Source organism: Euphorbia lathyris, chromosome 3, assembly GCF_963576675.1.
Source record: "Euphorbia lathyris chromosome 3, ddEupLath1.1, whole genome shotgun sequence".
Taxonomy (NCBI): domain Eukaryota; kingdom Viridiplantae; phylum Streptophyta; class Magnoliopsida; order Malpighiales; family Euphorbiaceae; genus Euphorbia; species Euphorbia lathyris.
This window is the reverse complement of record NC_088912.1, coordinates 83,876,326-83,948,414: the sequence shown is the minus strand read 5'-3', so window position 1 is coordinate 83,948,414 and position 72,089 is coordinate 83,876,326. Positions and strand designations below refer to the sequence as shown.

Sequence of the window (72,089 nt, the reverse complement as noted above, 5' to 3'; positions counted from 1 at the left end):
GTTATCTCAAATCGGATCCCCAATCCTAATGAACAACGTTTCATCGGATCTATGTAACTGTCCAGATATCTGTATATATGAAGCTTGTGAGATCAGCTTTCTGTCGGACAGAAGATATTGTTATATACAAGTCTCAACAGTGATATATCAATCCTAAACATATCACTCGACTTGGGGTGGTTTTAAGTTTATTAGTTTATTATAAAGTTTTGTCTCACTTCATGCTTGTATGAACACTTTATAATCACTTTAAACAAACTTACAGATTTCCTTTTATTAGACTTTATTTAGTGCTTAAAAGGGATTGCCTTTATATAGTTATAAAACATATATCTCATTAAAACAAATGATATAAAGAACAAGTCATTTACAATAAGTTTGTATCCTGCAACAATTGACTATAGGACACAAAACCCCAACAGGTTATTCTATATCCATAGTATCTTTGGAATATGGGAGATCAGACCTTAGTGACTTAAGAAGAAAAAGACCCAAACCATGAACTCTTAACATTCTTGTATAATTAGAACAAATGTGTTATGCAATTATCTGTTCTTGTCTTTGTTAGGCTCATGCCATCATTAATCTGATCTTAACACCTATTTATCTTATTATTTCATATGCTTAGTTCAACACACACAATTTCTCACTTGATATTTTCTAGCTGTTAAGGTAATAATTCACACAGTTTGATTCTCAACCTTTATGAAACGATACTTGGTTTTACCAACACTACACTAACCTAGTACAATTGCTAGAGTCCATATTCACCACACTAAGTTTTTAGCGCTATTATCGGGGATTGAAAAAGAAAGTCTGTGAATTATATGCTTAGCTAGCTACCTTCTAACCACCTATTTTGTCTAGTGTTTGTTCGATTTCGGTGTAGTTGTTTATGTGAAGGACATGCGTGCCTGTTCTTCCTGTGGGTCTTGAAATAAAAAGAATATATAGAAGGCGAAAAAGACTATTCAGACTCACTAGACAAGCCAGAATGGATAATGAAAATCGTGGACCAGAAGGACCTAGACGACCAGAGAATCATAAGGAAAGTCATGATGATAATATGCACAATGAGGGCACAACAACAATGACAATGGGCAACTTCGGGTAAGAATGAAGGATTACTCCCGACCATTCACAAAAGGCCATTCATCATGCATTATTCTACCAAACAAGGGTAACCACCTGTTCGAAATCAAGGCATCAATGATCCAAATGCTACAAACAGATGTGCAGTTCGGTGGCTACCCTAATGAGGATCCAAACGCTCACATCCAAGATTTCATTACAATGTGCAATACCTTCAAGACAACTAAGAAGGAAAGTGATGATGTCATTCGACTCAAATTATTTCCATTTTTGCCAAAGGATAAAGCAAAGAACTGGGTGAATAACCTTCAACCAAGCTCCATAACAACATGGGAAGAAATGGCCACAATATTCCTAATGAAGTACTTCCCACCAAGGCAAGCAATAAAATTAAGAAATGAAGTATCACACACTTTTATCAAGAGGAAGACGAGTCCTTATCAGAAGCTCGGGAGATGTATAAGGAACTATTGAGATGAGTCCCTAACCATGGAATACCCATGTGGATCAAAGTGCATAATTTTTACAATGGGGTCGCCAATGTTTGTAAGATTCAGAGCAAATCCGTAGCTAACGAAAATCTCAGTCATAATTGATAGCCAACAATAAAATTCAAGAATTAATTAAACTAAATCAATTCAATTATATTTATCATAAAATTAACTAATTTATATAATTTATTTAAATTTAATATATCTAATTAAATCTTTTTTCTATCAAGGATGGTTTCGTCGAAATTCTACGCACTTTGTTTTTTCTCTTCTTATAATCTTCATTGATGTTTTCAGGTTCCTTCTAACTAGGAGCGACTCCAGCCATAGGCTAATAATTTTATACTCTGTTTTTTGTTATGGATTTAAATTTATTTAATTTTTTATTGAACCAAGAAAAACTAAATAAATATCAAATATTTGTAACAATTTGTAGAGAAAGCTAAAGTTTGTAGCTAGCTATATTATTATTAGGGTAAAGTACAAAAAAGACCATGTGATTTGACCTTTTTACAAACACACTATTTTGGTTTAAAAACTTGCAAACATTAGTTTATGTTGTGTAGTTTACAAACTCATACATTCCATAAAAACTGATATCGTGACTATTTACCTCAAAATGAGGCGATTTTGAGAAATTAAAAGTTCGACTTTGCAAATTACTCCATATAGAAGCTCCAGCTTTATAAATTAACCAAGCCACAATATTTTTTGATTGAAAAATTAAGTCAAAACCTTTAATTGGATTATAAGTTTTTAAACCGCGACACTATGAACCACAGTAGGATTTTTTTATACTCATTATTAATTGAGAAGTTATGAAATAAATTTTGGAGGCTTTATATTGTGCTATTGTTGTTGAAAGACAATGATTAAAAAGAAATGAATATTGGGATGCTCTGGGGACGTGGTTGTGGGGTTTCTCTATGAATATTGGGGTGTGCTCATCAGTTTTAGCAGAAGTGTGGGGTTTATATCATGGTTTAATGCTTGCTTGGTCTAAAGGCTTTAGGCGAGTGGAAGTGAAGCTCGATGCTCAAACTTTGGTGCATGCTATGAATAGGTTGAGAAGTTTGGGAAACATGCTTAGCTGGCTAGTGGACAAGTGTAAAGATTTGATGGATCGGAATTGGGAGATGCGGATTACTCATGTTTATAGAGAAGGCAATAAGGTGGCAGGTTGGATGACAAACTATACGGGACGACTGTCTTTAGGATATCACGAGTGTGATGTGCCTCCTGCAAGCATTCATCTGTTACTTCTACCTGACGCTTGTGGCTCTTGTTGGCCCAGGTGCATTAGTTTGTAGTTATTTCATTTTTTATTCTGGGGTTTTCCCTCCATGTAACAAAAAAATAAATAAAAATAAATGATAGTATATGCTATTATTGTTAATTTTCAATTCAATTTTAATTTACTACATTACTATCATTTTAATTTTCTATATAGGATTATTATTAATTTAGATTGGAGATAATAATTATTTTTTATAAAAATAATTTTTAATTATTAAAATCTTACTATTGTAGTTAAAATATATTCTAGATTAAAGGTTCAGGCTCTAGGCGGCCGCCTAGGCCAGCTCAACCTGGAGCCGATTCTAACACAAAAATTAATATTTTTTTTTTATTTCGAGCATATTTATTCAGACTAAAGGCAGAGTCCAACCAAACAACTCATCTCTAGAGTTTTTCGATGGGGTGAAGGATTGTTCGCCCTCTCTCACCTTCCTTAACTCCACCTCTATATGCTCATAAACTTTTGTTAAACAACATCAACTTTTAGATACATATAAACTAAAGAGTTACATATTAAATAATACATAATACTTTATAATTGATTTAGGTGAGCATTGATTCGATTCGGTTACTAACCAAATCAAAATCTCTTTTAAAATAAAAACTGAATCGAACCAAACATACCTTTAATAACTGAATATAACCAGACCAATTTTGATCGGTTCAATTTGATTATCACCAATCAAAATTTATAATAATAAATAAAAAAACTAAAAACATAAAAAAATATCATTTTAAACATAAAAAATTTATAGTAATAAATATTAAAATAAACATAAAAAAATACACTAGTTGTAAATATATTAATAAGTAAATACACCATTTTTTTAAATAATCGATTAACCAATTTACTTCATTTTAAAATCAATCCGAATCAAACTCAATAAATAACCGGATCACATTACCATTTCCATTTGGTTATCCATTATTGGTATATTTTTCTCTCCTAATAATTGCAATTATAAAAAAACAGAAATGAAAGTTGAACATGACCAATCCTCAAATACACATTCATCTAAGAACATGAACTGAAACATGAGATTCAAACCATAATTTTATTACAAAAGAATGCACCAATTTGGAGCTTGCTAAGGGCATCTCCAACCCTCACCAATTTGAGGGTTGGAGATGCAAATTGGCGATGGTTGGCACTCCAACCATCGCCAAAACTCCACACCTAATTGGCGCGGACAACCAACTTCAACTATTTTTAGTTGAAGTTGGCTATACACCAAATAAGTGAATATATTATTTAATTATTTTTTTCCTTTTTTTTATAAATCTATTTTTTACATTGTTATTACACCGATTTTTTTATATTATGTAATTTGTTATGGTTTTAATTCGTTAGTTTCGTTATATTTTAAGCTTTTGCAATATTAATTTTGATTAGGGATGTAAATGGGGCGGGGATTCCCCATTCCCGTTGGTGACCCACCTTCATGAGACAAGAAATCCCTATAAGAATCCCCATGGGACGGGGATGGGGATAGTTTTGTCCCCCGTGGTGGGGTTGGGGCGGGATGGGGAAAGGTATCCCCGTCCCGTGGTATTTTTTAATTAGCTCTATAATTAATTTTTATTATAGATTATTGATAATGCTAATAATAGTAATATGTAAAAAACAATAGAATATTAATAAAAGTGTTATATGTAGAATGAAATAAAGTAGAGAATATTATTTTTGATGTTACAAATAGTGTAGTGAGCTGGAGAAAAAATAGGATTTGATGTACAGAAAATGTAAAATAGAAATAGAGATAACGTAATGGATTGGAGATGGCCTAAACATATAAAATCCGAAGCGCATAATGTTTTCATTGTGGTTGAAAATGTATCCCATCATAATGTTTTAACCTGTATTTTTTGGGATACACGTAACCACAATGAAAACATTATGATAAGCGTACGTGTATTTTTTTGTATGCGTAACATTACGAGGATACTAAAATGTTTCAATTTCCTTCCTCAACAATCAAACAAAACATCTAAATCACATCATCAACAATGCTTAGTTAGTACAACGGAGACGTCGAATTTCTTTACAACACTCAAAAGTCATCTTCGAATAACTTACACGGATACTGAATTCTCAATGTCCTTGCATTTTCCATACATGTCAACCAATGTAGATAGTTCATGGACACAACAATGATCGAAACCCAGTTTCAAGACTCAACAATGTATGAGAGTATTCACTGGAACAACAGATTTCCAATCAGAGAGCAATCTAATTGAAGAAGAACTGAACTGAAAGAGAGCGAGAGAGACGTGTTACGTGTATATTGAAATCAGTTAGAATAATAAGAGTTAAACAATGGTTAAAGGATTTAATGAGTTTAAATTTTGATTAGGATAAAGTTTACACTTGTAATTAATCAAGTAGAAGACAGGGGAGGGGACAACAGATTTTTTTCCATATACGAGTAAGTAAACAAAATAAAACAGTAAGCAAAACAATACTTCTTAAATGTTGTTGATTTTCCCCTAAATGTTGATTAGGATAAAGTTTACACTTGTAATTAATTAAGTAGAAGACAGGGGAGGAGACAACATTTAAGGGGCAACAAATTTATTTCCATATACGAGTAAGTAAACAAAATAAAACAGTAAGTAAAATAATACTTCTTAAATGTTGTTGATTTTCCACCCTACTTTGTTTATGGTAATTATACTAGGTGAGTTAGAGGATCAAATAAACAATTTAATTTCGAACTCTAATTTAATTACAATTTGGAAATTATTTTTTATTTTTTTGAGAATTATTTTTTTAATTTTTTTTATGGAAATTTTTGTTGATAGAAAACTTCATTGAACTAATTAATGTCCAAAGGACGCTCAATACAAACAATATCCCAAATATGAGCTCGTCAATCCTCCATAAAAACAATCATGGAAGGTAAATCTTGTCCTCGAGATGCTAACAAATGTGCTACATTATTTCTTGTTCTACGAAGAAATGAAAACTGACATGACAAAAAAACCTGCTTTAAATTGAAAGCATCTTTATAGAAAAAACGATAGTTAAGAATGTGGACATGACCTACTAATGAGTCGATTAACGATAACCTCAGCATCCGACTCCAGTATTATTTGGTTGAAACAGTAGTCCCGTGTAAATTTGAGGCTTTCGATAACAACTAAAAGTTCAGATTCTTCAACTATTTCACAAGGGGTAAGAGGAATACCGGTTGTCAAATTTTGAGAATTAATTAAAATCATTTAATTAATCAAATATTCTAAAATGGAACTATAATTTTTATCTTTTCAAGGCTTCAAAATTGTGAACCGACCAAACAAAGCATAAGGTAATATAAAAGAAAGGGGAAGGGCAAAAGTGGAAGAGCGGACAAAAAAGTGAACAAAAGGGTTTTGTAGAACGCAGAGTAAAACCTAACCGCATTATAAACAATCGTAAGTCACAAATTCTCAGTCTCTTCCCCTTCAAACTCCAAGGCGCAGATCCGAGGAGTTTGGGATAAAAAAACCCTAGTTTTCTCTTTCTACTCTCTAAAGGCTTCCCAAATCTCTCTTCTCTTTCTCTCTACCAGTCACTCGCTCACTACAGGTATCTCTTCTTCTTCACCCTTTGTTTGTTCTTCTTTTTCGATCTCTATATTCGTCTGATTATTAACTTTTTGATTCCTGCTGTTTTTGTTTTAGAGAGATCCATGTGTGTTGATTTCTGATGTTTTAACTTTTTGCTTATATGTGTATCTATAATCGTTTATTTCTTAAGTTGTTGATGTTTTTTTTTGTTTTGCCTTTTTTGAAGTGATTAGCTCTGGATTTTGTTCGGCGGTTACTGGATTTTTTTAGTGTGTGGTTATTTTGGGATCTGGGATTGATCTGTATGCTTGTTTTGTGATTAAAGTTTCCATTTTTTTTTTTGATTTTATATGCTACGCGTGAGTCTGAGGTCTAGATAATAGGTGTTAATGTTTTGAGATTTTAGTATTGATGGTTAACTGGTCCTGATTCCTAATTTTTTTAAAACCTCAACCGTTTTTGTCAGTTTCTTTTTTACACAAGCTTAAGTTTGACGGTGAGTTTCCATTGATACAAGGCAAGATTAAGAGTACAGTTCGAATTTAGCTTCTTGATTAAGAATGTTGTTTTGTAGTTTCCATTGGTCTTTGAGTGATTTTTTGGTATGTCATATTGTGCTTTTGGCATGTATTTAAAGACACCATGTTAATATGCGATGCTCTAACTATGCTGGCTCACTCGTCCAGCCATGTAGTTGTCTTTGATAATGCGTGATTCCAAATTGGTATGTGGGAGCTGTCAGTTTTGCTTCAATTTGACGTGGACAAGAATGAAAATATATTGGATGTTTTGCTGTAATTTGCCACTAAATTAATGATATAGGTATGTGTATGTGTGTGTGTCTGTGCCTGTTGAAATTTTCTGTTTACTGAACATGGAGCAAATTTGATCTGACTATTTGGAGGAGCGGGCAAATCAGTTTCTGGTTTTGAAGGATTCATGTCCGAAGTATCAGTTACCTACATGCCCCTTGTGTCTTCTCCAGACAATGAGATAGAAGTTTAATGCTTGTACACCGGTTTATGTATGGTTTGCAAGTTTGGCTCTTCTGTGACAGTTTTTCTTTCAGTTTTTGACACTCTTAAATGAGTGGCCTATATGAAAATCATATATTTATTGGATTTCCCCTCTTCAATGCGTATGTGTCTTTGTCTGTTGGAACTTTCTGCTAACTGGATGACAAACAATTAATTTTGATTTGACTATTTGGAGGAGTGGGCAAAGCAGTGTCTGGTTTTGAAGGATTCATGTCCAGATTATCAGTTACCTACATGCCCCTTGTGTCTTCTCCAGACAATGAGACGGAAGTTTAATGCTTGTACACCGGTTTATGTATGGTTTGCAAGTTTGGCTCTTCTGTGACAGTTTTTCTTTCAGCTTTTGCCACTCTTAAATGAGTGGCCTACATGAAAGTCATATATATATATTGGTTCCCCCCCTTCAATTTCCCTCTACATGGTTGGTATATGCATGCCTATATGTGTGTCTTGTCTGTTGAAACTTTCTGCTAACTGGATGACGAACAATTAATTTTGATTTGACTATTTGGAGGAGTGGGCAAAGCAGTGTCTGGTTTTGAAGGATTCATGTCCAGATTATCAGTTACTTACATGCCCCTTGTGTCTTCTCCAGACACTAAGACGGAAGTTTAATGCTTGTACACCGGTTTATGTATGGTTTGCAAGTTTGGCTCTTCTGTAACAGATTTTCTTTCAGATTTTGTGACTCCTAAATGATTGGCCTATTTTGAAAATCATATGTATATGTAATTAGGTTAGAGATCGAATTCTTGCAGGAGATTAGCTAATTTGTCTTGGTTGGTATATGCATGCGTACATGAGTGGATAATGAACAAGTAATTTTGATTTGACTATTTGGAGGAGTGGGCAAAGCAGTGTCTGGTTTTGAAGGATTCTTGTCCAGAGTATCAGTTACCTACACGCCCCCTTCTGTCTTCTCCATACACTAAGACGGAAGTTCAATGCTTGTACACCGGTTTATGTTTGGTTTGCAAGTTTGGCTCTTCTGTGACGGTCTTTCAGCTTTTGACGCTCCTAAATGATTGGCCTGTTTGAAAATCATATATTTTGGTTCTTTTTATTCAATGTCTCTAAATTATGATGCACGGTTCCTCTGTTTCAAAAAGATTTTGTGCTTTGGTACTTGTAAATCCTTGAATATGTTCTATGGTATTCCCTATTATGGTTGGATTGATGTGAAAACAAGACTTCGTCACTATTCACCTTTGTAAATTTTATTTTGCAAGTCCCTTAACACCCAATATAGCTAAAAATCTATGTTCTTGTTCAGTTATGGCAGGTTTGGCACCGGAAGGATCACAGTTTGATGCAAGGCAATATGATGCGAAAATGAGTGAATTGTAAGTTCCTTGATTGCAACCACTGTGTATATAAATGATGTCTGATGGTAAATTCGTCAAGGTATTGTGACTTAATGTCATTATTCTGTTTAACACCTTGTAGGCTCTCGAGTGATGGACAAGATTTCTTCACTTCGTATGATGAGGTTTATGAGTCTTTTGATGCTATGGGCTTGCAAGAGAACCTTTTGAGAGGCATCTATGCATATGGTATTTCTTGACCAACCATTCATTATCTGACTGTATTCTGAAGCCTGTAAACTTTCTTATACTTGCTGACAAAAAATATTTTTTGTTTTTGAATTTGTTTTAAAGGTTTTGAGAAGCCATCTGCTATTCAGCAAAGAGGAATAGTTCCATTTTGCAAAGGTCTAGATGTCATTCAGCAAGCCCAGTCTGGAACTGGAAAAACAGCAACTTTCTGCTCTGGCATCCTTCAGCAGCTTGATTATGGACTTGTTCAATGTCAGGCATTGGTGTTGGCCCCAACCAGAGAACTTGCACAACAAATTGAGAAGGTTATGCGAGCCCTTGGCGATTATCTGGGTGTGAAGGTTCATGCTTGTGTTGGAGGAACAAGTGTTCGTGAAGATCAACGAATCCTTCAAGCTGGTGTTCATGTTGTGGTTGGAACTCCTGGTCGTGTTTTTGACATGTTGAGAAGGCAATCATTGCGCCCAGATTACATTAAGATGTTTGTACTGGATGAGGCTGATGAAATGCTTTCACGTGGTTTCAAAGATCAGGTTTGCTGTCTGGCCTACTTGTCGACTCAAGTTTTAGATCTCTTTTTTTTCTGGTCTCTAATTTGATTTTCTGGATTTCAGATCTATGATATTTTCCAGTTGTTGCCGACCAAAGTTCAGGTTGGTGTGTTTTCTGCTACCATGCCACCAGAGGCTCTTGAGATCACTAGGAAGTTCATGAACAAGCCTGTTAGGATCTTGGTTAAGCGTGATGAACTCACCCTTGAGGGTATCAAGCAGTTTTATGTTAATGTTGAAAAGGAAGAATGGAAGCTTGAAACACTCTGCGATCTCTATGAGACTCTAGCTATCACACAGAGTGTTATTTTCGTCAACACAAGGCGTAAAGTCGACTGGCTAACAGACAAAATGCGAAGCCGTGATCACACAGTCTCAGCAACCCATGGAGACATGGACCAGAACACCCGTGATATCATTATGCGGGAATTCCGATCTGGATCATCCAGAGTTCTGATCACCACTGATCTGTTGGCTCGTGGTATTGATGTGCAGCAGGTGTCTCTTGTCATCAACTACGATCTGCCGACACAACCCGAAAACTACCTCCATCGTATCGGTAGAGGTGGACGATTCGGTAGAAAGGGTGTCGCAATCAACTTTGTGACAAGGGACGATGAGAGAATGTTGTTTGACATTCAGAAGTTCTACAATGTGGTGATCGAGGAGCTCCCATCGAACGTTGCTGATCTCCTGTGATGAAGAAATTTTTGGTGCTTTGTTGAGGAGGGGCTTTGGTTATTTTGCAAGTACTATTTAAATGTGTTGTTTTAAATTTCTTTGTTTAGTGGGTTTTTAATTTTTATATTTTCTGGGACATAATCTGACAGTTTCTTCAATCTCATATTGAGTCTCTTTATCCATTGCATCCTGAAAGAGATTGTTTAGTAATTTTACTTAAAATATTTTTTGTCCTCATGGAAAGTTTTGCATGTTATGATTTTGTACTGTACACAGCTTTTGCTCTTCTTTTATAAAGTATGGTAGAATTGCTCTCTTTCATCTTATTTCTTTCTTTAAATTTAAGTCTCTAATTTGGCCAGTTGCTTGAATTTTCCTATTGTAATGTTTAAAGGAATTTTAAACACCAAGTTTATATAACATCTCATTATCAGCTTCTTTAAGGAAAAATTGTGTTGATTGGCTTTCCTTTTTTGTTTAATTGAAAAGAAAAATCATATTTTTGAGGCTTAGTGTATATTTATACTGTAGGTCAACTTTAGGTGTGATAGGTTTTTAATGTTAACTATAGATATAGATTTTTATAGGTTTTTAAAGTCAATTATAAGTGTGTGTTGAGTTATTTAAAAAGTTCGGGTTATAGTAGACAAAGCTTGACAAGTTTAAAGGTGTAAAGATGTATTAAGTCTATTTTTGATGAATAAGTTTTGTCAAGTTAAGAAAATCATAATTATATGGGATAAGGTACCAAAATAGGTCTAAGGTTTTTGGGGAAGTACCAATTTAGGCTCAACGTTCAAAATAGCACCAATATAGGCTTAACGTTTACAACATAATGATTAACGTTTACAATATAGCATCAATTTAGGTCTCACGTACAAAATAGCACCAATATAGACTTACGTTTACAAAATAATACGAATTTAAGCTTAACGTTTACAAAATTTATACAATTTAAGTTAAACGTTATAATTAAATTAATCATATTATATTTTTTCCCTATTAACTTTATATGTTATCTCTATATTCTTATTTATTATAATACAATTAATTAGTATTCTTGCCCATTAAGATCTTATAAATTTCATTGCTCATGTAATATATGCAAACTAAAAGTAATTGAATATCCACAATATTTCGAACACTATATTGATACATGTCAGTGTTCGAAATATTGTAGATATTCAATTACTTTTAGTTTTCATATATTACATGAGTCATAGAATTTAGGAGTCATGGAATGGTTGATGAAAAACAAATATAAGGTTTTAATGGGTAAGAATAATAATTAATTGTATTATAATAATTCGTATTATTTTGTAAACGTTAAGCCTATATTGGTACTATTTTGTACGTGAGGCCTAAATTGATGTTATATTGTAAACGTTAAGTCTAAATTGATATTATGTTGTAAACGTTAAGTCTATATTGATGCTATTTTGAACATTGGACCTAAATTGGTACTTCTTCAAAAATCCCAGACCTATTTTAATACCTTATCCTCATAATTGAGAATATATTTTGCGTGCACGTATCTGTTATCTATTTGTGAAAAAGGTTTAATAGAGACAAAACCCAACCCATTCACCTCTTGAACTTTGAGGGTGTTTCCTGAGCTTTATGAATTGTTGTCTGTACTTAGATTAAAATTTTAAATGCCTCTTATACTTTTAAAAATTTCAAATGGGCTCTATTTTTGTCCAAATGCAATTAATAATCCTCATATTCTTGTCCAAATCGTAATTAATAATCTTTTATTTTGATCCAATTGTATTTAATTATCTCTTATTTTTATCCAATTGTATTTAATAATCCAAAAATTTTACGTGTCTCGTAAAATGATTTGTCGCTTATTCTTGTTGACATGTGACAGAGCATGCTTTCCATTTTCCGCATCCAAAAAAAATATATTAAGTATGAGGTTATTGAATGCAATTGGATACGAATAAAATGTTAATTGGAATTTTTGAAAGTTTAAGAAGCCTTCCTCTAAATCCGTTTTTTTTTATTAGACACAATTTTTTTTACATATTAAGAATCTTAAATACAATATAGTTTAATTTTGAGAAGTTTTATATTGGTTTTTTACTATGCATAGTATCACATATATATATACGATTTTTTTTTTAACAAATTGGATTTAGCAATTTTTTTTAACACATACACATACACATGTAAAATCAGTCTTCCAACTAATCAATCTTATACTGGCCAATGCAACTTATATATTAAGCTTATTTTATTAGTTTATTAAGGTGTTAAGTTTACATGGCAGAGTAAGAAAAATTCGATAAGTTATCATATATCAATTTTAAGGGAGTTAGTATATTATTTTTAAATAAATTCAGGAAATAAATAGATTAGAATAATCAGTTTTTCTAATAAATTTTCTGATAAATTAACGAGCAGCCGCTACATTCTGCTTGCCTATGAGAAACGTCGAAAGAATATATAAATTAATGGAAAAAAGAATCATCCTTCAAGTTCTTTATTTTTAGGGGGCGTTCATAGGGTGTAAGGGAAAATGAATCAAGAAAGGGAACTAAAGGAAAGGAAAGGAATAAGCATTCATACCCCTATGTGTTTGGATATGTTTAGGAAAGAGAATGCAATTCCACCCCGTTCCCTTTGTGGATGTTTGGTTCAAATAGGGAATCAAAACTATTTTTTTAACTTCATATATAATAAAAAAAAAAAAAATCAACTCTTTTACTATAGTTTCCATAAAACGTGAAATAACTTCATATATAATTCCAAACAATCCAAAACGTCACTCACTTGCTACCCTTATTGATAATAATATAAAGTTCATAAAAGTTAAAATTTAAACTTAACAAAGTTCATACAAATTAAAAAAAAAAAAAAAAAAAAACAAAAGCTAATAGTCTTCTAAGCATAATACTTCATCACCAGAAAGAGTTTAAGTATCTTCATTGTCCTTTTCACTAAGAAAATCTTTGACAACAATTTTTATACATACATGTGCCTCTATTAATAAAATATAAGAATTAAAATCAAAAGATAATGCAATACAGGAAACTGAAATAAAATTAATCAAAGAAAATGCATAAACATTATATTTAAAAAGAAAATAATTATTTTAAAATAATTAAAAATAAATATTAAAACTGAATAATATGATAAAAGAAAAAAATTTGGTCAAAGTTATTTTTCAGGGTAAAAAGGTAAAAATAAATAAGTATAAGGATCAAAAGTGAAATTAATCTAGTGATAAAAAATATAAATAAATAAATATAAGGATTAAACAAAAATAAAAAAAGTAAAATTTAGTCAAAAATATTCTTTGAGTAAAAAAATTAAAAATATATAACGAAAATGAAATTAATCCAAAGATAAATTAGAAAGAGAGGGGAAAGGGAATAGAAAATCTTAGAGAGAGTGGGGAATGAGTTAGAGGAGTTAGAGGGCAAACCCAAAACTAAAAAAAGGCAAACGGAATCATTGAATTAGTAAAACAAACACCAACAAAGGGAATAAAGCCTCCCATTTCTCTTACCATTTCCTGAAACGCCCAAACCAAACGCCCCTTAATATTTTTCTTAATTGTTTTTTCCGCAATTGCGGTTTTTTTTTTTTTTTTTTGTCAATTGAGTCCTGATTTTTTCAACTCTATGCATTTATAATTAGATATACTATCCATATTTTCCAAAATAGTTAATCATACATTTTACTAGGATAGCATTTGAAAAGTAAATTTGAATAATTTAAATCTAAGCTATAAAATATTTTGAATTTTTATTTTAGGATTTTAGGAAGTCTAAATTTAATGGTAAATGATCAAATTTATTTTGTTATTTAGGATTTATGTGAGCATTACTGAAGACCCAAATATCCATTCAATCAAAATTTAATCTTTATCGATAATCATCTGTAATTTCTACTGTAAGCATGTTCTTACTTAAAGTTCTTATCATAACAAGAAAAAAATATCAAAGGCTTCATTGTATCAAATTGAAAGATTAAGAACCTAAGCAAAAAAAATTAAAAAGATTAAGGCATAAAAATTCTTTTCCCCTAGAAGTAATTGAATGGGGATTATTATTAGATGTCCTAAAATCAAGGAAAACCTATGGTCCCATAAGACCAAATCTAAATGGATGCTTATGAATAAAGATTATAGCTTTGATTAATTTAACAAATTATATATATATATGGATAAACATGATGGCTTTGATTATTAACAATTATTCCTTAAGATTGACTCTTTTATGACTTCTATAATTAAAATAATGTAATCAACCCTTTGTTAAATTTAACCATCTATGTCATGTTTATTTTGCCAATTTTGTTATCTAGAATTTAGCTTCAATAAGACAATTAATTCATAGGTGAGTATGAATGAGTTTGTCTCATATCCATGTATTATACTTTTATATAAAATTTAATAATGGCTTAACACATCCTCTAGCAGTGGTGGAGCCAGAGGACTCTGGGGCCCCACTCTTAAGTAAAATCTGTTCGGTACTTGATAATCTCCGTAATATTAAAGTGTCTTTGTAATGTTATTTTGATATTTTCAAATGGCTGGGTTGGTTAGGAGACATATTTTGTTATAAAAGGTCATGAGTTTAAACCCTTAAACCATTTTTTTTCTTTTATTATCTATTTGATTTTATTTATTATTATTTTTTTGGTAGGAAAAGGAAAGAAAAAACAAAAAAGAAAAAACCTCACAAACTAACCCGAGCACTTTTAATTTTTTTTATCACCACCCCAAAAAGAAGCAATTTTATCATGCTGAAGGTTAAAAAAAATTACCTCAAACTACAGAGCCAAAATTAGCTTCTAAGTATGAAACCTTGGCTCCACTATTGAATGGATCATGAATGGGGAATCGTCGAGTTTTTTCTTATGAGACGGGGATGGATAATTTTTTATTCTCAAAATTGAAACGAATAAATGACGAAAAAAATCCTCATTCCACTGCATGTGATGCGAACCCATGATTTTTTCAGTCACAAGCAGCGCCTCAATCACTAAATTATGACCCTCACCACAATACATGGATGGAGAGATTTTTTCTCTGATTCATATATAGGGTCGAGGATGGAGTTTCCCGAACTATTCAGAGATGAGGATGGAGGAACTATTCCTCATCCCCGCCACGTCCTCTTTACAACCATAGCATTCTCAGTTCTCTATATTTGTCGAGAAAAGTTAATTGCGCATATAATTTTGAGAAAACTTAGAACGTCAATAGATCATTGTATAATTTTTTTTAGAGCATTATAGTCGGTTTGGTTCAGCTGTTAACTAATAGTTGTTGTTATTGTTGTTGTTGTTATCTGTTTGCGGTTACAGTAAACTGTTAGCTGTTTGTTATTAGATGTTTAATTATTAATGATTGGTAAAATTATATTAAAATATTGCTGTTAGTATTTAAAATGTGTAACATCGACATGTTTTAAATTAATCAACAAATAAATTATAAAATAAAAAAATATATTACACACATTAATAAAAATAATCTAAATAAATAATAAAAATAATAAAAATAATTTTTTATTGAGCGCAACAAAATCTTGTTCTTTCGGTAATTATGTTATAGAAATAGAATTAATGTTAAAAAAGAAACATATTTTGTGGAAATAAGAAGGATAATTTTGTCAGTAACAAATAACTACAAACAGTTGTTCACGAAAAACTCTAAAACGTTGCAGTTTCCGAAGAAAATACTAAACATTGCAGTTATATAAACCTAACCAAACGCTATATTTCTTGTGATTTAGAGTGAAACGTTAAACGTTCATCCGAAAAGCTCAAACAAACACCTACTTAATAGACTACTTTAAGCATGTTGAGAGTATAAAATAAAACATTTTTAAACTATAAAAAAAAAAGTGCAACTTTTCTAAATAAATATAGAAACCAAGGATATATCAAGTCTTAATATATCCAGATGATGAGATCGTGGCATGTCTCATGTACCCATTCCTCCTCCGTGTTTAGCTTTGATGGATTCACAACCTGTCAATGAAGTATGCTAATTGTCACAGAAAAAAACAAAAAAGAAGGATTTAATACGTTTATTATATTTTAGGCTTCACTTATTATTACAATTTATTTTTCATTTTTATAGAGAACTTCCGCACTTCACAAATTTACCTTAATCAAAATAATATTGGAAATTACAATCGATTGAAAATGCGGGATTTCTTTATATATATTAAAAAACCTTGATTTTTTAGTTTTTCTTGATTAAATTTTTAATTTTTAATTTATATATGATTTTTTATATATTACATATATATATAAAATTAAAAAAAAACACTTATAATTTTTTTTTTATTTTTATTGATTAAATTTCTAATATTTTAATTTAATATATTTACCCCTTAAGGGGTGAGATCCAGTACGACAAGGGATCTAGGTGTGGCAATGAGTTTATTGTGTAACATAACAAAACTACGTAATTTTAATGATAATTGAAAAGAGAAATGTGACAAATTTGTAAATAAAAGCAAAGAGAGGATAGAAAAACTTGTTTTATTTTTTTCCTTTAAAATACATTTTCCCGATTTTTCTAACCTCGTTTTAAAAAAAAATTTATACTATTAGACTCGTCTAAATTAGACAGTCATTTTGAGATCCCTGAAGGTCAGGTAAAAAAAATTCCGGTGAGCGGAATCCAGGTTGACGTTTTCCGACGAGAAAAAAAGTGCTCAGAAAATTCTCAAAACATTCCAGCAAATGTAAAATATTATTTTGATAAACTTTAATTCTTGGATCGAAGCGAGATTTCTTACAGTTTAGTCTCAATAAAACTTTTTTCTTAATTTTATCTATTTTACATGCTTCAATAATTTGTTGGGTCAAACTATAAGGAATCTCTCTTTAAGCCAAGAATTAAAGTTTCTTAAAATGATGTTTTACATGTTTTAGAATTTTTTGATAATTTTCTGAACACATTTTTTTATCCTACTTACATTGTTCCGACAGTGTACGAAATTGTTCCAAATCAGTGTACCATTTGTTCCAACAGAATAAATCAGCGTAACAATTTTTCCAATAAAATAGTTATATTATTCCAGTATAATACCTATATTGTTCCAACATAATAAATCAGTTTATCAAAAATTTCGGTGAGCGGAATCCGGGTGGGCGTTTTCCGGTGAGAAACAAATGCCAAAAAAATTCTCAAAAAATTTCAAAAAATGTAAAATCTTACTCTGAGAAACTTTAATTCTTGGGTCGAAGTGGGATTTCTTACAATTTCGTCCCAATAAAATTTTTTCCTTAATTTTATCTATTTTACATGCTTCAACAATTTGTTGGGTCAAAAGCGTAAGGAATCTCGCTTTGAGTTAAGAATTAAAGTTTTTTAAAATGATATTTTACATGTTTTGAAATTTTTTGATAATTTTCTGAACACATTGTTTTATCCTACTTACATTGTTCCGACAGTGTACGAAATTGTTTCAAATCAGTGTACCATTTGTTCCAATATAATAAATCAACGTACCAATTTTTTCAATAAAATAGTTATATTATTCCAGTATAATACTTATATTGTTCCAACGTAATAAATCAGTTTACAAAATCAATTTTATTATTTATCGTCTTCAATTTCATTTTTGTTTTTTAGTATTTAATATAGTATCTTTAAATTTATATTAGTTATATTATTTAGAAAATAATTCTAATTCTTATATTATTCCAACATAATAAATCTGTGTACCAATTGTTCCAACAGAATAGTTATATTGTTCCAACAGAATTGCTATATTGTTCCAACAAAATATTCCAACACATAATGCTGAAAGGTAGGACCAAAAGTGTCCAGAAAATTATCAAAAAATTTCAAAACATATAAAACATTATTTTAAAAAATTTTAATTCTTGGCTCAAAACGAGATTTCTTACGGTTTTGACCCAATAAATTGTTGAAGCATGTAAAATGGATAAAATTAAAGAAGATGTTTTATTGAGATTAAATCGTAAGAAATCATACTTTTACTCAAGAATTAAAGTTTCTCCGAATAATGTTTTACATTTTCTGAAATTTTTTGAGAATTTTCTGGGTAATTTCGGGTTTCTCACCGGAAAACGCCCACCTAATCGCCAGATTCTGTTGATTTGAGACTAAACCGTAAGGAATCTCACGTTGGGTCAAGAATTAAAGTTTCTCAGAATGATGTTTTATATTTTCTGGAATTTTTTGAAAAGTTCTGGACATTTTGTTCTCACAGAAAAATAGATCGCCGGATTTCGTTCACCGGAAAATTTTTTTACCCGAGCTTCTGGGATCTTAAAATGACCGTCTAATTAAGACGAGTCCAACGGTATAATTTTTTTTGAAAAACGATATTGAAAAAGTCGGGAAAATGCATTTTAAAGAAAAAAAATAAAACAATTTTCTCTTTCCTTTTATTTATAAATTTACCACATTCCAGTACTTAATTACAAAATTGGTCATTGTCACACCATAAGACTTGTCTCACCATAAAAAAATTGTCACACTTGATCTCTTCTCTACCCCTCAATTAATTATAGGAAAAAGTAATTTTTTTATGTGATTTGTTTTATTTAGAAGTGGTACCAATGATTAGGGTTAGGGGCCCATTATATAATAGCTGAGAGATCGGGGACTTGGCTTGCAGGTAGGTGGCATATAGAGGAGGTGAAAGGGAACCTGGCCTTCTCCCTGTGCCAGTGTCCTTAACCCAATCCGGGTATCTTCGGATTATTCCAGTCCGTCGATGATATACTGAAAGGAAAGGCTAGCCGTTGGATCATTCGTTTCTCTTCATGTGACGCTTCAGTTGGGAGCGTACGATTCTCGAGATATCTCTTGATGTTATACATGTGATTTAAAAGTGCACAAATAGAGAGTTGTGATAGGTTTTGTTTACAAAACATAATATTTTAAATTACACTGTGAAATTTTAAATTTTTACATTCACATACGCAGAGAATACAGTTTTCAAAAAGGCATAATGTTCCCCTAGCCCCCTTAACTTGTCCAAATTAGTTATTTTATCCCTCCAACTCATTGAATGTCCTATTTACCTCCTTAACTCCATAAAAGTGGTATTTCTCACCCGCTCAATTTGTCCATTTATCCCTCCAACTTATAGAACGTCCTATTTACATCCTTAACTCCACAAAAGTGGTATTTCTCACCCCTTGCAATCCATTATCGATGCCTAAATTGATACCATTTTTTAAACATTAAACCTATATTGGTGCTATTTTATATATGGAACCTAAATCGATACTTTTCCAAAAACCATAGGCCTATTTTGGTACCTTATCCTTACATATAATATCTTTAACTTGTTTATATTAATGTTATTGTTATTTCTATCTTTTATTCATTCATTCTCTTTTCAATTTTTTGGCTAGTTAAATTTTGATAATCTAATTATTGTAATATAATATTATTGTAATAAACACATGAAGGATCAATATAATTATCGAATTAAAACAAAATAAAAAAGTTGATATTAATAAAATATATTTTCAAACCCATTTGAATAAGTTATATTAATTTTGCACTATAAAGGGGTAAGAAATACTACTTTTATGGAGTTAAGGGGGTAAATAGGATCATAAGAGGTGAGAAATATCACTTTTATGAAGTTAATGAGATAAATAGGACATTCGATGAGTTGGAGAGAGGTAAAATGACCAATTTGAACAAGTTAAGAAGGCAAGAAATACCACTTTTATGAAGTTAAGAAGCACTCCGCTCTCTATTAAATATAGAGATAGAGTGTGAACCGCTATACCCTTTTCCCTAGCCCGCTGGATTTGAAATCACTGCTTATATACCTAGTATTGGCCATAATTTACAAGAACATTATGTAGTCTTAGTAAGAGGGGGAGTTGTTCCAAAGGATCAAAGCGGCCTGTTATTAATGGAATCCCCTATCGGCTCTCTGTAAAATATTCATTCGGACGAGGGCTTCCAAATACATCGTAAGCTAAACCCGTGCTGACGAATAACCAGGGTTCTGGCCAGTGGATGATTCGGATGGAGCATTTACCTCTGATGATAAATTTTTCTACTTTAGCCCAGAGTTCGAGCCCAGACTCAACTGACCTATATAGCCACCAGTTTAACTAAAGGTTTTTTCCTGGCTTGCTTCGCATAAGCTACACTGGCTTAAGGCAGCTCGGGACTCTGGGTCGAGAAGAGGCTTGTCCCGTGTCAACCTCATGTTTTCATGGTTGACTTGATAGGTCAATCCTGGAGACACCTTTATTTGCACCAAAGTGCCACTCTATGGCCCCTCCTTTTTTTTTTTTTTTTTAATTTGAAAAAGTTAGAAAAGCAAAAAAAAAAAGTGGATTCAACGATGATTGTTGACTCAACATTGATTTCGTGCTTGAGTTGGAGGCCCCTCCCCCTATCCATCGATTCAAGTAATTCGCTATCGGAAATTTTTCCGCCGCCTATCTCATGCCATGCTTCTTCTTTCTCCGAATCGGTTCCCTTCCATGCCTTCCCTTGGGGCTGGCTTTCTTCCCGGGGTTGGGGAGCATTAGACCTTTCAAAAACATAATCCTTCCCTCTCTTCAAATTGAAACCACTATTTTAATAAATTGACAGTATATGAACAAAATTACAAAATTAATGCTTAAATTTCAAGCTTCAATTTGTCGACATATAAAGTTATTAATTACTGTATATAGTAATCTAATTTTTTTTCCTTCCTTAAGATGAAATAAGGAAAGTTAAGTAGCATGCTGTAAACGTGGACTCTGGTCATAGTCCATAGGCCCCAACAATTGTCACATCAATTTAAGCAAAATACCTTGCCGGTCACAATAATTCTTCTATTTTTATTTTTTCATAAAATTTATGATATTTTTTTATCAATAAAAATTATTATGTTAAATTTAAGCAATAAAACCCGAGTGTGTCTCATACGTTTTTAAAGAAATTTAAGCAATAAAATCCGCCAACTCTCTGCTCAGTTTTAGAAGGCGGCATACTCACACACTAGATCGAATGAGAATATTGTTGCCCATGAATTAGCTAAATGGAGTAGATGTAGTGGTAGAACGGTAATCCTGATTGAGGAAGTTCGGGATGGAATTTCTACTTTTTGTTACAATGATCAATGTAATTTATGCAAATATAATTTTCTATCAAAAAAGAATATATATTTATATCTAATGTGAGAAATAATAAAATATCAAATAAGAATACGGTTTGATAATGAGTTGGAGAGCCAACAATCATTAAATTTCCTTCTCAGTATCAATTTGATGTTGGGCTGGAGATGATCTACTAGAACTGAAAGGGTGGAGTAAGAGGGGCAAAACATGTCAGCGCATCTCTCATCATTGAAAACCATCCAGTATAGAGGTGATTTCGCTCCCTTTTCACCATTTCATCTTCATTACGGGATGCTGATGGTATTCCCAATAGATAGGTGAAGAGTTGTACATTTTATCTTTTGCGATACGAGACTAAAATTATCATTTTGAACTAAAACGGTCTTTCTCAATTTGTTCCCATCTTGCCTCTCCCTTTGTGGGCATGAAATGCTTTAAAGCACTAAATCTCTCATAAAAACTAGTAAACCGTCAAGACATACTACCCCACAAACTAACTTCCGCATCCATAAAATGCCGTTTATAATTTAGAATTTTAACCATCCCCGATAGATGTCAAAACAGACCCAAACCGCCACTCTTTCCTTCACATAACATCCAACAAACTTGATTCTTTTTCGAAATGCATCTAAACGATTCAGACAGATGCGAGTCCCCAAAAGGAAAATGATATCAGATTTATGTTGATGGACAAGATCCATAAAAACAACTCCTACTATCTATAGGTCGCCCAACCTACGATAATTTCAGGCCATTATACTCACAACAGAAACCAAACAAAACTTATAAATTCGACAAAACAGACAAAACTTACTTATGCCTTTTCATTTAATCTTTCCCTTTTAATGAAAGTTATATATATATTTTAAAAGTTACATGTTGATTTTGTTACTATTTATTTTGACAAATTAGATGACAAAATCAAACCTCATTATATAACAAAATCTAAATTAAAAATCTTAAAATATGTCATTGTATTGTCATGTAAACACTAAAAACAATTAAAGTGGGAGATAGAATTAAGGAATAATTATTTTTTAAGATTGGTATATTAATTCAGAATTATTAATGTTGAAATAATGGAGTCAAAATATATCTAGAAATATTAAGTCATCTAATTAGGAAGGTCTCTTCATATATATCTATGTTAAAATAAAATCAAATCTAATGTCAAAATAAGACCACTAAAAATTGCCATAATATCTAAAATTTCTGTCGATATTTTCAATTCCATTAATGAAGAAGCCAAAATAAAATAATAATAGAAAACAAAAGTCTGCAGTCAAATTCGAAAAAAACCCACGTGTCACATGCCCTGTCCACCATATACCACACCGTTTGAAAATGTCCCCACCTTACAATTCCATTCCCACTACCCACCTTTTTTACAAAAACCAACTTGATCCTCAAGATTTTTGATATTTTACCTTTTATTCATTATAAATTTTTTAAAAGATCTATTCATTTTATTTATATATAAAATTATATTTATTATAATTCAAAATATATTCGTATATTTTTTTATAATTACATTAAATATAAAGAAAATTGTATTTCAAACGCGAATGAAATAAAATGAAACCACCCGGATGATGATGTATCAACGATAATACTCACATGTTATCAACCCAATAGTTGAAGACTAGTTTGTCCGAGTATTAATTTCGTCTTGAATTATTGTAGAATTTTTGGAAATAAATAGAGCTTTGTTAATCTTGATTTATGTTAAAGTCCGACTTCTCTTGTTATTAGGTGTGAGATATCTCATATACTTAATTAACGAGCTACATGATTCTTTATACATGTGAGAAAATCCTTCCATTTAGCTCTTTATTTACATGATATCATACACTTATTTGATATTGAATTACTCATTAATAATGGTAGTACATTCCAAATGATTTGAACGTGAGGGTGCATAATAGATATTATACATTGCTTAATTAGGGAGTAATATAACTCGTGTGTATATATATATAAAAGATAAATTGTTATAGTCTACTATACTATCATGTAGATATTATCTGCTTTCTAACACCACGAGCTTCACAACTACATGTAGATAAATTGTTATAGTCTACTATACTATCCTGTAGATATTATCTGCTTTCTAACACCACGAACTTCACAACTACATGTATTAAAAAATTTAGAAGTATTCACATGGATCCTAAATGACCAAATGAATTTGGTTAGTCGTCGTTAAATTTAGGCTCATTAGGATGCTCGGAATCTCAATCATAGAATTCATTTAAGTCTAGATCTAACCCTGATTGATTAAATTTATTTGATTATTCTGGTCCATATGAATACTACTGTTAGAAATCTACCTTACTAATAAGTTAGAGTCATTCTCTCTCTATTTTTTTTATATGAGATTCAGTTTATTCTAATCTCTATTGTCATTTTTTAAAGTCGTTCATTGTTTAGACCTTTTACTTTGACACCATCCACTATGGACCAGGCTTTACAGACCCGCTAGTTTTCACATATTTCATCTCCGAACCAACACATCATAAGTGGAGAGTCAATTCTGATACTAATTATAACATCACGACTCTATACCATGTAGATTTTGTCCTGTTTGGCCAAATCCAACACCTTATATTTCATTGTTTTATAACGCATATATATATATATATATATATATATATATATATATATATATATATATATTAGAAATCCACCTTATTAATAAACCTCAATCATCTTCTTTTCATTTTGGATGCAGATTCAGTTCATTCTTTTTCTAATCGTCATTCCTTAGAGCTTCTTTTTGCCCGTATCTTTTATCTCGCTGCCACCAACTCTAAATCAAGTAGTTACGTAATTATATCTTGTCAATTACTTTTAAGAGTAAGTTAAGCTTTGTTTACATTATAAGTGACAAAAATAAAAATAAAAGATTAAATGCTAAATGAGAGCATAGGATGCTTTTTGCCCCAATTTTCCTATCTTTTCCCCTTTTTGTTGATAATTTTGATAAAAGGGCATAAAGACACCAAATTTGAGTTGAAGTTTTCTAGTCCCCACTTCATTAAATTTCATAACTACTACTCTCTCAATACTAAACAAAACCAATCTCAAGGCTTAGATTTTTCTTTGACTTGTTTGTTTTCTCTCTTTTCTTTCTTTCTTTGTTTCCCAATAAACCTCAATTCTTGAATCTTGAAACCCATGTGTGTGTGATTCTTGATTCTTGAAAATCTAGAAAAAATGGAAGGTTTTAGATCCAAATCTTGCAGAGATGGGAGGATGATGCAGATAGAAGAATACCAAGGAGGCCCCCCAAAAAATGGGCCAAATGGTATGCAAGAATTGAGGTCATATAGTGTAAGCTATGGAGGTTCACAACAAGTTTCAAATCAATTTGGGAAGGAAGTGAAGATCAAGAAAGGGGGAAAAAGCAACAATCTTGGTTCTTCATCATCCATGAAAAATTGGAGCTTGACAGACCCAGAATTGCAGAGGAAAAAAAGAGTAGCAAGCTACAAAGTTTATACTATGGAAGGGAAGATGAAGGGTTCTTTCAGAAAAAGCTTTAAGTGGATCAAAGATACTTATACACATGTTGTGTATGGATGGAGGTGACCCTTTTTCATTTCTTGAAAAAGATGAAAACTTTACATATTTATTTCAATTGGGTTTGTGTTTTTTTTAATGTTTTGTTGTGGATATGGAAGAGAAAAGTGGGTATTATTATGAGATTCTCTTCTTAGAAGTATAAAAGATTGTTCAAGTTCTTCTTGAATACAAATATGATATGGAAAAGATAAGAGCTAGATCTGGAAATTAGAGTTTTACCATATCTGATGGTGAGTTTGATTAAGATCTGTGACAGATTTGGGCATGATTATGACAAGGAATTTGAGTTTTTCTAAGTAGAATTAAGAAATAATTTTTTAGAAAACATGAGTTATTATTTCTGTGTTTATGATGATTGATGTAGAAGAGTAGGTGTGGTGTTTTGGATCTATGTAGCTTTGACCAGGTGCCAGATCAAATACTCTATCTGTCAATCTGTCATGTTCTTCGTTTCCCAAGAAACTTTGTTTTGGGTAGAATTAGGTCCGTCTGGTTTACCTGTTGTGTGGAGGTACGGTTTACAGTTTATTGTTGAAAAAAACTGTTTTTCCAAAAAGCAGACATTCCATACTTTTATAAAACGTTATTTTTCAGACTTTTGTAAAACGTTATTTTTCAGTTATGAAGGGCAAATAAAAGGTGTCCAATCGAACACTTAAAACTCTTTTTTTTTAGTTATAACTTAGTCATGTTCATCTCTTCTTCTTAGGAAGAGAATATTTAGGTTCACATGGAAGGTCTAGAGGAATTTATATATATATATATATATATATATAAATTATATATAGAGAGAGAGGATAAATAACAAATTTAGTTTTAGATTATAGAGAAAAAACAGATTCTTTTGTTACGTATAAAACAATGCAATGTTAAGTTTAACATTTATAAAACGGTGCATTTTCTAAGTCTCGAGAAAATGATTTTTTTATGTGTAGCTTCATGTTTGGATTATCCTTCAATCTCTAGCAGTCTAATGACTCAATAACGCTTGAAATTGTACATTTTCTATTAGTGAAAAAAACTCGTTAATAAAATTTGAAATTGTATAGTGTTATAATGTTAAGTTTAATATTGTATTGTTTTGTATGTGAAGTTTAAATCCGTCCCCTTTTATAATTTATTTTATATATATATATAAAGCTTGTTGAGATTTCCAATCATTTTGATGATGGGGGATTAGATGGATTTAACTTAGGTTTTTCTATTTTTGGGCACATTAAGTACATTTTCAATAGGATAACATGATTTTTTAAATTGTCAAATTTAGTTAGCTATTCAAAATAAGGTGACATGACTTTCTGAAATAAATAGTTAACCGTTCTCATTAGTTAAATTTGGCTAGTCCATTTGACTAGCTATTTTCTTTTATTCATTCTTTTTATTTTTTCTTTGTTTTTTTTATACTTCTTTTTTAATTTTATTCATTTTTAATAATAATATAATCAAATAGCTAGCACGTTGGAGTAAAACATAAATTTAGCTAGATAAATTTTGTTTCTAGGGCTGTAAACGAGCTGAGTTTTAGTCTGCTCGAGCTCGGTTCGAGTTCAATTTGCTATTCGAGCTCGGCTCGTTTAGCAACTCGATTGTTCACGAGCTGCTCACGAGCGGAGCTCGTTTATCGAGTTCACGGGCTTGCTCACGAACAGAAGAAAGAGAGAGAGAGAGAGAGACAGGGAATCACCGGAAGCCATGAATGGAGACATGGAAGATTTGATTTTGCGATCTCGGTAGGAAGAGAGAAAATGGGTGGGTGGGTGTTCTGTATACAAAATGTGTTCAAAAACCCTAAAATCCAAATTTATATCCTGCATTTTCAGTTTGACCCCAAATTTTATCATTGTTTTTAAAACTAACCTCTTTTATTTTATTTCGTTCAATTAAACTCCCCTCATTCTAATAAACCATAATATTTTAAATAAATAAAGTTCAATTAAACCCTTCCATATTACATATTGCCATTACTAAACTTTATTTTTTAAAATATATAAATATTATAATTGAGTTAGCTCACGAGCTTTTATCGAGCTTGTTCATGAACTTGTTCACGAGTCTCTAATCGAGCTTGCTCACGAGCTTTGGTCTACTCAAGCTCGATTCATTTATAAACCAAGTCAGAAAATCATGCTCACAAACGGCTCATTAAAAAGTCAAGCCGAACACCGAACCATTCATGAGTGACTCGGCTCATTTACAGTTCTACTTGTTTCCATCGCCATCTCTTTTGCTGGTTGTTCTTTACTCAAATTTTCTATTCCAACCCCACGAACTGCTGGACTCTAGACTAGATCATTACAGATGAGCTCTTGTAAATTCTTATTTCATCATTTTTTATTAGTATTTGTTACGAACTAGGATTTCTTGCAGAAATGTGGAGCAACAAGAAGGAAATCTAGTAAAAATCAACTTTAAAAAAGACTAAATTATTATAAAATAAAAAGCAGAATTGAATATTCCTCGTAAAATAAAATCAGGAGGTTCACTAATACCAAGGCTACCAAGTTAAGTTATCAAGACGTAGACATTTCTTAAAGACGTAGACATTTCATTTAGTACGGACATTCACATGCTAATACTGTGGGCATCTTCATTTTTAATTTCTGGTCGGTCACATAATATAATAGTAAGTTCCTACTCAAATATTTTTCAACTTCTCATTCAATTTCACAAATATCAATTCTACCTACATTACATCCTAATAAATATTACTAAATTGCGATGACAATTTTCATATTTGTGTTCTATTAACTATCGGGTTAATGTTAAAAGAATCAACTCTAACCCAAAACATATCGTGTTGTAATCCTATCAATCCTCATAACCGTATCAACTTAGTTTTTCTACAATGTTAATAATAAAATTAAAAAATATAAGAAAATATAGTGAAAACAAACAAATGTCATTTATTGAGCCTTAATGATCGATTTGGACCGGATGGTCCAGGCCTAGTCAAGACATTCAAATCTCATAGATAAGAGGACCATCATAAATCACGTCTCTTGAAAGTTCAACGTGAATGGTTCCCTCAATAAATGGTGTACATCATAACTTTCTATTAGGCATAATTATCAAAATCGGACAAGTAAAGAATCGAAAAATGACATAATCAAAAAGTTTAAAAATTCAATCCATGTTCAACCGAAGTTCAAAAAATCATGAGAAAATTATATTTTATTCACATTTAAATTTCCAACATTACAATTTTAGCAAGTTATACTCGTAATAATATTTCTTTACTCCATGATATGAAAAAATTAAAAATTTACTAAAATTCATTATATATAAAATTAAAAAGGAATTATACTTTTTTATAATAAGAATTATACTTTTTAACTAAATAATTATTGTTTTTATAATATACTATTCACATGTAAATATAATAAAATAATAGAATTTATATTTTATAATTCAAATTCAAATCATATAATTTACTAAATTTTTAAAGTTTGAATACTAATTGAGCTTTATTAATATTGAAAAGATAGTAGTGAGCCTTATTGTAATCCTAGCCTAGGTTCAAATCCGTAATAATTCAAGAATAGAAAGTAAAATCTTACTCTATTTAGAATTGTAAGGAAACTTGTAAAAAACATTAATTGGAAAAAAAATAAGAATTAGGCAAACATTTATTTGAGCCTTTTTTTAAAACCTAAACCACATTAATACATGTATAAACATTTTTCTACTACACATAAATAGATCTATTAAGCTTTTTTTAGGCCCCCTCCTACCCTAGGTGTTAGGCCAAGGCACTCCTGGTCTAGGTCAAAGCAAATCCTAAATCCTATACATTGTTGAAATTTACTGTTACAATGCTTCTTCTTTTGTTTTGCAAGATAAGCAGACACGAGGTCAAATTTAGAATTCCAGACATCAAAATTCTACAAAAAAATATCATATCATATCATATATAGTATTTTTAGATTAATAATCTCCCAACATCATTTTCCAAAAAAAATCTTTATCGAACACAGCAAAATTACGAGAAAACAAATTAACCGAATTTTATTTAATTTATAGTTTTTTCTACCCAAATTGAAATCCCATAACCATGAGCTTTTAACGAGCCACATCCAACTAACACACCCTATATTTTTAACATCCAATGATCCAACCACTAATATACTCCAAACGGAGTCCAGCTCCTCCCATAATCCACACCTTTTGTGAGGGAACAACATTTTCCTTATTTCCTACAGAATTTGCTCATTTCATTCAGGGACCGATTTAGAAGGGTCGGGAGGGGACTTAAGGTCCCTGGAAAACTCCATTGAACCTGTGTAAAAGCTTTAATTTTTTAGGATAAATACACCCAAAATGTTTCAATACCCCCTCCTCCCGTGTCGGTAAAGCCTAAATCCGTCACTGATTAAGTTGGTAAGACCTATGTCGCATGGGTATCTACAACCTACATTAAGCTGTCATGTTCATAAATTTGGAACTGTACATATTTCATTGTATGGTAGGTATCTCAACTATATTGTCTGATGATGTACCCAAGGGAGCAACTCAATTAGAAAGCATATGCAATGTCACGGGTTAGTAACTAATGACAATATGGATATGTAATCGATCCAATTTTTGCATACCGTATAACCATAGCATGATCTTAAATTTACACATGGGCTGGCGGATAGTCAGCTTTTAATATTGTACCCTCTCGTCATTGTTGAAGTGCAGGCTCTCAATGCCTCGAAGGGTTGATTCGAAAGTCTTGATATTTGAAATGTTTCTAGCAGATACATGCTTCTGCTCTGAAGATAGAATGGGCGGACTTCTTGGTCCGACAGATATTTTTACTCCTGGGCTCACATCTGTTGTTTGAGAGCGAGCAGTATCTGTGCCGTTCATAACAAGTGCTGCTTCACGACTGCTAGAAATTGCAGGTCGCCTGGAAGATCCACTAGATCGCACAAAATTTGAGCTGGATAGCTGCACAAGTCACAAGCATGTGAAATTCAACCAAGTAACAGTATTGAGCATTAATGAATACCACTGTTATTAAAGCCTCGTGGCAGGTGACATGATTCAGTATGCTGTTTAAATTCAAGTGATTGCATTCGTGTAACATCAAGGAAACACGTCCAGCAATATGAAACAAACATCAATGGATGGAGGACTAGTGAACATAGTTACATAATAATATGGCATGCGTAATGCGTTCAATTCAAAGCAAGTCGCCATCTGGATTCAAGCCCACAAGCCCCTGAAATCGATCTACAAGGTATACACCAAATATAAGCAGATGTATGTCGGAATTACTTACAGAGGCTTCTTTGGATAAGGGTAGATCATTTGCAACGGGACCCTTTTGTTTCGAAAAATTCCCTGAACTAGTAATTTGACCAGAGTTTCTCCTTCTGGAAGGATCACTTGAAGACCAACCTAGTCTACCCTCTTCCCCGCCTATGATTAAGTACATAATCACACATTAAGTATATCTCTTACATGTGGATACAAGAATAAAAAAAAAAAAAAAAAAAACTCGAGCTTAAACAAGCAGCAGAATCACCTGATGGCCTGTCATTAGCGCCAGAAGGAGGCATACCAGAACTTGGTCCTGTGCCAGAGCCCTGCGGAAATAATAAAACATCAAGGCACAAAGACTACAAGTCATAATCTTTGAAAAGGAAAATAGAGTAACACTTACCACTGGACGAGTTGGAGGATTTGCAATCTGTGTTTGCTGATACTTCAAAATTGTCCAGTCAAAAACATAGTCAAACTGGAAACCTGAGATAACAGCAAAACCAAAATGATAAGATAAATATTTGATTTTGTCATTGCTGCAGTTTTTAAGGAAGTATGATATTTACAAGAACAAAGTAAACACAAATTATAACCTTCACGTATAAAAAGATCACGGAAAAGCCTTTTCAGGTAAGCATAGTCTGGTTTATCATCAAAACGCAGTGAACGGCAGTAGTGGAAGTAGGAAGAAAATTCTGTGGGATAACCCCGACATAATACCTAAAAGGAACACATTGAACTTCCAGATGAGTTAACTGAAGTCAAAGAATATTGTAAGAAGGTAGTTATCCAGGCATAACTTCACCTCAATAGGAGTTGATGCTTTCTTCTCACTGATTTTTTCATACTTCTGCTTCTTGGTCCCTGCTTTTAGTCCTTGCCAAGGAAGACTGCACAAACATATGGAAGAGGGTTACATCCAAGGAGAGCATGCAAGGAAAGATACAATGAACAGATCGGACATGGACGTTTACCTTCCTTTTAAAAAATACATAAGCACGTAACCAAGGGATTCTAAATCATCCCTTCGGCTTTGCTCTACAAAGCACATATAGAAGGCAATTAGAAAATGGAAGTACAGATATAAAATTAATTTGACATTGCAGTGTAACACTGTTCAAGATCTTGAAGAAACATTTATGAACCATACCAATGCCAAGATGAGTGTTCATGCTAGCATATCTTGCTGTTCCAGTCAAATTTTTATTTTCTCTGCAATATAAATACGCAAATCAGGTTCAAAGTGATCATTTACATATTAATTTTAGCCAAGGAACATGTTAATTAGAAATTGCATGAAATAAGTAAAGGAAGAATTAGAAATAAAAGCTAATGAAATTCCAAAACTTTTGCAGTACCACAATAAAAGATCAATATTCATGGCCCACACACCATTATTATATGCATAAGCAACCAGTATAAAACACTGGGCCAAAAAAGCAGCAGCCTATGCATATCAGAAATACAACTTCACTAACAATCCCCAAAGAATAACATATTAAAAGTTGATCAAACCTTGATTGCTAAAGTCTGGAACTAAGAGGCAACAATAATTACAAAATGGTCATCAATGTAGATTTCAGACGATCTCAAAACAACCGACTCTACAAATTCAAGTCATGAACTAATTCCATAGTACATACCAACTGAACAGCTATACCAGAATTTTGATGCTAAAGTGAAAATACAACAAGATTCCAGGCTGGATGTATAATACAGCACCCATAAGCTAGAAAGAACTGACGTGGTGATAAGATATAAAGTTCAACACTCAAGATTCCAAGAACAATAAAAATAAAATGAATCAGTCTACATCTAGTTCAAAATAATTAACCTGTAAGGAATATGATGATGTGTTGAAGGGTCTCTGTACTTCTTAGCCAGACCAAAGTCAATAACATAGACCTGTACACGAGCAGATTTCTAGTAATTTACCACAAACAGAACAACGAAGAAATGGTCAATCAGCAACGAACTCAGACCTGATTTGCACGCCTCCCTAAACCCATTAGGAAGTTGTCCGGCTTGATATCTCGGTGAAGGAATGATTTTGAATGAACAAATTCAACTCGATTAATCTGACAGGAGGAGTACCACATTTTACATGTGAAAAATAAAATCAAATGGTAGCAAAGAATTAATGTCTTATAAAGAAAAAGAAAAAAATAAACCATACCATCTGGTCTGCAAGCATCAAAACAGTCTTGAGCGATAGTTTCCTACTGCAGAAATTGAATAAATCTTCAAGACTAGGTCCAAGTAAATCCATCACGAGGACACTATAGTCCCCTTCAACACCAAACCATCTAACATTTGGAATTCCAGCTGCCAAAATTACAATATTAGCAATAAACCTAACTGGATTTTGACAGAAATATAGGACAAAATGGATCAAGGATTAAAGAAAAACAAAATCATTACTTCCTCCCTGGAGAATTCTATATAACTTTGACTCATATTGCAACTGGGGATGCTTTGTCTTAGCATTTTCCTGAGCCAAAAAAGGACAAGATAAGTGCACAACTAATTTAATTCAACTTAATGAGCTAATACCGAAGCCAAATATCTCACAACTGTAAGCAATTATCCACCCAAAATGCACATTTAGTCAAACAACATAATCCAAAAAAAGAAAGCTGGAACCTCTCCAATGCTAAAATTCAGTATCGTACTCAGTTAACACTAAAAATATCAACTCTCGAGTTAACATTGAAGCTTCAGATATGGGAATCCAAAAGGAGACAGAGAAAGTAAGTAACCACTTACAAGTTTAATTGCAACTTCCTCGTTTGTTTGAAAATTAGTCCCTAGAGAAATCCAAACCAGGTATAAAGCAAAATCAGAAGTAGAATCAGTAACTGAAAACTTGAGAAATAGAATCAGTAACTGAAAAGGACTGAAGAGAACGAAAACAAACCGAGATAGATCTCTCCAAATGATCCGCTACCGATCTTACGACCGAGACGAAACTTGTTACCGACACGCGGCTCCATAAATACAAGCAAGCAAAAACCCTAAAACCCCCCAAAAAAATTCCTACTTCTGTTCTTTCAAAAACGATATAAGAACCTACAGGTGAAGAAGCAGATGATGATGATGATGAAATCAACAGCGGAGAGAGAATCTCTAAATGGAAGAGGGGGATATAGTATATAGAAGGAAATAAAGTAAGAAGTTTCTCTCTCTAGAGTTATGAGAGAGAAGGCGAAAGAGGAAGAGAAAGAAGAGGCGGTTGTTTCTGGCTGCTGCCTTTTTGCTTTGTTGGTATCATCTTTGATCCCATCGAGAGCGGAGTGGATTTTCTTACAACGACAAAGCTATCGGCGTGTGCTTCTGATCCTAAACGATGTCGTTTGTCTTGTGCCCTGATACGACGTAGGTTCGTATATTCCATATATAATGATGCTCTTCTTCTACTAAAATGCTAATGCATTTTTTGTTTTTGGAGATGGAATATTTATGAACAGTATGCATGTTGGCACTATTTCAAACTGTGTTTTTTTCAAAAAAAAAAAAATAAATAAATAAATATTTAAAACACTAAAAAAATAACCTTGTAAAATGTTAAATTAACTTAGTTAAATATAATTTCTTTAACTATGAAATCTCATGTGGGTAAACTTGGATAGATTTTCTCGAATGTGATTTCAGGGAAGAATGTCCTATAATAAGACATAAAAGGTTAAAGGAAGGGTCGGGATCCGACGAACTCGCTACGATGTCTAAGTTAGCAGAGTTTCTAACGATGAAAACGAGAGAAAAGTAGAATTCTAGGATTCAGGAATGTTGTATCTTAGTTGCAACTTCCTTTTTATTTGTGAGGTTCCAGGGGCATTTTTGAAAAGTATTGATTTATGTGGCCTAGCTAACATTCGGGACGTGTGTAGGGATGATGTTGGAAGCATATTCTCTAGTGAAACCTCTCAGATTTAGCTTTAATTAAATGTAAGCCGCATAAATTGAGATAAGAGCTTTTGAAAATTAGTGTGTCTACCCTATTGGTCCATTGTTAGAGGCAATTATATTTCCATTATTGCCCTTGATCGAGACGTATTCATTCGTCCACGTGGCGTACTGGTTTATTTGTTATTATTAGACGTCCTCCTATAGACCGACGAAGTACTTTAGGCCTTATGACGTGGTTCAGGGAATGAAAGACCTATTTATAGAGCCTTTACTTCATTGAGGACCGAGATGTCTGAGTATATGCTGAAGTGGATACCTTATTATTAAAGACAGGTATAGTGAAATATTGTGTTTTACTACAGGCATGAATTTCATTGCATACAACTATATATTCGGTTTTAAGAGGAAGCGTGGGAAGGTGGAAAAGCTTGAAATGGTACATGATAATGTGGCATGCGCTTTCAAATTAGTTGTGGATCACTCTAAATCGACACCACATGTTTCTAGGTAGGTCGTTGTTACAAGACTATAGGAAGTGAAGGGTATATTTTTTAATTTAATAGAGATTTTAACTGGGGTTTCTCGAGCGTGGTGTTGGAGTAATGATGTCGTTAGCTGTCGGTTCAATTTTCCAAACCCAATGATCTATATAAAGGGGGCAAAAAATCATACTTAATTTTCATGTTACGCTCTCATACTTTTTGCTCTTTCCTTTGCTTTCTCAAGTTTTATGCATTTATGATAGAGATGTTTTATTTCTATCATTTTAAGTCTTTTTTGATGTATTTTAGTGTCTAATTAGTTTTTTTCTAGGGCTTTATTGACCGATTTTAGGATGTATGTGCTTAATATAGATTATCGCTTCATTTTCATTTGGTTTTCACTTAATTTCAAGTTATTTATGGTTGTTTAATTGATTCAGTAAAAAGATATTTTGTGAAAAGTAATCTTGATTTTACTTATTAAAATCTCATCTAATTCTAATCTCGTTATAAAAAGTTTGATTTAATGATTAAGAGTCAAAGGAGATGGTTGCAAGCATAGGTAGACCTAAATGATGAGAAACAAAATAAAGGCGGTCTAAAGAAAAATTCAAGATCGGATCTTAAATGAGCTAAAAACAGTAAAAAAAAATGCCACTAAAATCATTCCACACACTGTATGGAGAGTCAACAGAGAGAAGGAAATTACCAACCAAGCGCCCAACTACCAATCCTATGTTCTCCCAATCCTGGAACTGGTCGGCATCTATGAAAGGTCTTTACTAGGGCTGGCTCTTTTCAGCTCTTTCGAGTGGGTTTGCACTCTGTTATGCTCTTAGTTTATCTTCTCTTTTCTTCTTTATATGGATTAATCCTTGTTCTATGCTCAGGCTCTTTCCATGAGGAAGACTTGCCCTGATGATGGAACAACAGCTACCTCGGTCTCCTATAGCTAAACCATCCTAAAGAGCCAGCCAAAGGACCGATGTGACACAACTTTAAGCACACTAGACATGTGCATCCACCAGTCACATAGTGTGTCACCATCATTGCAACGACGTGTGGCACAAATAATATCTCTAGATTGGATCACATGTCCCTCCACACACCATGTCACTCTTCCCCAATGGTAATCAACATACATTTAAAAGGTCAACACAGGGTGTCACATAAATGACACGTCATATGGCCTGTTTTCACCATTTTTACAGGGCTCCTTTAGTGTTTTAGTTGACGTTTAGGACATGTGTAGGAATGATATTGAAAGAAAGCATATCCTATAGCGAGACCACTCGAATTTGGCATGTACTAGTCTTAGTCTGTAAGTTGCACAAATCAAGATGATAACTTTTAAAAGTTAGCATACTTACTTCATTGATGTACATGTCCAATCTTGATCGGAATATATTCATTGGTCCACGTGACATACTGATATTTTTACATATTATCATAAATCTACTATATAAATAGAAGTTGAAGACAATATTTTACTTTCTTAACATTCTAAGTATTAATTTATAAGATGTATTGACGAACGATCTAATATATTGATATAACGTGAGATTATACTTTAGAAGAACTAGTGTAAAACCTCATGCAATGCACGAAATATATTTAATTATTGTTTCACTCATATTTTAATTTGGGTCCAATTTCATAATTAATTACTTAAATCGCTCTAAATTATGTAAGTTGATGGGATTCAGAACGATTGAATAATTTTACCAATTATTATGGTTTGAATCGGTAATTATTTTATCAATTACTATTTCCATCAAAATTTGTGTAACATTTGAAGTTTTGAGCCGATTTGGTAATTTATCAAATATTTTAATTGAAATATGTAATTGTTAAAATTAATTACGCAAACACATTAGCAAAAATCATGGAATGAAGTTGGATGGAGATAGTAGGGGAGATAGTGGGCATGGACATGGTTAGTTGATAGGAGCAACCTTGTTTTACAGTTATAGAACTTCCTTACTGAAACGTGGAGCTTTCTCGCTGAAACGTGAAACTTTCTTTTTGGGAAGTTTCCTACAATTTTTTTTACAGTAGAAATACATAATTCGACAGTAAAAAATAGTTAATGAAGAAGACTAGTTATAGAACTTTCTTGCTGCACATACAGTTATGTACATATTTTTTATAGCATAAACATGGATTTTGGCAGCAGAAATTTTTTTCGAATAATCTCACAAAAAAATCTTAATAATCAAGCTCAAATTGTCAATTTCTTTCAATTTTCTATCCTTAGTTCTACAATCTTTCTTTTTCAATTTTTAGTTCCACATTTTCAATTCCTATATTTGTAATCATTCAATTTCAATCTCGATTTCAAGCATTTTTATTCTCAATTTCGGCATCGTTCATACTAATTAAGCCTTTCTTCTTTACGGATTTAATTCCGAAGCTTTAAACTTTTGGTCCTTTAAGTTTTACATAATCTTTAATAAGAAATCAAATTTCATTCTTTTTGTAATTTTTCTACAAAATTATTGGCATGCTCACACAATTCCATAAAACGCGAAATAATTATAGATGTATGTAAGATGATAAAAATATATGTAACGACCCGGTCCGGAGTGGGTGGCGCCGGGGTAGAAGGCCTGAGCAAGGAGCAGTCATAAGGGATGCCGATGGGGGCAGGAATGAACTGAATCCCACATCGGAAATGGAGAGGAGTGATTGAGGCTTATTAGTAAGATATGAATCAAATACATGCAGACACGTTTTAAAACCGTGAGGTCCAATGTGTTGAATTTGGGCCACAATATCTATATGATATTGGACCGGGATGTTAAAATATAAATCAATGAAAACAATTTATTTTTATTGTCACAATGAATTAAACAACTTTGTCACTAATATTACAACCAATAATTAAACTTGCCCCAACTTTACTTTTACATGACTCAGTTGCGTATAGTTCAAATAAAAAAATTCAAATTTGATAAATCAAATTAATAAATCCTAATAATCTAAGTGAATTACTATATCCAGCCTCAATTTTCCACCTTCAGTTCGGGAAGTCAAATTTCAAAATTCTCAAATCCTCTCAAACAACCTAAATTCTCTTTAATCTAATCCGAACTAATTTATCAACGAAAACATGGATCGACAGAGGGGCGGCAAAGGAAATAGACATATGCTACATATTTCCGTTTGATTTGATGTTTTTTGGACGTTTTTTTCATCGGAGTTGGATGTTTTTTGAAATCTGAATCGGGACATGGAGCGTGTGGCGATCACGCTGTCACCACTGGTGCGGCGTATGAACATCACGCCGCACCACAGGTGACGGCATGATAGCCTCACGCCTCACCACAGGCGACGACGTGATATTCATACGCCGTCACCTGTGGTGCGGCGTGATAGCCTCACGCCCTCACAATGGTGAGGGCGTGATGCCCATACGCTCGTGTGGCGTGTGGGCAATTATTATTATTTTTTAATTTAGTTTAATTTAATTGGATTTTTGTTATTTTTTTACTTCCCGACACACGGGCGTGTGGCTATCATGCCCCACCGTGCGGTCGGGCGTGATAGCCTCACGCCTCACCATATGGTCGAGCGTGTGGCTATCACGTCCGGCCGCAAGGTGGGGCGTGATAGCCACACGCCCGTGTGTCGGAAAGACAAAAAAAAAAAGCCTTTCTTCCACCCAAAACCCCTGAAAGGGTATTTTCGCCCTCACGGGGTTAGGGATGGGAATTCAATTCAGGGCTAGGGAGGAAAATTCTTCACATGGTCCAAAAAGTGCTTGAAAGTAGATTAGTTCATAAAGTTATTCTAATGAATAACAATCATATTGCACACTTTTAGATTGCAACAAATATATGATTCAAAATGTTATTACATCGTAATAATAACAGTAGCATCCTTGTTCATTAAAAAAAATCCTTGAAAATTCCTAAACACAAAATTCAATTCAAATAATTAAGGATAAAGTAAAAGGTAAGAGAGGCTGCTCGGTGAGTCTGAAGTCTGATTGCAGCTCATGATTCCTATCGATGTTTTTCTTTCACGTCTTTTACATTTTGGCGTCGAAATGGTTTCTAATGAAATTGGAATGTAGAATTATGAACTGCTAATTAGTTATCCTCATTTTTACTACATTGCAATTATTCTCCATATGCAATAAAAAAAATGTTCGACAAAATGCCACAAAAAACTTTAAATTGAAGTCTACTGTTATCGACCGACAAAGAAGCCAGGGACAAGAAGGGAGACCAGTCGGCAGTTAAGAGGAAGGACTTGATTAGCCACTTAGAAAGAGTATAGGGACCTTTTTGATGATTTGAAGAGAATGAGAGGCTAATTGATTTTAGCTCTATAATTGAGGGGTCCTAATGAGCTTTTATGTCTAAAAAAAAATTGTACAAACGGAGATTGAAGTTTTCGTTTGCGCCTAGGAGATAGATTGAGATTTTTTCACTATACTACAAACAATGACTTCAAAATTAAAATGAATGTTGATGACCTCAAAATTAAGAAATTCAAAACTTGATGATATTTTAAACAACTTTAATTCTTCAACTTTTTAATTTTGAGGTCGCTCAAATGTTGTTTGGTGAGGAGGGAGAAAGTGAATGTTTAAGGAGAGAACATTACGATTTGAAAAATAAAAAATTTGGTTCCATAATAAATATACTACTAAACAATTTTAATTTTTGGAATTTTACATTTTAAGATCGTTAGCAGTCATTTTTATAGTGTCAAACTAAAAACAAAAACTTAACTCCCTGTTCGGAAAAAAAATTTACAAAATAAAAGTGAAATCACCTATAATTTTTTTAGACTTTATCCGACAATTAAAGCTATCGATAGAAAAAAAATAAAGAACTTAGAGATCCAAAGATTTTGAAAGCAAAAATTCAATTTTTCAAAAATTCAATTTGTAGATTAAGAAAGATAGATAGGGCCCGAATTAATATTGAAAGCTTAGGTGAAAGTTGAAAAGAAAAATACAAATAAATCAAATCAAATTGTGTTAAAGATTTTTTTTAATAAAAACGTCATGTATTATTCCATTAAGTTAAAAATATAAATATATCACAGAGATTAAAAGGAATAAAACATCTTCCGATACAAACTACATCAAATACAAGATCTACAAATGAAAAAAATAGACCGTAGAGCAATAAAAAGACCACAAAAGAAAGAAAACCTCCACCCAAATGGTGCATAATGAATTCAATCACAACTATTTCAGTCCAGCTTCTATTTAAGCATATATGGAGACCATGTCGAAACCTTATGCCATGCTCTGAGGGATTGCCCCAAGAGTAAAGAGGTGTGGCTTAAGGTTCTCCCTGACCACTCTCTCCCTTCCTTTATGGCTCATTCTGAGGTTGACTGGTTCTTGGAGGGAGCTAGGGGGAAGTTATTGGCCAACATGGTTCATGGTGATATTTTCTTGGCTATCATCTGTCACCAAATTTGGAAGTGGAGGAACGAGGAGATCTTTGCTGATAAAACTGTCCTTATTCCTGATTTATTTGAATTCTTCTCGAAAAAGCTTTCTATTATTACTGAAAGCTTTAAAGGGGATCCCCTGGTCAGAGCTACCCAGAAAAGAGAGGTCCATCTTGTTGGATGGAGTAAACCTTGCGAAGGGGTAGTGAAGCTGAATACGGATGGTTCCTGCCTTAGTAATGGTAAGATTGCTGCCGGGGGTGTTCTTCGGGATTTCGGATGGCGCATGGCTGGCCGGTTTCACTCATAACCTGGGGTTGGGTTCTTCCTTTTCGGCAGAACATTGGGGTATCCTCTCAGGTATCAAGCTCGCTATTAGCCTGGGGGTTAGGAGGCTATCTGTGGAATCGGATAACTTGGAGGCGATCAACAGGATTTCAGATAACCAGGCTATTTGTCTTAAAAGCCAGAATCTTATTAAAGCCATTTTAAGGCTTATCCCTTCCTTCGAGTTCTTGAAGTTCAACCACATCTACAGGGAACAGAACCGGGTTGCGGATCGCTTGGCGGAAGCTGGGCATGAGGGGATATTAGGTGCTTCTACCCTTTCGGATCCTCCCATCTTTCTCTCGTCTCTGCTGTTTGAGGATAGGATGGGGGTCAGCCTTCCTAGGTTGATCCCGGGTTAGGTTTCCTTGTTTGTTTGTTTTTTCTTTTCCTCTCCCTACCAAAAAAAAATATATGGAGACAAGGGTATTATGGAGGTACCGTTAGTTCGATAAAAAAATAAGGTGTAAAAATAGTTCTAACTTTGATAATCACGAGCAATTTTACCCAGACATCTAAAATGATAAATTTTAGACATCATTATAAAATATATATATTTTGTTCCTAAAAGTTGACAAAACTTAAAGATCATCCAAAAATATAACATTTTATTTCTCTCTCATCCACATCACTTTTAGCAAATTAAAAAACTGCTCAAATAACAACTCTAAAAGTTGTCACTATAGTTCTATAAATCATTGAATAATAGATATTTTAATGTTTAATTACAGTTTTTCAGTAAAAAAAAAAGAGATAGCAAGAGTGCCGAAGGAGTGCCAAAAAGTGACAACATTGTCATAAAAAAAAAACAACTATTGTCTTTTCAATGCAAGCAAAGCTCTGATTTTGCATTAGGTGTCTACTGATAAGTCCGTATTTATACACATTTTTATATCTTAATTCCTTAGAATATAGTTTTAATTTAGTTATTTAGGTGCAAGTTTACCTTGTTTTCTGTTTTGTAGGTGTTTTTGAGACTCAATTTCAAATTGATGGTTAAAATGGTGATTCTATGGAGCTTAAAGAGAATTTAAAGAAATTTATCAAGTCTTGTGTTGAAAAAGAGTTATAAATGATGATTTGTCCTAATCTATGCTTATGGATCAAAATAGTCTAAGGTGCTGTTTGATAAAACTGAAAATTAAGTGCTGAAAAAATAAGTACTGAATTTTAAGTGCTGAAAGTATTCAATGATTTAACTTTTATAAAAATATTAGTTGACAATGTTTAATATAAAATGTTAAGTTAAATATTTTGACTTATCAAAATAAGTGATTTTTAACTTAATTAACTAATTTAAGTGGTGGAGAAACAACCGTTATCAAACGCACTTAAACTAAATAAGTGCTTAACATTTTAATTTAAGTAATTAAGTGTTTTATCAAATAAGGCCTAAATTTGAGCATTTAATTGAGAATTGATGACTTATGTTATGAGATTCTTAACATATATAATATTTATGGGATCTTAACTCTGTTAGTATTTTCTTAAATAGTCATAATTAGAGTTTAATTCTAAAAGGGGGTTTCTTTTAGAGTGTAATTTTAAAGGGGAGTTTCTTTTAATATTATTACGAGGAATTAATAAAAGTCAATTTTCCTCTCTCCTGGAAACCAAGAGGCACAATCGTGAAAGCTATAAGAAGAGACAATCAGAATCACATTTGGACACACATAGAGAATAAGGAAAAAATATCAATGGCTCTCCATGCATCATCATTTTTCCATGGCTTTCTAGGTAGAGGTTTTTAGATCTTGAACAATCAATTGGAAGATAATTTTGTACTTAATCTTTTTCATCTATTTCAAGTAATCCATTTCTATTCCGTTCTTGTTTGTATTGCATGATTTAATTGAATTCTTGATTTGATATTTACTTGTAATTGTTTTGCTAATTAGTTGTTTAAATACGTAATCGTTTAATTCATCTAATGCAAGTAGCAAATAACATAGTTAATTTTGGACAAACTTTTAACCTATGTTGTGAATGTAATTGATATGCTTTAAATAATCTTGGTTTAGGGCCCGTTTGTTTTACCTACTGTTTGTTGTTGCTGTTTGCTGTTTGCTGTTACGGTTTGCTGTTGTCGTTTGCTATTATGGTTTGCTGTTTCCTGTTGGAAAACGTTGTTTTTCCAAAAAGCAGAGATTCCCTGCTTTTGTAAAAGGCTGATTTTCAGCTTGAAAGGCAAACAGGAGGTCACTAACCAAACACCTCATGCTGCTTTTCAGATTTGAAAGGCAAAGAGGAGGTCACTAACCAAACACCTAAAACTCTCCCTTTTGAAATGAAAATGCAAACAAGAGCATGAAAAGGAGCAACCAAACGGACCCTTAGTGATTATTGAGTAAAATTTGTATCTCTTTCATACTTTAATACTTTCAATCAAATTAAATTCTGAAGCTCGTTTGGAATTGTTTAATTGATTAGAGAAAATTAATAAACTTTTCTTAATTGTTCAACCGGTAAGAAGAGATAGGTTGTTAATGCTTTTATATAACCATAACTAATTTATTTGAAGGGTTGAAATTTATATTTTATGTGATCGATGATCAATTGGTTCAATTTAAAACTCGAACGAAACCTCTAGTTGGAACATTTCTCATACATATTTCTCATCTATTTAATTGTTTCTCCTGATTTATTATTTCTTGTTATTTTCTATTTGTTGGATTCTACAAACCAAAACCTCCTTTTATTTTTAATTGTTAATTTTGAAGAGTTATAATTCTATCAGTCTCTATGAATTCGATCCTACTCCACATTTACTATAGTTTTTGGATTCCAATAGTAAGTACTATTTGTTTTTTGGTGAATTCAACACTCATCAAAAATAACATCATTGCCGTGAAAAAACAAGCAACTCTTGTCTTTTCAATACAAGCAAAACTCTTATTTGGCATCATTGCCTACCAATTAGATCTTAAAAAATCACATTTTTCGTGATTTAATAATAGAATTGGAAATTAAATTTGATGAAATATTTGGATTTTTTTTGTCCAACTCATATAAAATACAGTATAATTTTTTAATTTTTTTCAAAAAAAAGTTTCACATCTATTTGTATGGTTGTGATTTGTTACTAATGAGTAATAAGATGACGCACACGAGAAGTGTAGATGACACGATTCGTGATTGAGAAAACAGTTTGATAAACTATTTCTCAAATTCACCCAACTTATCAACATTAGGGATTAATTTATTATTTGATGCCAACGTTGATGTAAAATTGTACCATTTTAAAATTACATATTATGAGTATTTTTACACATTATCTCTTGAAAAAACAAAGGTATACTTTAATTCTACTTCATAATATGAGATTATGAAGTATTTGAAATGTTTGTTACCTCTAATTCTCAGTTTTTCATAAAAAAAAAGCATATAGTTTTGTTAGTTGGAGATTAAAATAGTAATAAATATGTGGTTTATTTTGGTTTAAAATCTTTATGAAATGGAGTGGAGACATTGTTGTAGGTACCCTCTACCTTAAGTTAATATTTGCATTTAAAGCTACTATTATTATTTCATGTTGGTGTCTCATCTATTTATTTTGGATGCCTTATTTTTAAAGATGCTTTTTATGCCATTTATGTTCTCAAATTAAATTCACAAGTTCAATTTCAAAAAGGATTAGTGGAAGTACTATTAGCATGTTTGGTTGCTATTTTTTCATGTTCTTATTTGCATTTTCACTCTAAAATGGAGAGTTTTAGGTGTTTAGTTAGTGACCTCCTGTTTGCATTTTATACATAAAAAATAGTTTTTTTACAAAAGCAGGGAATCACTGTTTTTTTTAGAAAAGAAGCTTTTTCTAATAGCAAGCCGTAACAACAAACAATAAACAACAACAAACAGTAGGTAAAACAAACGTACCCTTAATAAGTTAGGTGGTGTTTGGTTGCTCATTTTCATGCTTCCGTTTGTCTTTTCACTTCAAAATGAAGTGTTTTAGGTGTTTGATTAGTGACTCCCTACTTTTTGGAAAAACGATTTTTTCCAACAGCAAATCGTAACAACAAAACAGTATGTAAAACGGACGGGCCCTTAAATAAGCACAAATTAAGAAAACTGTGCAATTTTAATTATTTTTAGGGTATTGAATTTTGTATTTTAAATTCAAAGCCAATCATTTAGAATGAACAGAAATCTTACATGTCAATGATAGTATTAGAAGAAGAAAATTCTCCATGAGGAAAACAATGGTGATATTGCCACGAAATTCAACTAAAAATTGCAAATATAAATATTACTAAATCCAATTTCATAGGTCAAAAGAAATTGCTAAGAAATGGTCATGCATTTCCTAAAAATAACAGTGTTTTTGTTCCTTAATTGTCACATAAGTTGAATGGTTGCAATTGATTCATTCTGTTTGATAAATGAAAGCTTAATAGAATATAATAAAGGTTCAGCAAAAAAAACATGATATGTTTTAGAATATTAAGAAATTATCAAAGTCATGATTGTAAATTTCAGAACACTTACACTAAGGATTTCCTTAGTTTGGTTTAACTGTCCATACATATTGTTTGATGTTTAGGGTTGTAATCTAAGTAGAGTCGAGTTTTGGCATGTCCATGCTCAGTTCGACACAAAATAGATAGATTCAAGCTTAATATTATATTCAAGCTCAGTTCATTAAGAAAATTATCTGATCGTGACGTGTTCACGAGCAACTTGTTTATTTGTTCACGAGTTTTGCTCGAGAGTAGCACGTTAATTCTATTCACGAACTTTGCTCGTGAACAGCTCATTAATTATATTCAGAAGATACATTGTTTTGACCTAGAAAACAACAATTTTACACAAAACTACATAGTTTTGCATTCTCCTTCGTAGAAGTATTATTATTAAAACAATAATTGAAACGAGCTTGCTCATGAGCATGTTTATGAACATTGTAATCAAGTTTTCTCATGAGTTTGTTTACAAACCTATAACTGAAGCTGCTCACAGGATTTCAAGCAACAAAGCGCAAGTTCATCTCCTTTACAAATTGAATCTCAAATGTGCTCAAACTCTGCTTGTTTATAAATAGAGTCAAACACAGTCGAATTTTTATCGAGGCAAATGTGCAACTCAGCTCATTTATAATCCTGTTGATGTTGTTGTTGGTAACAAACTTACTGTTGCTGGCAGATTTAGTTGATTTTCTCGATTCTAACCAAACAGTTCTATTGTACTATTTGAAGTGAAAAAACAAAAAGTAATTACGAAAAGGAAACCAAACGGACAAACTTCCATTGAATAATGAAATAAAGGAGACAAAAGAAATAGTAAGAATCAACTAATTTTCACAAGTAGATTAAACTTTCTGACATGTTATAGATAGTGTACATACAACTGTTTATATGATTTTGCTTTTGTATGAAGAAGAATGGGAAGGGACTTTAACTACCCAGATTAAAATGAATCGTTACAAAGGGGAAAGAAAGATAAAAAAAGCTGCAAAAGATCAAAAACCCTAAAAACTTCATCCCCAAAAGATAAAAAAAAAAATATTAAAAAAAAAACTTAAAAAATATATATTAGAAAAGGTTATGAAGGTGAAGAAACATAAGTTTGTGTTACTAATGAAGAATGCTTCTTCTGCAGCTTCCCTTTTAACTGTCTAATCTTCGCATCCACTCTTGCTGAGAATCCGATCTTCGTTACTTGTCGAGCCTTCGACCGTTCTCTTCTCCACATTGTTTGATCTTCAACATCCTTCTTATAATACTTGATTTCTTGAATGATATGATGGTCCATTGGATGCATACATCTTTGGAATGATATGTGAACCAAGTATGGTAAGTTACATGTAACTGTTACTAAGAAGATTGAACACCAATATAGAGGTGCCGGAGCTAGAGCTTCCACCAATATTTGGTACGCGTTTCCTGAATAGATGGGGGATACCATTCCGTAAAGCAGGAGGAACACAAACCAAGCACAAACACTGCCCCACACGAAGACGTGTTGAATCCATGTAAAATGGCTCATTGTAAGCGCAATCTGGCAGTTGACAGCACAGATGATGCAAGTGAACATTGTTGTACCCACAGCAGCCATGTCGGCAGTTTGACCTCCAGGACGGAAGGCTTGGTCGAAGAGGATTATGAGATTTAGGAAGAAGATTATTACAGAGGAGTAAAGGCCGTTAGCCATCCATCCTAATATTCTATACCAGTCGAAAAATAGATTCTTTGGTCCTTGCTGATAAAGTGCTGGGAACTGCAAAATGAATGATGCATAATGAACATCTATCTCAACTAGTACAAGGACCGAAACGGCTTAGTCGAGATGGTTTTTGCAAAATGAGACTAACCTGTAAACAGACTTCAGAAGAAACATCTTGTTCAAAAACTCCAAGAGAAATAACTGGCAGGGAGGTAAGGACAACATTGAATAATAGCATGAACCAGTCATCGTAAATTGATTGCCCAGAAAATGCCGTGAATGCTTCGAAGTAGAACAAGGTGAGACCAAATGCTATATTTTTGTAGAAGAAATAGCAAATCTGAATAAGAAAAATGCAAGTTTAATGTGCATTCATATGGAGCTTTTTAAATGGTTGTATCTATGCAAACCAAACTCATGAAATAAACAATCGAGATAGCTAGTTTTTGACTATTACCATCTGAGCAATTCTCTTGTAGCACCAATGTCCATGAACCACCAGAAGTCTTTCTAGAAACCGAAATTGCGAGATAGAGAAATCACTAGCCATCACAGCCTATAATGAAAATTGCAACATATGTAAGGTTCAATTGAACGTCAAGAGGCACTAGCACGTATAGAAGAAGAAACCTAGATGCTTCGTTTTTCCTTTCAAGCAATTCACAAAATCGATCTCAGATCTCAATAACATCACTAAAAGAGGATAGAATGCACTGTCGATGACGTATGTTATAAATGCAGTTCAAGCATGTTTGCCTTTTCTTTTCCTGAATATATGCATACCAGGCAATAACACCATAAATAGAAAGGGAAGAGAGAAGCTTTATTCACATTATCCTAAATAAATGAGATTTGAATGGTGCAACGAAAACAAGTCCAGATGGAATTAAATAAATTGTTAAAATTATATTATTTAAACAGGTTTGTGATGTAGGAATTAGACACTTCACTAACCTGCATACCTTCTACCCCGCTGATGCCAACACCAATATCAGCTTCTTGTATCATTCCAACATCATTTGCACCATCGCCGATTGCTAAGGTTGTTCTTCCAGTTCCCTCTTTCACTAATCTCGTTACCTGCAAACAAAGAAGAAAGAAAAATTGTAGACAAGTATTACATCAAGGACTTTGCAATGTGCAATTGAAGTCCAGGAAGAAAAATGACTGATTAGTTATGCCATTAACTGCCTAAGAGGATTATACCAGTGCTTTCTGCTTGGGAGATACACGACAGCATATGACAGATGCACAATCAACGGCTAATGCTAAGAACAGAAACTTCATATCATCATCCAGAGCATAACTTAAAGTTTTTCCATCAATAATTAACGCGAATGCAGCATGTGGATCTTTTTCTAGCTTAATCATTTGAGAGGCATTGGTGATTTGATTCAAAATATTGTCTTTCACAGCCTGATCAGTATAGAAAAGCAACACATTTTGAATTAATGATGTTAATAAAAGTTTCATGTAAATGAAGTCTGGTACTATCTTGCCATGTCAAATAAACCTGTTTATTATCTTGGGCTCCCATATCTGAATTTGTCACAGTAATACAAATCTGCTTCATTCCCTGTCGGAGCAAACTGCAAGCATATCTGCATCACGAAAACAAGAGGATTTCATTAGCTTGACAAGGAAGCAATAGGAATTAAGAGCAACTGTGACATTATTCTGAAAGGAACTAACCCTATATTAATTGCAGTTTCCATTTTATCCCCCGTCAAAACCCAAAGCTTGAGACCAGCTTGTGCAAGTTTATCTATGCACTGGGGCACCTGAGGAGGAAAAAATGAGAGTAAGTACCTCAAAGTGAAACAATTAATGGCTCTAAGGCAACAGTTACTTGTACCCCTCTTTGTAATTTGTCCTCCACAGCAGTTGCACCCACAAGAATCAAATCCTTTTCCATCATATCTGCAACTCTCTCGAGCATTGCGTCTCGATCAGAACCTACGGAAGTCTTGGCTTTTGTAAACTCACTGTTCCATGCAGAATACTCAGACTCTTCAAGCTTCTTGTAAGCAAGTGCAAGTGTACGCAATCCCGCTTCTCCATATTCGTTCAAATGCTTCGTAGTAGTTTCCTCGTATGTTCTTCCATTCTTTGCTAGCCGATCAAAAATTATGCTGTATAATTGAAGCAAAGGAGCAGTGAATGACAGAAGCAAGTAATTTGAAAAAATTTATTCCTTTATTTGACATGTTAGCTCGGATGCAGTATAATAGGAATCAAAGAGATCAACCACAAAAATAGCAAGTGTTATTAATTATTATTAATACATGATTGCTGGTTTCTTCAGCACTCATACTCTTCATATAATATGAACTAAATAGACAGAAAATTAGCAGTCTAACCTGTCAGCACCTTTGCACATGAGTAGAATCTGTCCATCCTCATCCTTGATTATGACAGACATTCGCTTCCTTTTGCTAGTGAATTCCAATAAATTGAGAATTGTGTACTCCCTGCAACATTCCCAAGATATTGGGAATTAAAAAATTCAAAGGGCAGATGAACAAAAAAGCCTCAATAAAAAGATAATTTGTTAATTTGCATCCCTTGCCTTTCAACAGGTTGTCCAGAGCTAGCATATTTTTCACGGATAATAACACTTGATTGGGTTCTTTTACAAAATTCAAAACCAAATTCTCTTGCCGCAACAAGAAAGGACCCTTCATCTGGAGACTCTGCTTCATATGTATAATTGCCAGTATCTTCATTAAACTCAGGTACAGCACTCTGACAAATTGCTAATATGCGGAAAAATAACATGAGCACATCAGATTTGGGCTCCTTCACCCAGTTCCCAAGCATCAGGCGGCTGTCCTGAAAACTGAACCCTTTCAGTGCTTGTTTCTGATCCTTCTCTTCTTTAGAAGTAATGACAGTCTCTAGTTCAATTTCTGAAATTCCACCATTGTTGTCCCATGAGTTTCGTGTATTGCTAAACCTGGAAGGATTAGATTCTCCCCCCTCATCATAGTCCATCGCAATCTGCTTTGCTGCGGCAAGTTCAACTTCACTGGAACAGGTACCATATGCAGTGCCAGCAATGGAACACTTCAGAAAATCCATCTGATTACAAGTCAAAGTGCCAGTTTTATCAGAGAGTATAGTGTCCACCTGGCCCAACTCCTCATTTAAGTTTGATGTCCGTGCTTGAGCTGTATTGCCAGTTTCTTCGTCATACATTTGCAAATCTTCGTCGATGAACTTTGCTTGACAAACTTTCACTACTTCAATTGAAACATAGAGAGAGATGGGTATTAAATACCCATAAAGGATGAGAGCAGTGATCAGATGAGCTAGACCTGACTGGAGAGGTTTGTTAGGATCATACAAATCCTGAGGTTTTGATGGTTGCATATACCACCAGTTTGGCATTTGAAGCTTTATCTTCACTGCAAAACCAATTGAGCTTATCATTGATATCAACAAAAGGAAGCTGAAAAGAATATATATAATTTTGTCCATTTTCCTTTCTACTCTGCTCCTCTTGGAAGGGGATTTTGTCGAGTTTTGCATGACTTTACTGTCAAAACCAGTGAATACCACAACCCCATATATAAATGTTGTATTCCTGAGCTTTGAATCCCTAAGGAGTACCTGACTAGGATCAAGAGGATAAACTTGACGGTCAAGCTCCAAATTACCAATGAAGGTGTAAAGACTGGGATTAGGGTCTTCACATTTTATTGTTCCTCTGAAATCCTTGAAAGTCTCATCATCGTCCATGGATAAGGTTACCTCCAAACCCCTCTTCGGTTTCAAGTTTGTCTCCCCATCTAAGTTCATAGTCTCTACATAGCAGATCCCATCTTCATAACTACTGGACAATAAAAGCAAATCAGCTGGAAAAAACTGATCCTTTTCCACTTTCACCACATCACCAACCATAATCTTCTGCCATGCTTTATATTCAAAAATTCCATCCCCTCTATGGACCATAGCTTTCCTAGTATTAACTTTCATATCCTGGATAAATCTACGCCAATCTTCTAAAGCTTCCTTTGCCATACTAATACCAACTACAAAAGCCAAAGGGAAAATCATGCTTACAGCAGAAAATGGGGCAACTGGAGTAAGTGAAAGAATTGCAGCCAAAAGGAAGTAAATATTGGCAACCCGCCGGAATTGCTCAAAGAGCGCCTTAGGCAGGAAAGTAACTACATTATATTTGGTGGTGGATATATAATTTGAGCAATATTTCAAGGGCTTTTTCCTGTGCAATCGCGATTGGTTGCAATGGACGATTCTGGAATACCCAGGACCTTCAACTGGATGTGGCGCCTCACCATTTTCTGCCCTTGGTCTCATGCATGAAAATGGGTGAAAATGGCTCCGCCGGAGCCTTGCCCTTATCCTGCCTTTCGCCATCTCTCAAAAGCAGTTTATAACCGGCGTCCAAACACCAGAAAAGGCAACCCCCAATTTATGCCTTCCACAGGAGATGCCAACCTTCTCCCTTATGTTTGCATCATCACTTTTTTCCAAAGCCTGAGAAAACAGCGAAATGAAAATCTACGAAATTAGCTGAAAATCGTGTAATTTTGACGAGATTCAAGATAAAATAACGTAGAGCAATTTCAAAATTAACATCATTAATGCACTGAGATTCAAATAAAAAACGGATCACGTTCAAATTAGCATTCAAATTTCATCGCGCGAATAAAGACAAAATCAAACAAGAATTCAAAAATTAACACAGAAGCATAAATCAAATTCACCGGGAGCTAGAAAAAATAAAAAAAGATCCAAACAACCTAACATAAATCATAAAATTTCACACACCACCACGACGTCTAGAATCCCCAGCATTATCACCCAAACAGAAAAATTTCCACAATGACTCAAAAAAAGAAAGAAAAAGAAGAAGAAAATCTAAAATCACATCAAACATTCTCCACAAAAAAAGAAGAGACGTCCCGCAAGCTAAAAAGTAGCAGACAAAATCGAATGTAGGAAAAAAAGAAAGAAGAAGAAAATGTCACCAATCAAGAGGCAGGTCCATAAGAGAGAAATTGAAAAAAGAAGCTGAAGAGTAGCAGATCAGAATGAAAATGGAAAAGAGAAAGAGGGGAAAAAACCTGAAAACAGAGGAATTGAAAAATAGATATGTTGAAGAAAGGAGAGAAAAGAAGAGAGAGAAAGGGTTTTAGGAAGCAGCAGCAATAGGAGGAGGAGGAGAGAGAAAGAGAGTCTCTTTCTTTCTTCTTCTTCTTTCTCTCTTTGGCTTTGGTTTTGGGTTTCTTCTTCTTTCTCTCCTCTCCCTCCCTTTGTTTCTCTGTGATCTCTCGCAAGTCAGAATCAATGCCAGGAATTTCCGGGGTGCCTTCACTTCTTCTTATTATTATTAACCTCTTTCTTTTTTAATTAATTACTATTTTAAAAAATGCACTACATCCATTTTGGTCCTTAAACTAAAACTTAAAATTCAATTAAGATTCTAAATTATCAAAATCATCAATTAAGTTCCTAAACCAATCAACAATCATCAATTAAGTCCTCGTTCTATTTTAAAATCAGAAACTGTGAATATTTGATATAGACTGTAATAATATGTATATTGATTCAAAATAGGTTTGGAGAAGAAGATCTGAAACTGTTTAAATCGAATGATATTCGATGAAATCTTAATTTATGGTTTTTGTTTAGAATGGAAATTCGATTTATAATATTTTGTCAGTTCGGAAATCTGATTAATGATTTTAATAGTTTAAGATCTTAATAGAATTTGAAACTTTAGTTTAGGAAGTCAAAATGATATTATGTCTTACACCTTCTTCCTTTCTTTTCCTATGACCTGTAATTTAATTTTAGACCCACCTCGTTCCATTCTCAAACTGTTCCTTCATACTCGAGGTCCCACTTTGTCCTACGTGCCACCTCTTTTTTTATTTACCATTATTTAATTTCATTGTTGTCAGCCGGCCATTAAATAAAAAAATAAAAAAATTTATATGATTTATGAATAATGTAACATTTTTTTAATTATAGATGATGTATTGTGTTTTACACCCCCACTAACCAGTCGACCTACAACAGTATGGAAACCTCCTCCAAACTTGGTTATGAAAATCAATTGTGATACTAAAATTGGAATGAATGGTCATGTAGATAGGGCAGGGTTAGTCATTAGAAATGCGACATGTGAGATTATGGCGTCAGTGGAGGAGGCAGAGCTTCAAGTAATTCTTGAAGGATTACTCCTTGCAAGGGATTGTTGCTTTAATAATATCATTGTTGAATCTGACGTCCAAATTGACGTGCAAACTTTACAGAAAGATGACTACCTAAAGACCTATCTCTTTTTTCTGTACGAAAATGTTCATAAATGGAGCTCTATTTTTCATAGTTGTACTTTCTCTTTTGTGCATAGAGAATGCAATAGAGTAGCTCATTCTCTTGTTGCGTGGGCTGTTGATATAAATGAACCGATTGTGTTTATGGATGACTGTCCTATCCAGGGGCGGATAACTTCCATGATTACGAGTATTTTCGGCCCCCTTAATATTTGTAATAGTCTATATAGACTATGGTGCCTTTTATGCTTACTTTGTTTTTTCTACCATTGGATGTGCTTACTTTGTCAAAGTTTATCACCATCCAATGGTAGAAAAAACAAAGTAAGGCTGATTTGTCAAAAACAAAGTAAACATAGCCTAATCCATAGACTATATGTAGTAATATTTTATTGTTTAAAGGTAGGTGAGATGGTTAAAAACAATTGCTTTTTTTTAAAAGGTCCTAGGTTCAATTCCCCTTAATCTTAATTTATTTTAAAAAATGTTTATTTATTTAAATTTTATTTTTCAATAATTATAAAACTATATTACCATTGTTAATTAATTAATTAATTTTCATAACAATTTTAAACTCATTTTTATTATGTCTTTTCAAATGAAAAAAATAATTTCTTATTTTTTAGACTCAAACAACTGAATTTCTAAATTAAATTTTAAAATTTTAAAACAAAAAATAAAAAAAAATGTAAAAATGTTATAATTTTTTTAAAAACTAGCATTGAACTAATAAAAAAAATTAAATATATCTCATTACGTGTTAAGCTTGTCCAAAATTCAAAATTTCAAAATTTTGGACTTATTACGTACTCCATAAATCCAAATTTCTAATTTTTTAGGCCTGTTATGTCTGTCTAAATCCAAATTTCTAATTTTCTTTTGCCTGTTAGACCTTTTTAAATCTAAATTTCTAATTTTTTTTGGCCTGTTAGGCCTCCATAAATCCAAATTTCTAATTTTTTAGGCCTCTTAAACCCCCTTAAATCCAAAATATTAATTTTTTTTTTGGCCTGATAGGCCATCTGAAATCAATTTTTTTAATTTTTTTACATGTTCAGCCCTCCCTAAATCCATTTTTTTTACTATTAGGACTATTAAACGAAATCTAGCTTAATTTTGAGAAATTGTACATTAATACTTAAAATTAGTTCTTGGCCATTCAAATTATAACACACATATATACAAAAAAAAAACAAGTTTGATTTAGCAATTTTTTTTTTTTCCGAACGCACATGTAAAATCGGCCTCCCAACCGAGTAATCATGTATTCGCCACTGGTTCTATCCCAATTTGACACCTTGTATGTAACGATGTTAAACTTGCTTTTCATTAAATCGATTGTTCTCTTTAACATAAGAAGTATCTATTATCTCTTTAATTTAATATTAATTGGCTTAAAGTATTATTTTGAGGTCGGACTTTAGTCATCTGTATCTACCTTAATGAGCAAGTGAAAATTCTTGTCTGTATCTATTATCTTTTTAATTTAACCTTTTTAAAAAAAAATTTGCGCAATGCGCTTACATTAAAGAAGAAAGAAAAATTCCCACCAGACCCGGATGTGACCTATGTATCTATTATCTCTTTAATTTAACCTTAATTGGCTTAAGAGGTATGCGAATCAGGTTACCTATTTGTTGGGTAGAACTTCCGATATTGTGTCTGACCATGGGATGTGGATGTTTAATCCTCCTATGTTTATTTGTAATGCGTTAAGCTCTGATATTGAATGAATTCCTTTTATCTAAAAAAAAAAGTATTATTTTGAGCCTTAAAATGTTGGTCTTTAATCTTGAATCATGTTAATTGTGTTGATGTAATACAGTGAATTATTAATTTTTATTAGATACATCAGGTACTTTATCAACTTAGTTCAGAAAATCGATTGTCCTCCTCAATGTATCTCTTAACTTTACCTTAATTGGCTCAAAGTATTATTGAACTATAAGGTTTAATAGGCATCCAGCCCCCTAAACTTGTAACTTTTTTTCACCTGGTCCTCTCAACTTAGGGGACAACCTCTCAACCCCCTCAACTCACCAAAAACATCACATACAGCCCCTTACACCCCTATGTTCGGTCAAAATATTGACCCGTGTAGAAAACGCGCTTGACTATTGACCACACCAATGTCACGTGTCATTTTTTTATTAAAATTTTCCATTTTGGCATAAGAATTCTGATCGAAATCCATCTTTGGTAGTTGCTCGCCGAGCACAATCGGGCTTGCTCGCCGAGCACGTCTAAATGGAAAAATTTAATAAAAAAAATGACATGTGGCATTGGTGTGGTCAACAGTAAAGCGTGTTTTCTACACGGGTCAATATTTTGACCGAACATAGGGGTTTAAGGGGTTGTATGTGATGTTTTTGGAGAGTTGAGGGGGTTGAGAGGTTGTCCCCTAAGTTGAGGGGGTCAGGTGAAAAAAAATTACAAGTTTAGGAGGTTGGGTACCTATTAAGCCCTTTTAAAATGTTGGTCTTTATTTTTGAATCACCTGATATATTGATTTTGACAATATATCATGTTAATTATGTTGATGTAATACAACGAATTATTACTTTTTATTAGATACATTAGGCACTTTATCAACTTAGTTTAGAAAATTGATTGTCCTCCTTAATGTAAGGAGTGTCTGGTTATCTCTTAACTTCACCTTAACTGGCTTAAAGTATTATTGAGTTCCTAAAATGTTTCTCTTTACTCTTATTATTTAATAATATTTGCTCTATGATCTATCAAAATTGCTTAAAATATCAACCAACGGTTTTGAAATTATCTAACTCTACATAATCTTTTTATATGTTGGATAATACACGTGAGAATGCATCAATAAAAAAATTTAACGCGTAGTTAAAATATTTGGAATAAGTTAATTCATTAAAAATAAAATAAAAATAAAATCTTAACCTAGCTAGCATAAATCTGAATTCATAAACTGTTATGGAACGGTTAAAAATTTAACAAAACTGTTAATTTATTATCAATGTTGAATGAGATTTCACTGCTTTTTTATAGGTCAGAAGAAAAATGTTACTAAATAATGCATGAGGTGGCAAAGTCTAACATTTTCGATAGGCCATGATCAAATGCTATCAAACAATTTACTAATTAATTTTGTTTAATTAATTCTATTTTGTTTTATTCGATGTCCGACTCGGATCTATATGACATGGCCGATCAATAATAGGTAAATATCAAATACAAACATTTTGAATAGGTCAAAAACCAGTAGTGTTTTAAGCCTACGTGAATTTGTTTAAAGTAACCTATTGCGTCTTCTGAATTTGTTTACACTGATCTACTGGCAACCAAAACTTGTTTAAAGTGATATATATTTCAATTTGTCATGATCATATCTTGCTTTTTTGCATGGACGCAGTGAGTTAATCATGTCAATTTAAACAGATTCAGTGGTCAATAAGACACTATATAAGATAGAGGACCAATCGATTTTTTGATCAAATTCAGATGACTCTTAATATATTAAGCCTGCTTATTGATAGAACATGTTAATTTGATAATGCTACATATTTCCTAATATATGCCTTTTTTATTGATATAACATGTTAATTTGATGATGCTATATGTTGAACTAACGATGTGTCAAATGGTCTTAGTTAAATTCTTTAATCTCTTTTATAATAATAAAAATGATAAAAAAAACAGCATCTTAAAATTCTTATCATTTTGATTGAGAGGATTGAGCTTGTAATCTTTCATTTCAACCCATCATATTATTTTTTTTTTTGTCACACGAAGCTCTTGATAATTAGAAAAGTCAATTTTGGAAATAGAACAGTTAATAGATCGTTATTTATTTTATTTGCATTCCAAATTTCATTTAACAATCCAAAAGTACTTTTATTGTGTTTGATTTATTCATGTGAAATTGTAAAATTTTATTTTAAACTGTAAAAAAATATAATTTGGGCCGTAAATGAAATGACTATTCTTTTAATTAAATTAAATGTTTATATCTAAATAATTTGTTAAATATAAATTTAATATGATAAAAAAATAATGATGGTTTGATGTATTGAAATAGAAGATAAAGAGCTCAATTCACCAAAATCAAAATAATCACATATCTCACAATAATTTTTGAAAAATACAATATTTCTCTATTTATAAATCCATGAAATTAAATACATTTTTTTTGGTAGATAAATAGATTTTCTTTTTGATGTTTTACATTTGTCTTTTTAAGTGGAAAATTAGAACCATTAAATTTACCAGAAATTTAGGAGTTAATTAATTTTTTTCCCTTTTTCTCTTTCAAACAAAAAGATAACTCCTTAGATTTTAACTCTCTAAGAAAAAGCAGCTAAAATTCAAGATGAGCCACTGAAGATAAGAGGAGTCACATGCACACCACCTATAACACCTTCATTTTTTTTTTCATAAATAAGCACATATAGTAAAATTTTATATCCATTTTTTTCATAAATAAACACATATAATAAAATTTCATATACTAAAAATTACAGCGTTTAAAATTTTTGAGTTGGAACAAATCAATTTATACAATAAGGATCCACAGACTGCCCGTCCTAACAGATGCACTGCTAAGCATTTAATAACCTCAACCCGAAAAGCGAACTAGTGGCGGTGGGGGATGAGCTTGGGAGGTCCAGTAATATAGCTAATTATATACATAGCACAACAACATGCGCAACATATAATTCAGTTTATATGCATTTGATAATTATTAGATGACCAAACATTAAAGCTTTATATTCATTTTTTACTTTGTTAAAGAGCCCCTCTTGACAATGAGTGATATACTCGATGGTTAACAACTTTGATAATAGTGAAAATAACTTCTTGTCGGAGCTCTTCTATGTGAGGTACCGTTAGGTTCAGCGGGGACACTTCGATGCCAAAATTAATAATAACTAGTCGAAAACCCGTGCGATGCATGGGGTATGAAACTTTTATATAATTTAGATAAATAAATAAATTGACATATTTACTTTTAAATAATTTTATATCATGCTATGAAAAAAAATTATATTATGTATATTTGAAATTAATATATATTTTTTAATGATAATTCAAATTAAATTAATTTTAAAAATAATTGACTACTTTTTTTTTATAGAATTTTAACTAAAGATGAATAATTTATTTATTTTTACAAAATTTAATGATTTGTACTTTTTAGAAATTTTAATACATTTTCATATTCCAAATATTCTGTGAAACAATAATAATAAAATAGCAGATTAATTAAGAAATATATTAGAATATAATAAAAAACCAAAAATTGAATTAAACTATAATTAAAATTAAATATTATATTTACGATACAAAAGAATTACAATATAGGTTAAACAAAAATTGAATTAAACTACAATTAAAATTAAATATTATATCTACGATACAAAAGAATTACAATCTATGTTAAAATGGAAGCAACATTAATATATTATTCTATAAACTATTACAATCAATACTTTTCTAATGTTGCATATGAAGAAACTTTATCAATTCAATATGTTACATATAAAAAAATAAAATTCGTAAGAATTAGTCACAAATTCATCTTGATGATAATTATTTTGGTTGATGGAATTTCATGATCACCAAGTATTCGACTTCAATTATTCATTCTGCTACAATAACCTAATATATCTAATTGAATCAGTTTAAGATGATGATTTCTCTTATTTTCATCTTGTAATATCTCATCAAGACATTCGATCAAATTGTTCTTCATTCTTTCACTATATAGAATATCAGCCATACTCGCAGATATCAATTATTTGACTTCATTAATATTTTCTAATAATTATATATTCTTAAATTTTGTAAGTAAGAAAAATAAACAAAAGAATTGAAAAAAAATGAAGGGACGAAAAAGATAATTAGGAGAGAACCATCTTCCTCTCGGGTTTTTTTTTTTTAAAAATAAGAGAGAATGTCGAGACATAAGTGTATAAAGAGGAGAGTGAAAATATTTTTTGCCTATTAATTAAACATTTTATTTTTTCTTAATGAAGTATTAAGTCCATAAATTAATTTTAGTTAAATAGAACTAAATCGCAATTATAACCACTCAGTACAAAAAAAACGTTTTATAATTAATATGTGAAATTAATTATATTAATTAGAATCATTATGCTCAACATTTGAGAATTTGAAGAGATTCAAATAATAATATTTTCTTAATTAATATTTTTCAATAATTTGTCTTATGATCATATTTCATTTTCATCTGTTAAAAACTTTTGAAATACTAACAATTTTGTACGAACCATAATATAATAGTTAAAAATTATATAAGCCAATGTTGCAAAAGCAATTATCTCAATATCCATAATTAATGTACATTTTTAGGATTTTGAGCATCAAAATTTATTTTTATTTACCTTGATTTTGAATTCGTATCTAGCATAATCCACATTCTTCAAGAATAAACATCTTATCAAACGTATTAGACGCTTACAATCTTCTTGTCTAGAAAATTGAGAAAAAATAACTTCTTGATAATAATAATAATAATATAACATAATTTATATTGAAATAAACTTCATTGTAAGTATAATATTCTAATATCTCTTTAATATTTTATTTAATATGTCTCAAACTTCAATGAACAACTATCGTGTGAAACTTTATATCTATTTGTACCAAAATGCATAAAAATAAAAAATACAATTCATGTCAATTAGCTAAACTCAAACTAAAAAAAATGAATGGATTTCAACATATTCCGAATTAGAAAAATTAATCTAACTTCAATTAAAACTAAAAATTGAGTTCATAAAAAACCGAAAATCTAAAAGAAAACATGGATAAGGTAGCGAGAGGTATGGAATCTGGATAACGACAGAAATGGAATTTCATCTCTGAAAGATGAAACTATAACAACAATTGTTTAATAAAAATAAAACAACAGCACAATTGAGAAAGCCAAAAATTGAGTTCATATAAAGCCGAAAATCTAAATTTTAGTTAAGCGTTAGCAATCGAAACGATAACACCTAGCAACATATACTAAAAAAGAATACAAATTTACAAAATCTTTATTTTAGTCATTTTGAAAAAAAGACAAATAAAAAAGAAAACATGGATAAGGTAGCGAGAGGTATGGAACCTGGGTAACGACAGAAATGGAATTTCATCTCTGAAAAAGGAAACTATAACAACTATTGTTTAATAAAAAGAAAACAACAACACAATTGAGAACAAAAATAACTACAACATATGAAAAAAAAAAATCGAATAATTACCTTGAGAAACATAAGAATTTCTTGTAATTTTTGACACTTTTGTGTTTTCCGGTTTTAGTTGTTCATGCATCTTCTATTTCTGTCGAATTTCTTCAATTGAAGCTATCAGTTTGGAAAAAAAAAGACAAATAAAAAAGAAAACATGGATAAGATAGCGAGAGATATAGAACATAGGTAACAACAGAAATAAATCTGAAAGATGAAACTATAACAACTATTGTTTAATAAAAATAAAACAACAACATAATTGAAAACAAAATAACTACAACATATGAAAAAATCGAATATTTACCTTCAGAAATATAATACTATCTATTGTGACCAATGAATATAATGGTGAAATACTATCTATCATGCTTTATATAGAAGTTTATTTGTGACTTTTGGATTTCCGTTGCTTTATGTTTTTTCATCTTCCCGTAACTCTTGCTTTCTTTTATTATTTTAATTAATAGGCTAGTAATTATTTAATATATTATAAATATAAATTTGTTATTTTTAATCTGATTTTTTACTACATTGACAACTCATCAAAAAGACCTCTAAAACACTTCTTCTCATTTCTCTCTGCTTCCGTAATTATATATAGTATAGATTCCAAGAATAATTGCAAAAGCACTATAGTAAGGAATAAGTAAGCATGCCTAATACTCATTGGGATTAGTATATTTATACTAGATTCTATAACCATCTTTGTAGTATACGAACAATCTAGGATTTAGTGCTCTTTAATGCATTTATTGCACATTCTTCGGTTGAAGTAAATCGACTCATGTACGAGATGTTATGTTTATGTTTTATTCTTTATTGATCGATTATATTGTTTGGTTGTGTGAGTAATTAGAAGATAAGATGCATGAAATTAATTGTATATATGTGCATGTATATATTTATGTATATAAAATATAGGTAATTATGTTTATTGAGTAGGCAACTTACCCCTTATCACATTGAAATTTTCAGACTAAGTTCGAAAAAATCATGTTAGCTAGTTTTCTCAATTTCATTCTGCATTCAGGTTGGCTAGCATAAGCGTCTCATTCTCATTAAGCAATTTCATAGACATTTATTAGGATCTAATATGTTATTAGACTTTTTATTTAGATTAAGTGAATTTTTATTGATCGATTAAATTGTTTGATTGCTTATTTAGTTTTTTTATAGATAATAATGAATGAGGAGACTTTTTTTTCACTGGTTATGTTGCTGTTTGGGTATAATTGTAATAAATGCTTAAATTTTTATGTTTTTATTATGATTCGAGAAGGGGGTTACATCACCAAACCCACCCTAGTTAAACCAATCCGACCTGGTTAAAAAAAAAGAACTTGCTCGGCTTGATTTTTTTATATAAACATATTAGGTTAAGTTTCATGACATGTCATTTAAAAGAATTAATCAACATGGAAAATTTTCTGACGTGTCATCTACGTTTCTATTTCAAGACAAATTATTAGAAGCATCTGATTCTCCATGTCAAATGGAGGAACTCTCATACATATTTTGATACGTGTAACATGAACCCACACATTATAAGATGCACTACTATTTTAATTATTATGTGGAGTCACAATATACGTGTCCAAATGTGAATTGGCGATCCTCCGAGTGACATGGAAGACCATATGCTTAATATAAGAACTCTTATTTCAGTGGCTATATTATTGCTTGAATCTGATAGATGGGAAATTAAATGTAAAATTTGACAACTTTAATATTTAGAAATGAAATTTTGTAACATTTACATTTTATTTCTGATATTTGGAGGGCTGGAGCGTGTAAACCCTATTGTTTTTTTATTTTTTGTATTGTGGAAGCTTTACAGCAGCGAAGCAGGAAAAAAACAAAAAGGAACAAAAAATACACAGACCCTAAGAAGAAAAACCTCAACGCCTGCTGCAGATTGATGATAGGATCATAGATCCTTTGAATGGGAACTACACACCTAAAGTCACCTTCAATTAGATGTCTTAGATGCACAAGTGGTTCAAGCAATGTATGCTTTCCTCAGGATGCCTTCATCGCCTCTCTCGCCAGCCAATCCGCACAACGTTTTGCCTCTTTATAAATGTGTTGGAATCTGATGTTTAAAATCTTATGAAAGCCTAGTATGTTACCCAAAACAACCTTTAAGGGGTGGACGGCCAGTTAATCTTTGTTTTCATTGAGGAGGGTAATCAACTCTGAGTAGTCCGATTCAACACAGATGAGTTGGAGACCAAGTTTCGCCGCCATTTCCAAGCCCGTAAGTATTCCCCAGCATTATACGATGAAACTGTCCCCTTTGCCTATATTATGAATAAAACCTTGAATCCATCTCCTATTAATATCTTTTATTAAACCTCCTGCCCCTATGTTTTTCGTTCTCGAGCAGCATGAGCCATCTGTATTCAAGGTACACCAGGGGGCTGGGCTTATTCCAGCTAATCATGATTTCAGTTTAGGGTCATGCAGTTGTCTTCTGATCCTACTTCAACACTCGACTTTGTGAATGATTGGATACAACGGATTTTGTCATATGGAATGACCCTTTTATTATAAAAAATGTTGCAGATTCGCCACTTCCACTGGAACCAGAAACAAACGATGAAGATGATGTTCCAGTTTATCCCCCAAGGACCTTTGTTGTCTTTCTTTAAGTTTTCCATTATCCAGTTCTCGAAGTCAAGGGAGAAGAAATTACCAACAATCGTGGAGGGGCTGAGAGCTTGCTAGGTAGGACGGCTTGCCTTGTAGTCTCTTAAGATGTGGAGGGTTGTTTCGTCTCTCAGGTTACAGGCTGTAAACGAGCTAGAGTGACAACGTTGTCGTTCAGAATTGGTGAGTAGACGGTTGTGAAGGGCTGTCCAAAGGATGAATTTAATGCAGTGTGGAACTTTGAGCTGCCAGATAAACCACCATTTCCATTTTCCATTTTCCCAATCTTCCTTGGCTACCATATGATAAGCTGATTTGGTTGTGAAGGTACCATTGTTGGTACCACGCCAAATAATATCATCCTTGACAGGGGCGTAAACGGGGGCCCGGGCCCCTCCGGCCGCCAGAACCACCTTGACCCGGGTAGTTTCAACCCCCCTGTCTCAAATTTTTTTTATATTAGCCCCCCACCCCCCAAAATGGCCCATTACATGTTAGGCTTGTTCAAAATTCAAAATTTTAATATTTTGGGCCTATTAGGTACTCCTTAAATCCAAATTTCTAATTTTTTTGGACATGTTAGACGCCTCTAAATCTAAATTTCTAATTTTTTTGGCCTGTTAGGCCTTTCTAAATCCAAATTTTAATTTTTTTTTGACCTTTTAGGTCTCTTTAAATCCAAATTTCTAATTTTGTTTGGCCTATTAGACCTCTTTAAATCCAAATTTTATTTTTTGGCATTGTATGCCCTCTGAAATCAAAACTTTTAATTTTTTTTACCTGTTCAGCCCTCCATAAATCCAAATTTTTTTACATGTTAGGACTATTAAACGAAATCTACTTAATTTTGAAAAATTGTACATTAATATTTAAAAATTAGTTCATGACCATTCAAATTATAATATGCATATATATAAAAAAAAAATTGAACAAGTTCGTTTAGCCAATTTTTTTTTTTGCGATCGTATATGTAAAATCGGCCTCCTCAACTGAGTAATCCTATATTCGTCATTGATCCTTGATAGAACCAAAGTTATCCAATCGGACCGTCACCATTAATAGACGTAGCTCCAGGGGATCCACTTTTCTAAAATTGGCCAATTCCATTTGCCATCTTCATTCGTATAATAGCTGATTTTGTAATTGAGGTGAGAGTCCGGGATGAAAGTCACACGATGATAGAGTCGAAAGTCCCCTAGCCATTTATCATGCCAGAAGTTAGTGTAAACCCTATTTTTTTTTTTTGTAATGTTATTGTCCAAATGGTGATGGTAATATTTTTATTTTTATTTTTATTTGATTACAATAGGATGGTAATATTTTTATTATTCTCTTTCATTGGTTTTATTTTTGTTTTTTGTTTTTTTATTACACCTTTATGATTTTGAGAAAAAAGAAAAATCTTGTTATCCATGTATGATTATTGGGATTAATACTTAGTTTGGGGTAATTTTTATAAAAAATTACTCCACTAGGTGAGGTTGGGAAATATTCCCCTACAAGGGGCTATTTCCCAACCATAGTTAATGGTATTACTTATTACGGCGAGGTAGGCGCCGTAATGAGCATCATGTTGGACAGGAATTCCATTCCTGTCCAACCACTTCTATATTTTGGGCAGTGGCTCCACTGCCCAAAATACATAGTAATATTTTTTTTTTAATTTATTATATTATTAAAGTAAAAATAAATATATATATATATATATATATAAATTATTTGTTTTATACAATTTTAATTAAAGTTTAAATTTAGAAATTAGTTTTTAATAAATTATAAATAAATATTTATGATTATAATAGTTAAAATCAGATTTGTCAAATTATTATTAACGGTTATTTTAGATCTTTTTATGTCTAAAATATTTAGTATATTACTAACAATATTTTTTAAAATGCTAAAAATAAATCTGCTATATATAAATTAATCACAAATTTTTTTAAAACTGTCTAAAAATATTTTATTGTGTTATTACTATATTTCGATGTGGCTAAATAACAGTCAAACAAGTCTTTTCAAATTTTCGGTAGTGCATGATTAAAATTAATCTTGCTTGAAATTGTTACAGTTAAATTTGCACAATTTCATAAGTATGGCTAAATCTGAATTTTGCTTGAAACGTTAAGGTTAAATACTTAGTGTATTATTAAAAAAAAAATATTTAGTACATTAATAACACAGTAAAATATTTTAGACAGTTTCAAAAAAAATTGTGATTAATTTATATGTAGCAAGTTTAGTTTTTTGAAACTGTCTAAAGTATTTTACTGTATTATTAATATAATTACAAAAAAAATGTATGAAATTGCTTCAATTTATCGACAAACTGTTTTGGAAGGTCACAGTTAAACAAGTCTTTTCAAATTTTCGGTAGTGCATAGTTAAAATTGATCTTGTTTGAAATTATTAGGATTAAATTTGCACAATTTCAAATGTTAGGGATAAGTTTGCACTTCAATTGAAACGTTAAGGTGAAATTTGCACAATTTCATATGTTAGAGCTAAATCTGGACTTTCTTTAAAACGTTAAGGTTAAATATTTAATGTATTATTAATAAAAAAATATTTAGTGCATTAATAACACAATCAAATATTTTACACAGTAAAAAAAAATTGTGATTAATTTATATGTAGCAGTTTAGTTTTTAACATTTTAATAAAAAAATTATTAATGATATTTTATACGTAATTGATATTTAATAAAATCTATAATGACAGTTAATAATAATTTGAAATATCGATTTTAATAATTATAATTTATAATAATTTATTAAATACTAATTTTTAAATTTTAAATTTAAATTTTAATCAAAGTTGTATAAAATAAGTAATTTATATATAATTTTCTTTTTATTTTAATAATATACTAATAAATTAAAAAAAATATTATAGATTTTGGGCAGTGGCTTCACGCCACTGCCCAAATATTGAAGAGTAGTTGGACAGGAACATTCCTGTCCAACATGATGCTCATTACGGCGCCATAGGCGCCGTAATGAGGAATATATTTATAAATAATGTTTTTTTATTAACTATGGTTGGGAAATAGCCCCTTCTAGGGGAATATTTCCCAACCTGACCTAGTGGGGTAATTTTTATAAAAATTACCCCCAACAAAAGATTAATCCTGATTATTGATGAGTTTGATTTAGACATTATACCAAAATGGAAAATACTTTTTAGAATTTCTAATTGTAAGTAATAACCCTTGCACACGTGATAAGATGGATGCGACACATATATATTCATCGAATCATAACAAATAGATGATGTATGATTTTTTTTTTTTTTTTGAAAGAAAATGAAAATAGTAAGTTATTTACATACCGAATAGATTAAATCGGCCGACATTTACAAAAGACGTAACTCCCGCTTTCTTTCTGATGAATCTGAAATCATATTGTAGTTCAATCACCGAATAGATTAAGGGTCCGTTTGGCTACTTGCTATTTGTTGTTCCTGTTTGTTGGTTGCTGCTCCTGATTGCTGTTGCCTTTGGAAAAAGTTGCTGTTCTAAAAAGCAGAGATTCTCTGATTTTGTAAAAAAATGTTTTCAGCGGTAAAAGATAAACAGGGTGAGTCTAACCAAACACCTAAAATACTGTCTTTTAGAATGATAAGACAAACAGAAAGTGAAAAGTAGGTAAACAAACACCCTCTAAATGGGCAGCGTTTATAAAAGACCTAACATATTTTTTTTTTCTGATGGATGTGAAATTCGTGTTGTAGTTCGATCACCAAATAGACTAAATCGGTCGACGTTTATAAGTTATTTAGTCAATATAATATATCACGTCAACAAAAGTCAATATTTTATTTTAATACATCAGCCAAATCTACTTGATATGTTAGCACTTTTATTCAAATTCCTTTTTTTTTTAAATGTGTGAAATACATGCTCTCTTTTGAAAAAAAAAAATAAAAATGTATTTCTCTATTTGTAAATTGAATAAGTCACATAAATTTTAATTTAAAATATTATATGTATAAAGTCAAACAATGAAAAATATGATAAAATTAAATATTTTTTAAATTAAATATTAGCATCCCAAATTCCATCATTTACGCCAAATTCATCCGGATAATTATAAAGTACAAAAATTATATTATTTAAAGACAAAAATATTTATCAATAATTTACTTCCTTTTCTTAATTTATCCTTCCGTCCCTTGTCATTTTAATATATTCAAACATAAAAATTGTAATTGATAGTAGAAGAAATGTTTTTGAACCGAATGGAAATATTTATCAATGAGTTGAACTAATAATTAATATTAAAATGAAATAATAATAAATAGACATATCATATGCTCAAAATTCAGTGTATTTGTTGCTGGAATTCTAATATAATATGGAGGAAATTACATTTATGACCCCTTAACTTTTTTTTTACATTTTTTTTTCGTTATTTAACTTCCAAATCCGATATAAAAGTCATTACTTAGTTAAAACTTAAAGAAAATAAAATCAAAATTAAGAGGATATAAATGTAATTTATTTAGCTATTACTCCCTCCGTTTTTTATTATATGACGTTTTGGACTTTTGAATTTGTTCATTTTTATATGTCGTTTTGTATTACCAATGCACTTTTTACAATACTTTCTCTAATTTGTCCCTATTTATTGTAAGAGAGAGATATAGTTATTAATACAAATTATCTTAATTAAGTCATAAAAATTAATAAGAGAGAGAAATTTTGCATAGAAAGTAGAGATCCAGGAGAAAAGTATTAAGGGTACATTAGTCATTTTAATAGTCTCATTAATATTGCATTGATCTTAATGAAAAACCTTAAAGGACATATAAAAAAGAATAGAGGGAGTATATTTTTAAGGAAAAAATGGTTGGAAGTGGGACCTACGTTAAGGTCTTCCACTTCAAATTATGGAAAATGGTCAATTCTCCAACCATATAAATAATGACAAATCGAATCATGCATTAATTTTTAATTTGAATTATGATTACGATAAATTAAAGTTTGTATCCATTTTATTTCAATCCGATCATAAGTATATCAAAGAAGGTCATTCACCAATATCAAAAAAAAAAACCCATTGACCCACTAAAATTAATGTCTATTTTCTCTTTAAGACTATAGGTTCAATTCTATAAACTAGATAAGATTAGTAAATATAAAAGTTTCATTGACTTTTAAATTTGTATTACCTTATATACATAGAGAGAATTATTCTAGAATAAATCTAAATATAAAGCACGATTATCGAATTCTCTCTTAAATGCAGATTACCGTTGAGTTGTTACCGCAAAATAATAATTGTGATTTCGTATTGATAGAGATAGTATTGGAATAGGAAGCAATCGTTGTAATTAATGTAATTAGGAACTCTAGTCCTGTAAGGACACTATGTCGGCTAGGGTTAAGAGAGGGAACCTCTTTACTATAAATACCTATTGTAATTTTACCTTTGTGAAATAGAAAATACACAATTGATTCCCTCCATTATTATATGGTATCAGAGCCCTAAGGATTTCAAAACAAAATTACCGAAATCATGACTACCGATGCCTCCCTCAATTCTTCTTCTGCTTCGGTCACCTCCTCCAATTCGGCCAACTCGTCGACATCCTCCCCTGCTATATTTGGATTGAACAGCAACCCGTTTTTACCACACGCACCGAGCCTCTCGCACAGCCTGTCCTCCAAACTTACCTTCTCTAACTTCTTGATTTGGAGCACCCAAGTGCAATTGGTTCTTAATGGTTGTGACTATTCCAGTCACATTGACGGTACTGCTCCTCCTCCTGCAAATAATCCCGAATTTGCCCCTTGGAGACGTCTCGATCAGCAAATCATGTCATGGCTCTATGGTTCGATTTCCGATAATATGCTGCCTCAAATTATCGGTTCTAACACTGCTTGTGAAATCTGGAACCGCCTTAATGATTCCTTTGCCCAAGGCTCCCGTCCTCAGGTGCGGAATCTTCGACAACAACTTCTGACTATCAAACGTGAAACCTCTGAAGCAATTCCAGTTTATATGCAAAGGGAAAAATCTATCATCGATCAACTTGCCGCGTTGCAAAATCCCTTTGCACATGATGACTTCATCAACTGTATCTTGGCTGGCCTAGGATCATCTTATTGTCCTTTTGTTCGATCCCTAGAGGCCCAATTGAACCCGGTTTCGTTTGATCGATTGTTCGGATTATTGATAAGCGAAGAAGCTCAATTGGCTAGAGATACCATGGACGGTTCTATTTCCGTAACACCCAGAGTAAATTATTCGGCTCGAGGACAATTTCACTGCGGTCGCGGTCGCGGTCGCGGTCGCGGTCGCGGTCGCGGTCGACACAATCGCGGTAGCCGAGGATTTTCCGGCAGTCCCTCTTCATACAACCAGCCTCGGTTTCCATCGACAGATTGGTCACGTGGAAATCAAACACAGCAGGCTTCTTATGATCTCACCACACTTACATGCTATAACTGCAAGGGTAAGGGCCACATCTCCAAAAATTGTTCATCCCTGGTCTTTTCCCGAGAGCCACGCGGTAACCCTCGCCCAGCCACTCATCTTGCCGCAACATCCTCTGCTAATAATCAATGGATCATGGATACTGGAGCAACACATCACTTAACTTCGGATTTGGAGAACCTGCAACTTCATTCAGAATATCAGGGACCTGAACAGGTTCATCTTGGTAATGGTTCAAAACTTCCTATAAATTTTGTTGGTTCCTTTTCATGTCATCTTAACGGTAAAGAATTTTAGTTTAAAGATGTTTTATTTGTTCCCTCAGCTTGTTCCAATCTTCTTTCCGTTCGTTCTCTAACGGAGACTAACAAAATTTCTGTTGAATTCTTTTCTGACTCTTTTGTTGTTAAGGATTTGGAAACGAAGGCCATAATCCTCAAGGGGCGGAGTAAAGACGACATGTACTATCTTCCAGTTTCATCTTTTTTTCCAGTACAAATAAATGTTGCGGGTCTTTCTACATGGCATGCTCGTTTGGGTCATGCTGCAACTCCAGTAGTTAGAAAATTTTTAGCTACCAATGAAATTTTGTTTAATTCTGAGAAAATAAAATCTCTTTGTGAGGATTGCTGTTTGAGTAAAATACAAAAATTACCTTTTGATAAATCCAATTTTGTTGCCACTCAGCCTTTGCAATTAATTTGTTCTGATGTATGGGGACCAGCTAGAATTAAATCGTATGATCATTACTCGTATTATGTTTTATTCTTTGATCATTATACAAAGTATACATGGATTTATTTCTTAAAGAAAAAGTATGAGGTTCTTGATATTTTCGTTCGGTTCAGGAAAGTTGTCGAAAAATCTTTTGGGCTTCCAATTAAAACTTTCCAGTCCGATTGGGGGGGAGAATTTCGTGCATTATCAAAATATTTGTCTGACAATGGTATTGTTCAACGCTCATCATGTCCATACACTCCTGAGCAAAATGGATGTGCTGAACGTAAACGTCGCCATATCGTTGAAACAGGTCTTGCGTTACTTAATCATGCTAAATTACCAGGTTCTTTTTGGTCATTTGCTTTTGATACTGCTGTTTATCTCATAAATAGACTTCCTACTCAAACCTAACGCCATGATGTGCCTTATTGTGTTTTATTTGGCTCACTTCCTGATTATAAGCAATTACGTATTTTTGGGTGTCTTTGTTATTCGTGGTTACGTCCATACTCTGAGCATAAATTGTTACCTCGTTCTATCAAATGTGTTTTCTTAGGTTATAGCAAATTACATAAAGGATATAGATGTTATGATCCTATCTCGGGAAAATCTTATATCTCATGCCATGTAATTTTTGATGAACAGGTGTTTCTGTTTCCTGAGTTAATGAAGTCGAGCTCGTCAGATATCCATGATTCCAACCCGGCATTATTACCTACACCCATGGTCACCTTTGCCTTGATCTCACCCTTACACACCCCTGCTTCCCTAAATTATTCTGCTCCTATCATGTCCACAGTACCTCTAAATAACTTGCCTGAAACTATTGTTGCAGTACATACCTGTTGGAATTTAGTGTCCTAAATACAATTGTTTTGGATATTAATATTAATGAATAAATTGTTTATTTGGTCATTTGTTTAATCATATATATAACATTAATATGTAACTATATATAAAGGCACAAATCTTTCGCAACGGAAGTAATCCTAAGTTTATTCAAGTAGTTATAAAGTGTTCATACAAGCATGAAGTGAGACTATACTTTATAATAGACTGATAGACTTAAAGTGAATCCAAGTCAAGTAATATGTTATAGGGATTGGCATATTGCTGTTGAGACTTGCATGTAACAGTGTTTTTTGTTGAGACAGAAAGCTGATCTCACAAGCTTTAGATATTCTGATATCTAGACAGTTACATGGATCTGATGAAGGAGTTCATTAGGATTGGGACCCGACTTGAGATAACAGAATGGAGTGATTTATCTAATGTGTCAAATGTTCATCTCATCGGTATTAGTAGGTATAACTAATCCTCAGACTTAAACATTCATTAATTAGTAATTCTGGATTGCGGAGTCTGATACTTTGATTCTGTGCAAGCACGATCAAATAGGTGAGAGCCTAGGGTATGTGAGAGCAGGGTTGGGTATCACGCGAAGTAATTACAGAATGGTTAATGTTAGATTGCGCATTTGTCACTCCCGATAAATGGGAGATATATCCAAAGGGCCGCTTGTGGTGAATTGACTGAAATCCTTGCAAGGTGATACAGTTAAGAGTAGAAATAAACATTTCACTTAACTTATCTTTCAGAGTGAATTCAACCTGTACAAGTAAAACCGGACTCTTCGTTATATGTAACCTTGACACATTCCATGGTTATAAGGAATTGACCGACATGATATAGTTGATGAAGGATCGTATTATACTGTACCTAATACAGAAAGGTTAATGTCAGTTATCAACTTGACTTCTTAATTGCTCTGGGGGAATATCATAGGTTCTGCTAGTAACAACTCTCGACGGTATTCCGTTATATATATGTTGGAATTAATCGTGATGAATAATTTTAAATGATATATACGGCTAGTGGCAATAAAGAACCTAATGGGTCGCATATGAGACTTGAAATCGGAGGACGAAAATGTAATTAGTGGGACATACACATATGGGTCGAAATTTGCATTAATTTAGGGATAAATTAATTTGATTAATAATTATAATTTGATTATGGTTATCAATTAAATTAAAAGATTATCTAATAATATTAATTAGAAGTTTTATGTTAATCGGCGTTTTCTGTGGGGAGAGTCTGGGGATGGGAGGAAGATTCACCTGGTCCCTTGGAAGGAAGCCTGCCAGCCTAAGAGCAGGGGGGGTCTTGGTATAAGGCAAGCTAAGGACAATAATAAAGTCCTGTTAATGAAGCTTCTTTGGAGAATGTGGCAATCCCCCTCCTCCCTTTGGGTTCGTCTTCTGTGCGGCAAGTA

At 32.3% G+C, this 72,089-nt stretch overlaps 3 protein-coding genes across 4 annotated transcripts; 1 reads left to right on the top strand and 2 right to left on the bottom strand.

Moving 5' to 3' along the window:
• Positions 1–6,273: 6,273 nt before the first annotated feature.
• On the top strand, positions 6,274–10,575 carry LOC136222970 (eukaryotic initiation factor 4A-8). Its single transcript, XM_066010678.1, has 5 exons — positions 6,274–6,450; positions 8,742–8,811; positions 8,915–9,021; positions 9,127–9,557; positions 9,639–10,575. Exons 2-5 carry the CDS (start codon positions 8,744–8,746, stop codon positions 10,272–10,274), a joined length of 1,242 nt encoding a protein of 413 aa, XP_065866750.1. The 5' UTR covers positions 6,274–6,450; positions 8,742–8,743; the 3' UTR covers positions 10,275–10,575.
• An 18,786-nt stretch (positions 10,576–29,361) lies between these two features.
• LOC136222969 (casein kinase 1-like protein 2) lies at positions 29,362–33,454 on the bottom strand. Its single transcript, XM_066010677.1, has 14 exons — positions 33,097–33,454; positions 32,946–32,986; positions 32,601–32,670; positions 32,356–32,504; positions 32,162–32,257; positions 32,014–32,084; positions 31,330–31,391; positions 31,154–31,217; positions 30,985–31,069; positions 30,773–30,899; positions 30,580–30,662; positions 30,442–30,502; positions 30,196–30,335; positions 29,362–29,861 (listed from the first exon to the last, which is right to left on the bottom strand). Exons 1-14 carry the CDS (start codon positions 33,170–33,172, stop codon positions 29,574–29,576), a joined length of 1,413 nt encoding a protein of 470 aa, XP_065866749.1. The 5' UTR covers positions 33,173–33,454; the 3' UTR covers positions 29,362–29,573.
• A 12,135-nt stretch (positions 33,455–45,589) lies between these two features.
• LOC136222968 (probable phospholipid-transporting ATPase 4) lies at positions 45,590–51,800 on the bottom strand. 2 transcript variants are annotated; one of them, XM_066010676.1, is made up of 11 exons: positions 51,472–51,800; positions 49,044–50,977; positions 48,835–48,945; positions 48,330–48,606; positions 48,167–48,255; positions 47,988–48,075; positions 47,681–47,890; positions 47,429–47,554; positions 46,932–47,030; positions 46,623–46,814; positions 45,590–46,528 (listed from the first exon to the last, which is right to left on the bottom strand). In XM_066010676.1, the coding sequence occupies exons 2-11, from the start codon at positions 50,855–50,857 to the stop codon at positions 45,854–45,856; spliced, it is 3,681 nt and encodes a 1,226-aa protein (XP_065866748.1). In that variant the 5' UTR covers positions 50,858–50,977; positions 51,472–51,800; the 3' UTR covers positions 45,590–45,853. The 2 variants fall into 2 exon arrangements, with proteins under 2 accessions (XP_065866748.1, XP_065866747.1); XM_066010675.1 differs by having other exon boundaries at positions 51,568–51,800.
• Positions 51,801–72,089: the final 20,289 nt, after the last annotated feature.

Excerpts from the sequence above, each read along its gene's own strand:
- LOC136222970 (XM_066010678.1), top strand. The coding sequence starts at position 8,744 with ATGGCAGGTTTGGCACCGGAAGGATCACAGTTTGATGCAAGGCAATAT. Across the intron at positions 8,812-8,914 it reads GATGCGAAAATGAGTGAATT|GCTCTCGAGTGATGGACAAG; the intron begins GTAAGTTCCTTG and ends AACACCTTGTAG. Across the intron at positions 9,558-9,638 it reads CACGTGGTTTCAAAGATCAG|ATCTATGATATTTTCCAGTT; the intron begins GTTTGCTGTCTG and ends TCTGGATTTCAG.
- LOC136222968 (XM_066010676.1), bottom strand. The coding sequence starts at position 50,857 with ATGGCGAAAGGCAGGATAAGGGCAAGGCTCCGGCGGAGCCATTTTCAC. Across the intron at positions 48,256-48,329 it reads AGGACAAATTACAAAGAGGG|GTGCCCCAGTGCATAGATAA; the intron begins GTACAAGTAACT and ends TTTCCTCCTCAG. Across the intron at positions 47,891-47,987 it reads GAGCCCAAGATAATAAACAG|GCTGTGAAAGACAATATTTT; the intron begins GTTTATTTGACA and ends TATACTGATCAG.
- LOC136222969 (XM_066010677.1), bottom strand. The coding sequence starts at position 33,172 with ATGGAGCCGCGTGTCGGTAACAAGTTTCGTCTCGGTCGTAAGATCGGT. Across the intron at positions 31,070-31,153 it reads ATGTATTTTTTAAAAGGAAG|TCTTCCTTGGCAAGGACTAA; the intron begins GTAAACGTCCAT and ends ATGTTTGTGCAG. Across the intron at positions 30,503-30,579 it reads ATCCTCCAACTCGTCCAGTG|GGCTCTGGCACAGGACCAAG; the intron begins GTAAGTGTTACT and ends TTATTTCCGCAG.